Source organism: Amaranthus tricolor, chromosome 2 (genome assembly GCF_026212465.1).
Source record: "Amaranthus tricolor cultivar Red isolate AtriRed21 chromosome 2, ASM2621246v1, whole genome shotgun sequence".
NCBI classification, from domain to species: Eukaryota; Viridiplantae; Streptophyta; class Magnoliopsida; order Caryophyllales; family Amaranthaceae; genus Amaranthus; species Amaranthus tricolor.
The window spans coordinates 10,801,391-10,873,479 of record NC_080048.1 but is presented as its reverse complement, the minus strand read 5'-3'; the positions used below and the strand labels follow the sequence as shown (position 1 = coordinate 10,873,479).

At 35.1% G+C, this 72,089-nt stretch overlaps 3 protein-coding genes, 1 non-coding gene and 2 pseudogenes across 4 annotated transcripts in view; 3 read left to right on the top strand and 3 right to left on the bottom strand.

Moving 5' to 3' along the window:
• Positions 1-2,942, top strand: part of LOC130805282 (uncharacterized) — a 16,456-nt gene extending 13,514 nt beyond the window's left edge. Inside the window, exon 4 of the mRNA XM_057669977.1 lies at positions 1-2,942. This exon is cut by the window's left edge and continues 5,251 nt beyond it. Within this exon, the coding sequence (XP_057525960.1) occupies positions 1,410-2,942 (1,533 nt within the window). The 5' untranslated portion in view covers positions 1-1,409.
• A 9,986-nt stretch (positions 2,943-12,928) lies between these two features.
• Positions 12,929-18,534, top strand: LOC130805281 (uncharacterized; annotated as a pseudogene).
• On the bottom strand, positions 13,554-13,659 carry LOC130807101 (small nucleolar RNA R71). The gene has a single exon (XR_009040473.1). It is a non-coding gene; the product is annotated as a small nucleolar RNA R71 (small nucleolar RNA).
• Positions 18,535-29,567: 11,033 nt separating the features above from the next.
• On the bottom strand, positions 29,568-33,616 carry LOC130805280 (rho GDP-dissociation inhibitor 1-like). Its single transcript, XM_057669976.1, has 5 exons — positions 32,982-33,616; positions 32,806-32,872; positions 31,730-31,948; positions 31,525-31,649; positions 29,568-29,877 (listed from the first exon to the last, which is right to left on the bottom strand). Exons 1-5 carry the CDS (start codon positions 33,192-33,194, stop codon positions 29,800-29,802), a joined length of 702 nt encoding a protein of 233 aa, XP_057525959.1. The 5' UTR covers positions 33,195-33,616; the 3' UTR covers positions 29,568-29,799.
• Positions 33,617-47,298: 13,682 nt separating this feature from the next.
• On the bottom strand, positions 47,299-50,129 carry LOC130805502 (NDR1/HIN1-like protein 3; annotated as a pseudogene).
• An 8,933-nt stretch (positions 50,130-59,062) lies between these two features.
• Positions 59,063-61,884, top strand: LOC130805279 (uncharacterized). Its single transcript, XM_057669975.1, has 4 exons — positions 59,063-59,463; positions 59,613-59,694; positions 61,122-61,283; positions 61,372-61,884. Exons 1-4 carry the CDS (start codon positions 59,260-59,262, stop codon positions 61,431-61,433), a joined length of 510 nt encoding a protein of 169 aa, XP_057525958.1. The 5' UTR covers positions 59,063-59,259; the 3' UTR covers positions 61,434-61,884.
• The last annotated feature ends 10,205 nt before the right edge of the window (positions 61,885-72,089 follow it).

Below are 72,089 nucleotides of genomic sequence, written 5' to 3'. Positions count from 1 at the left end.
CCGATTTTGTTGAAATCGTTGATGAAGCCTATGACTTGGTTCGTGGAAGTTGTACGTGTCTTAAAATATTCAAGAAGTTAGATAAGTGCTTAAGAAGTTAAAGTTTGACAGACGGTCTACTGTTCCTAAAATGAATAATCTAACAGAAGTTGAAGCTGGAGACAGTACGCTGTTCCTACGTAGCAGGTCTGGAGAAAAACATCGACTGGAAAATTGCAGTTATTTTATTACTCTGGTTTTAGTTGATGTAAACGGTTAAATCTTAAATTAGTTGCTTAAATTAATTAGTAAGTTAATTGGCTAAACCATTTTTAGGTTATCTAAAAATAGCCTAAGACTTTTTCTTCTTAAGATTAAGATCTCCTATTTTTTAGGATCTTGTGTTTTTAACTCCTATGCTATTTTTAGCTTAAGGAAACTGATTTTCTCTCTGAGCAAATGACAGCCGGTCATTTATTTTTTTGGCAATTCCACTATCCTTTTATTTTGAGAACGTGGATGATAGTCGGAGGTGTGTCTAAGGTAACTGCTGTCTGTTCCCACTATAAATAGGAGGAACTTTGCTCAAACCGATATTGATCCAAGAGTGTCCATTAAAGGGAGATCATTTAAGAAAAATATTTTCTGTTTTTAAATGCCAATTAATTTATTATATTTTTCTTAAGTAATTATCTTAATTTTTAATCTCTTGAGAATTGGCCTTGTAAGGGTTATTGAGTGATTTGTTGTAATTAGACTCATGAGAAGTCTAAGGGAATAGAGAAGTGAAACGTGAGAAGAGAAAGAGAAGGAGAAAGTAGAGAAAGAGAATCAGGCCTAGAGTAGAGAAGCTTCAAGTGAACCAAACTTTTTTATGTAATTGTATTTGATTGCCTAAAACATAGTGAGAATTTTGAAATCTCGGGGGGTCGTGGTTTTCCTTCTTATTAGGCCAAGAAGGTTTCCACGTAAAATCTTTGTCTCCTTTTTATCTTTTGCTTTTTAAGTTTAAGCTTTATTTTGTTTGTTAAAATTCCGCAAATTAAAAGAAAAACGAAGTAAAGCTAGATACACAACAATTCACCCCCCCTCTTGTTGCATTCGACCATCTTCGTGTATTTCAACAATTGGTATCAGAGCCCTGTTCATCATTTAATCAGGAAACCCAGAGAGCAGGATCCTGTTCCCTGGCAAGATGTTGAAGATGAACGAACGCATGGAAGAGGGGTACTCTACGCAAAGGCCACCCATGTTCGATGGGAAATTCTATACCTACTGGAAAAATAGGATGGAAATTTTTATAAAAGGCCGAAAATTACCAAGTATGGAGAGTAATTGAAATAGGAGATTTCAAAGTGACGACTATCAACTCCAACAATGAATCAATTCTAAAACCAATCACTGAATATGAAAAGGAAGACTTTCAAAAGATGGAGATGAACGCTCTTGCGATCAAGCTGCTTCACTGTGGTCTCGGGCCAAATGAACATAATCGTATCATGGGTTGTAAAACGGCAAAGCAGATTTGGGACCTGCTGGAAGTTACCCATGAAGGTACTAGTGAAGTGAAGCGATCCAAGATTGACCTCCTAATGTACAAATATGAAAGGTTTGTTATGGAACCTAAGGAAAACATTCAAGAGATGTTTACCAGGTTCACCAAGATTACAAACGAACTTGTCTCTCTTGGCAAGATTATTCCAGTTGATGAACAAGTCAGGAAAACACTGAGAAGTCTTCCACAAGATAAGCGCTGGAGAGCTAAGGTCACAGCCATCCAGGAGTCCAAAGATTTCACCAAGTTCAATTTGGAAGAGCTGGCTGGTTCACTCATGACACATGAACTACATTTGGGAACAGCTGACAGTTCCCGAAATAAAGGACTGGCTCTGGCAGCGGATCATAATGAAGAATCAGAAGCTGGTGAAGAGGAAGCTGCTATGTTGGCACGTAAATTCAAAAAATTCTTCAGGAACAGTAGATATAGAAACCAAAGAAATAATAAGGAAAGAGGAACTGCCAACTTGAAGACAAATTTTGAATGCCACAAATGTGGAAGTACTGATCACTTCATCAAGGATTGCCCTCTATGGAAGAATGAGAAGGGCAAAGGGAAGACAAGGGAAGCTGGAAGAATGCCAAAGAAGGGAAACTTCAGAACAGATTTTCGTAAAGCAATGATCGCAGCTTGGGGTGACACTGAAAGCGAAGCTGAAACTGAAGTTCCAGTAGAGGAAGAAACTGCAAATCTGTGTCTCATGGCATCTCATGAAGAGACTAAGGAAAGAGAGGTAATGTCTTCTAGTTCTTCTCCTAAACATCTATTCAGTTTAAGTAAGGATAAATTAATTAAGTTATTTTTGGAAACACAAGAGAAGTTGGAAGAAAAAACAGCTAACTGTCTCCAAATTGAGAAAGACCTTAAGTTAAGTAAAGATCACATCTCATACTTAAATACTTTTAGGATCGATGTGCAAAGTAGATTTTTTGATTTGTTAGATAAGAATGTTATTTTAAAAGAGAAATTGGAGAAAATAAAGCAGGAATTCATCATTCTTAACATTGAAAAGAATCAAAACAAATTGCTAGAATTAAAATGGGTTGAAAATGATAAATCCATTCATGTGTTTAGCACGGAATTTCAAGAAATGAAATTAAAATTAGAATCATGTGAAAGGGAAAATAAGTATCCAAAAGATCAACTTGATTTAAAAGGAAAAAGGAAAATCAATGAAGTTCCCAAATGGATTCTAAATGCTAAACCAAAGAGTAAAGAAGGTCTAGGTTATGTTAAAAACGATAAAAAGAAAAAGGTCTATGTTGATCTCCCTAGTAGTAAGATCTGTTCCTTTTGTGGTAAAATTGGACACCTAAAATATCATTGTATAAAAAGGGAACAGCAGATTTCATGTATAATCGACAAGGAACCTAAGGATAACTGGGTTCCTAAACCTAACTCTTAATTTGCTGTGCAGGTTCAAGTGAAGGGGAACAACTCATGGTATCTCGACAGTGGGTGTTCCAAGCACATGACGGGTGACAAGACTAAATTTCTCTCACTTGAAGCATATGATGGGGGAACTGTAACCTTCGGTGATAATATGAAGGGTGAGATAATCGCCAAAGGAAAGGTTGGAAGGTCAAGTTCCCATGCCATTGACAATGTATTTTTAGTCGAGAATTTAAAACATAATCTTTTAAGTATTTCTCAATTTTGTGACAAAGGTAACTCTGTTAAGTTTACTTCTGAACGATGCATAATTTCTAGGAACAACACAGGAGACCTTGTGCTTGAGGGAATCAGAAAAGGGAACACCTATGTTGTGGACCTGGACACTGTTCCCAAAACCAGTCTAACGTGTTTAAGCGTTATAGAAGAAGACCCACTGCTTTGGCACAAGCGTCTAGGTCATGCTAGCTATTCATTGATTAACGCTTTAAGATCAAAAGACCTAGTAAGAGGATTACCAGCAATAAAATTCCTCAAAAATGAAATTTGTGATTCTTGTGCTAAAGGAAAACAAGTGCGGTCATCCTTTAAATCAAAGTATCTGGTGACTACCTCTAGACCATTAGAATTAATTCATATGGATCTATGTGGACCTATGAGAACACAAAGCCGTAGTGGCAAAAGATATGTGTTTGTCATAGTTGATGACAATAGTAGATTTACTTGGACCCTATTTTTAGTAAGCAAAGATGAAGCTTTTGATGAGTTTGTTTCTTTTGCTAATAAAATACAAAAATCTACCAATAATCTAATTGTTCACATAAGATCAGATCATGGCAAAGAATTTGAAAATTTAAACTTTATGAATTATTGTAATGAACATGGTATAAATCACAATTTTTCCGCTCCTAGAACACCACAACAAAATGGAGTGGTAGAGAGGAAAAATAGAACCCTAGAAGAAATGGCTAGGACTATGTTGATTGCTAGTGGTCTACCTAGAAATTTTTGGGCCGAGGCCGTCAATACTGCATGCTATACTTTGAATCGTGTATTAATAAGACCAATCACTTCTAAAACACCCTATGAATTGCTTAAAGGTGTTAAACCAAATATTTCCTATTTTCGTGTGTTTGGATGCAAATGTTTTGTTCATGTAAATGGAAAACGAAATATAGGTAAATTTGATGAAAGAAGTGATGAAGCAGTATTTCTCGGTTATTCATCACATAGCAAAGCTTACAGAGTTTATAATAAGAGAACAATGTGCGTGGAAGAATCTATTCACATAATTTTTGACGAAACTAACTTTTCAACAAGTGAACAGGAAATAAACAATGTCAAAATAGGTCTTGCAAATTTAGAAGATGATGAAGAAATAAAGGTGCAAGATCAAGGAACAGCGGGTGAACAGCTAATACAAGAAGACGAAGAAGAAACTGACCAAGTCCAAGAACTGCCAGCACAACTGGACCAGCAAACTGTTCCCAATTCAACTATTCCCGCAGATGAGCAAAATGATCTAGTAGCTGAACAAGATGCCAATCAAGCTGTTGAGCCAGAACATGCTACTGTTCCCTCAAGAGAATTTGTGCCCAAACCTTGGAAATATCAAAGTTATCATCCTCTTGATCTAATTATAAGTGATATGAATAAGGGAACACAAACCAGATCCCAACTGACAAACTTTTGTGCACATTTTGCGTTCCTATCATCACTTGAACCCAAAAATCACGAAGAAGCTCTAAAATGGATAGTAGCCATGCAAGATGAATTAAATGAATTTGAAAGAAATAAGGTATGGCACTTAGAACCCAAACCAAAACACAAGAAGGTAAATGGTTTGAAATGGGTATTTCGGAATAAGCTAGATGAGCATGGAATAATTGTAAGAAACAAAGCAAGACTCGTGGTCAAAGGGTATAATCAACAAGAAGGTATTGATTACACCGAGACATTTGCTCCGGTAGCAAGGTTAGAGGCTATTAGAATTTTAATTTCTTTTGCTGCATTTATGAACTTTAAGTTATATCAAATGGATGTGAAATGTGCTTTCTTAAATGGTTTTCTTGATGAAGAAGTTTTTGTTGAACAACCCCCAGGTTTTGAGAATACCTCTTGTCCTGATCATGTCTACAAGCTTGACAAAGCTTTATATGGCTTGAAGCAAGCTCCTAGGCAATGGTATGAAAGACTATCAAAGTTTTTGATTCAAAATAACTTTGTAAGAGGAAAATTTGACAAAATCTTATTCTTTAAGAATAAAGGTTATGATATTTTAGTTGTTCAAATTTATGTTGATGATATTATTTTCGGTGCGACCAATGATTTGTTATGTAAAGAATTTGCCAACCTTATGGGCACAGAATTTGAAATGAGCATGATGGGAGAATTAAATTTCTTCCTTGGTTTGCAAATTAAACAAACTGAAAATGGTATTTTTATTCATCAACAAAAATACATAAAAGAACTTCTTAAGAAGTATGGGCTAAACAACGCTAAAACCAACCATACACCCATGGCTATAAATGTTAGATTAGATGAAGACCTAAAAGGAACTAACGTAGATCAAACAATGTATCGAGGCATGATAGGTTCCTTATTATATCTAACTGCAAGTAGACCCGATATTTCATTTAGTGTTGGTTTATGTGCTAGATTTCAGTCCAACCCCAAAGAATCACATCTCACAGCAGTAAAACGGATTTTAAGATATCTGAAGGGAACAGACGACTTGTCCCTATTTTATCCTAAAAGTGATGTTTATGATTTAAAAGGCTTTAGTGATGCAGATTATGCAGGTGATCTAGTTAATAGAAAAAGCACGTCAAGAATGGTACAATTTCTTGGCTCATGTTTAGTTTCATGAAGTTTCAAGAAACAAAATACGGTTGCATTATCCACAGCCGAAGCTGAATACGTAGCAGCAGCAGCTTGCTGTTCCTAAATGCTTTGGATAAAACAGCAACTAAGAGATTTTGGTATTAAAATTGAATGCATTCCTATTTATTGTGATAATACCCGTGCCATATGCATATCTAAAGATCCAGTGCATCACTCACGAGCTAAACATATACATATTAGACATCATTTTCTTAAGGATAATGTAGAAAACAAAAATATTGTATTAAAACATGTTAATACAAATGAACAAGTTGCAGATATTCTGACCAAACCACTTCCAAGGGAACAATATGAAAAGATGAGATTGGAACTTGGTATGATCAAGCTCCACTAAAGTTGGTTGAAATTCCCAATGAAGCATCATGAGAATGAAAAAGGTCAGGAATCAACCTCAATATCTTGATTGAGAATCAATTATTGAATGGATCAGGTAAACACTTAATAAAGTTTGTACTATGAATGTCTTCTCGTTTGTATGTTGTTAAGTTGATCAGACCAAAACCGTATGTTCGTTATTCTCTTCATATAATATTTTATTATATCATAATTCATTCTTTTTATAATTTAATATTTCATAATTTTGTTCTTCATTTTTTATAAATAGTCAACATAAATCAATAAAAATATGGGAAACGGTTTTTATTTCTTCAAAATCCTTCCAAATCACAAGTAATGATGAAGGCATTGATGAGATGGGACTTAAGGTAACCGTCATTTCAAAACCTTCAAAAGCAGTCACCGTACATCATAACACGCATACATCTTCCTCTTCCTCAAGAAATCGTTCTCCTTCTTTTCTCTCAACCTTTTCAAAAGTTCAAAATGAAAACCCCAAGATCTTCAAAATCAGGCAAGAAAACCCCTAAATCCCGTACACATACCCAGCCACAACCTCTAAAAGTGGTTCATCCTCCACCATTACTGGATGCTGCACCACCTACAACCACAGAAACCACAAAAGAATCACCCAAACATACTACTGAACCTACCAGTACCAAACACAAGATTTCAAGTGGTTCATCCTCCAAAGTAGTCAAACGTTCGAAGCATTGTGACCCTAATAGTGCTGAAGAAATCTCAAAAGAAATGTCTGTTGGTTTCGGACTCGATAAATACTGGTATGATTCTACCCATTTTCCTCAACTGCATGAAATTTTGCAACATCAAGAATGGGAAGTTTTGATGTCAAATTTTAGTTGCAATTCCATTTTTCCAAATCTTGTACGAGAATTTATTTCAAATTTCTCAAATGATTGTGGGATGTGTTCTAGTACCGTCAAGAACATCAAAATAGAATTTAATAGTGCATTGCTGGGGGAATGGTTTAATGTTCCTAATGTTGGGTTTGATACTTACTACGTTGGTTCAAAAATAGTATTTTCTGGGATAAATGAAAAAACGGTTTTAAAATTTTTAGGGATTGAGCAAAGAAAAGGGAAAATAAGCCATAACATTTTGAATCCTCTGCATAAATTACTGTACAATATTGCACGAAGATTTATTTTGCCAAGAAACTCCAAAAGGGGTGAAGTAAGTTTACATGATGCTACATTGATTTACTGCATGGCTAATCACATAAGGATAAATTTTCCATCTTTGATGATATCTCATTTGTCTGATTGTATTGAGAAGAAAAATTTTATTGGTTATGGAGGATTGCTGACCTGTATTTTCAAAAAATTTGATGTCCTTTTGGAAGGGTTGGAGTTCCCAATGGGACCCAACATGAAGATAGGTGCAAAGTGTTTACAAAATTTGCACTTAAAATTAACTGATGAAGGGATGTTAATACATTATGTAGAGGAGGAAGTTGAAGTTGGTTCTGAAGAAGAAGGGATTGAAAGAGAAGAGGAAAAATTGAGGGAGGAAGAACAGGAAGAAAAAGAGGAAAAAGAGCAAGGACCTGTTACCACTGATAATATTGAAAAAGAAGAAAAAGGGGAACAGGATGGAGAAGCTAGTAAGGGGGAAGCAAAACAGGAAGGAGTAGATGCTTATCACAATGATTCAAGTGATGAAGAGACTGTGATAGCATTGAGGAGAAAGGCTAAATCTGTTCAGAGGAAGAGTAGGAGGTTAGCCTCGAAACGTAAGGCTACAATGGTTGATGATACCACATTTGAGACCATGCCTGAATCTACATCCAATAAACCTCCCTCTCCCAAGCCAACCACATCATCACCACATCACAATCCATCACCACCTCAATCACCTATTCACTTTACACCACCACCATCTCAGTCTTCACCAGGTAATGGTTGTGCTAACCCTGATTCTGTTCCTGCAGCTTCTTCAAACCTCATTATCTTCAAGCTCCTTGACCTACACTCTCAATTCACTACTTTTCAAGACGAAGTTCGAGTCTCACTTGCTTCGATTGTTGATCAGCTTAACCAGATGGAAAGCCGTCTTGGTGCCAAGCTGGACACAGTGGAAGTACAGACTAGGGCTGGCAAAAGCTGACCCGACCTGCCAACCTGATCTGAAACCGACCCGAAATTAGCGGGTTTGGGTTTAGATTTTTGACCCAATTAATTAAATGGGTCAACCCGACCTGATCTGTTTATTAAATGGGTTAGGTTCAGGTTGAATTTTTAAACCCGAAAAAAACCTGTTTAACCCATTTATTAAATGGGTCATTCAGGTCAGGTCGACCCATATTAACCCACTTGGGAGTTGGGCCTGCGATATTAACCCATTCCTCTTCGCTCTGTTCCATTCAAAATCATAAACCCTAAAATTATTTCGTGGTTTCGCCTTCCTCAGTTCCTCATTCATTCCTCTTCAGTTTTCTCTGTGCACAGCGCCTTCCTCATTCCTCTTCTCTCAGTTCTCTGTGCGAGTGTGCGCCTTCCTCATTCCTCGTCTCTCAGTTCTCTGTGCGCCTTCCTCATTCCTCTTCTCTCAGTTCTCTGTGCGCCTTCCTCATTCCTCTTCTATGTGCGCCTTCCACTTCGTCTTCGAGTGCTTCGAGTCTTCGACCTTCAGGCCTTCCTCTTCTCTGTTCTCATTCTTTTATTTTTATTGTCCGATTTTTCTGATTTTTTTTTGTTCGATTTTTTCTGATTTTAATGTTCATTGCTGTTAGTCCTGATACTGCTATTTTCATTGTTCTTAATGCTCGATTTTTTCGATTTTGTTTGTGTTCTATTCCACCAAATCCTGTTACTGCTATGTATATTGAGTTCTTTGTGTATTTTCCTTTGGAGTTTGCTTTTGTATTTCCATTTTGTTGTTCTTGGGAGTAATCATGTCAATTGATGTTGTTAAATTGATGATGAATCTGAAATTGGGTTAAGTGATGATCCATGAAGATATCATTGCACAATGAGTGATTTGAGTAAAAATGTGAATAGAATATTTGGGTCAAATGGGTCAAATGACTTGAAATATATGAGTTTAATGACCTGAAAAAAAAGCAGGTTAAATGGGTCATTAGCAGGTTGACCCGACCTGCCACAGATCAGGTCGGGGTTTCAATTTTTGACCCATTTAATTAAATGGGTCGGGTTCAGGTCGAGGGTCTATTGACTCATTTATATATGACCCGAACCTGAAAATGACCCAACCCGACCTGTTTGACACCCCTAGTACAGACTGAGTTCATCGATGAAGAAGAGACTGCTCCCTAATTCCTCTTCCCATGTTTTTTAAATGATTTGTTGGCTGTAACACTAATCAAACAATTTCACTTTTCTTTGTACCATCTGGGGTACAAGTTTGTATTTGAACAACTGCTACATTTCTTTCTTTTGTTTTTATTTTCTGGTCTGTGAGGACTAACACTATGCAGATTTAATTGCTTTTTATGTTGCTTACTTTTAGTATTGTTTCTTGCTTTCATCACTGACAAATCTATATGGTTTGTGCTAAGGTTTGATAACCCCAATTTCTTTTTGATTGATGCCAAAAGGGGGAAGATTATGCACAAACTTAAGAGGAGCTGTGAATATACAGTACATATCTTGATTAATTTATATTGCTTTTTATGGAAGTTAATGTGCTGTGTTTATGATAGCTTAGAATCTGATCATCTGTGTTGATATTAAGTTCTTATGGATATTTTGATTAATTGTTTTGATTAATTGTTTTAAAGTTGTTTCTCTGTTTCTCTTGAAAATACTTAATAATTTTTGTGTCAGTCTATTTTATATTAGTTTGTTTTAGTTTAATTATTTTTGAAATTTTTAAAACATATTTGATATTATGTTTTTATAGAGTAAGTTGGTTCATGATATGCTTGGTAAATTATATTTACTAAGTTAAGAAGAGTTGTTTTAATCTCTAACATGCTCTTCAACATTTGTTTTACTCTAGTTTACTTAAGTTTGTTTATAAAGTTTGTCATCATCAACAAGGGGGAATTTGTTTGCTCTTAAGGTTTTGATGATGACTTCACTTTTAAAGTAAACAAACATATTTTAGAGATTGTTTTGTAGGTATATATCCGATTTTGTTGAAATCGTTGATGAAGCCTATGACTTGGTTCGTGGAAGTTGTACGTGTCTTAAAATATTCAAGAAGTTAGATAAGTGCTTAGGAAGTTAAAGGTTGACAGACGGTCTACTGTTCCTAAAATGAATAATCTAACAGAAGTTGAAGCTGGAGATAGTATGCTGTTCCTACGTAGCAGTTCTGGAGAAAAACATCGACTGGAAAATTGGAGTTATTTTATTATTCTGGTTTTAGTTGATGTAAACGGTTAAATCTTAAATTAGTTGCTTAAATTAATTAGTAAGTTAATTGGCTAAACCATTTTTAGGTTATCTAAAAATAGCCTAAGACTTTTTCTTCTTAAGATTAAGATCTCCTATTTTTTAGGATCTTGTGTTTTTAACTCCTATGCTATTTTTAGCTTAAGGAAACTGATTTTCTCTCTGAGCAAATGACAGCCGGTCATTTATTTTTTTGGCAATTCCACTATCCTTTTGTTTTGAGAACGTGGATGATAGTGGGAGGTGTGTCTAAGGTAACTGCTGTCTGTTCCCACTATAAATAGGAGGAACTTTGCTCAAACCGATATCGATCCAAGAGTGTCCATTAAAGGGAGATCATTTAAGAAAAATATTTTCTGTTTTTAAATGCCAATTAATTTATTATATTTTTCTTAAGTAATTATCTTAATTTTTAATCTCTTGAGAATTGGCCTTGTAAGGGTTATTGAGTGATTTGTTGTAATTAGACTCATGAGAAGTCTAAGGGAATAGAGAAGTGAAACGTGAGAAGAGAAAGAGAAGGAGAAAGTAGAGAAAGAGAATTAGGCCTAGAGTAGAAAAGCTTCAAGTGAACCAAACTGTTTTATGTAATTGTATTTGATTGCCTAAAACATAGTGAGAATTTTGAAATCTCGGGGGGTCGTGGTTTTCCTTCTTATTAGGCCAAGAAGGTTTCCACGTAAAATCTTTGTCTCCTTTTTATCTTTTGCTTTTTAAGTTTAAGATTTATTTTGATTGTTAAAATTCCGCAAATTAGAAGAAAACGAAGTAAAGCTAGACCCCCCCTCTTGTTGCATTCGACGCGTGTATTTCAACAGATGTTGTGTTGGGGTCAAAGAGAGTAACTTTTAAGGATGATAAGAATATTGGACTGATGTGTGTATTTTATATATTATTTTCTACCATGCCCCCATTGTATTTTCATAGCATTTCTCGCGTATTTTGCTCAATTTTCTATTGGTTTTTATGCTTGGTTGGAGTGTTTGTTTCTTATCTATTTTGTAGGTACAAAGCTCTAATTATGCTAGGAATCGACTCTTGGAGCGAGATTTGCAAGTTGGAAGGTCATAAGCTACTCAAAGGTCATTTTTGTGCTGACCAGGTCTCATACCCGGGTGGGTTTCCTCATACCCGGCCGGGTGAGCCTCTCATACCCGGCCGGGTTTCCACATACCCGACCGGGTTTGCACTTGATACTTAGAAGAATTTGAAGATGTTATTCGGAAGAAAAAGTTGCCACAGGCACCCGGCCGGGTTTCCACATACCCGGCCGGGTGAGCCTCTCATACCCGGGTGGGTTCCCACATACCCGGCCAGGCCTCTATTGAAGATTAAAATGCTCAGCTGCGTACCCGGGCGGGTTTCCACATACCCGGCCGGGTTTACTCCTGGACTTAGAAAATTTTTGACCTTTGAGATTTAGTTATGCTTCGCACCCGCCCGGGTTTCCACATACCCGGCCGGGTCAAGCAGTTATTTTTTTTTAGTAACTTCCGTATCCTTCGATCTCTTTGGAGGAGGATATAAATAGCTTTTGAGGAGAATTTCCAGGGGGTTAAGTTTTTTTTCTCTATTTTGAGGGTTTGGTAGTGAAAGAGATTTATCATATTACTTGCTTTGAGGGATTGTTAATCAACGCTTCGACATTGTAATTTTAATTATATTGGAGGTATTGATTTCAATCCTAATTTCTTGTTCTTGGTTATTATTGTTATCTTTGAATGCTTGTTTCTCTATTAAATTTAAATTTGAATTTCTACATGAATTTCATTGTTGAATCTCTTGTTAGTTTCAATATGCTTAGTGAGTAGTTTTATTTCTAGGGTTTGGTGAAACTATGCAAAAGGTCATGATTCTTGTTTGATTTTAGGATTTAAATTTGGTTTGTTTAGGTGATTCAATTGATGGGTTCTAGATTGATTGCATGTTTGGCCAATTTGCAAGTTTTATTCGCTCAATTCTATAAGCGAGAGTTGCGAGTTTGAGTGAACGATTTCCTTCTTTGAACAATTAAGCTTTAATCGCGATAGCTTGTTTTATTGTTTAATTGTCGAATTTGTTTGCGAGAGCAACATCTTCCTTCGCCTATATTCATTCCTATCCCAATTGTTGTTCATGAATCATGATCTATGCATAGTGGATCCTTTTAGCCCTAGGTTTTTAATTATTGAATTCTATTCATCTCTTATTTTTGCGTTCTACTTAGATAACCAAAAATCCAACATTCGATCGTTAACAATAGTGAACTTAATTTAAATTGTAACTTCATTTGTCCTTCCACAGTGGTTCGACCCTACTTTCCCAACTATACTAGTTAGGTGAATTAGGAATTATTTTTGGTAGTAAAACGACCTATTAAAATTTGGCGCCGTTGCCGGGGAAGGTCAACAATTTTACTTTTTGAATTTAGTGTTTGCTTTTGCTAACCCACTCGAGGAACAACTGTTCTTCGAGCGTATTTACGTTTGTTCTAGTGTTTTTGTGTATGACCAGGAGTACCAACAAGCAACCTTTGCTTTTTGATCCTGAGGTTGAGGCAACTGCTCGTAGAACACACGCAAGTGCGAAGAAAAGGAGGGCGGAGGCTCGTAAACAAGCTCAACAAGCCTCTCAATCTCTTGACATGGCAGGTCAGGCTCCTGAGAGAACTCTTAGGCAGTCTACACAGCCCAAGGCTAGCAATGTTACCGCGGGGATTAGGTTGCCGACTACTAATGCTGGAAACTTTGACATCAAATCCCATGTTATGAATATGATCACGGGAAATCAGTTCTATGGTCTTGACAATGATGAACCCGTCGATCATCTGCAGAAATTCCTTCAAGCATGTTCTCTACAAAAGATTACTGGGATGACTGACGACGAGCTCTACTTGTACCTCTTTCGTTTCTCTTTAGCAGGCAAGGCTCAACGTTGGTATAACTCTCTTCCCAACACCATTACTACTTGGGCGCAACTGTCTGATGCTTTTCTAGTGAAGTATTATCCCGGTTATAAGACTCACGACTACAGAGTTAAGCTCTATAGTTTCTCACAAGATGCGGGGGAGACTTTTCATGATGCGTGGGAGAGATTCAAAGATTACCAATATATGTGCCCTCATCACGTTATAGAGAAGGAATTTCTTATGCAATCTTTTTATAATGGTCTTGATAATGAGACTAAGAGGATGGTAGATGGTGCGGCTGGCGGCTCTTTCATGAACAAACAAACTTCTGAGGCTATTTCACTCTTGGATACTCTTGCTGAAAATCAATGGAATAGCTCATCTAGGCGCGCAGCTCAAGCACCAAGGAAGGGGAAGCATGAAGTTGAAACTTATTCCCTTCTATCATCACAAATCTCAGCTTTGAATGCGAAAATTGATGGGATGCGCATGAATGCTAATACATCTATGCCCGTCAATGCTATGGCTACCTCTAGCCAAGGTGGAGTTGCTTGTGATTATTGCGGTGTGCATGGTCATTCTCTAATGGAGTGTTCCGTTAATCCCAATGGAGCTATGGGGGTGCCAGAGCAAGTCAATGCTTTTCAAGCTCGTCCTCCTTTCAACAACAATAGCTACTATCCTGGAATTCGGAATCATCCTAACCTGTCATATCGCAGTAACAATGTGTTAAATCCTCAACAACAACATTTTCCACCACAAGCACCACAACAACATTATGGGCAACATCAGCAATATCAGCCCAATCAAGGACCACCCGGTTTCCAAAGGCCTCCTCAAGGCCATCAACAGCAGCATTTTCAGAACCAACAACCCCAATCCGAATTGGGGGAGTTGAAAAACATGATGGCCCAAATGGCCAAACAGCTTGAGCAACTCGGTACTCACAATAAAATGCTTGAAACTCAAGTTGCTCAATTGGCTGCATCTAGCTCCTCTAGACAAGCAGGAGCATTGCCCGGCCAACCCACTCAACCACATGGCAAGGAGACCGCCAATGCAATCACTACAAGGAGCGGGTTGAGTTATGATGAGCCGCCCATGCCTCACAATGAAGAGTCAAATTCGAAAGAAGTGGGCATTCCTAAAGTGGTTATTGATGAAGCACCTTCTGAGGCAGTGCACGAGAAAGAGAAAGCAAAAGAAGAGGCATTGCAAGTGCCTCCCATCACACTTCCTTTTCCCAACCGCCAAGTAAAGAGCAAGCTTGACAAACAATTCGGTAAGTTCTTGGAGGTAGTTAAGAATTTGCAGGTAACAGTTCCTTTTACTGAATTAATCACACAAGTGCCTGCTTATGCTAAATTCATGAAGGACATATTGACTAGGAAAAGAGCCTTTAGTGAGGTGGAAACAGTTGCTTTTACTGAACAATGTAGTGCTTTGCTACAAAACAAATCCCCTCCAAAACTGAAAGATCCTGGTAGTTTCTCCATCCCCTGTCACATTGGGACACTGTTTATTGATAAAGCTTTATGTGATTTAGGAGCCAGTGTCAGTGTAATGCCTTTTTCTGTCTGTTCTAAACTGAAAATGGGAGATCTAAAAGTTACCAATATTACTTTACAAATGGCCGACCGTTCTGTTAAATATCCTTTGGGTATTTTAGAGGACGTCCCTGTTAGGGTAGGTAAGTTTTATATCCCTGTTGATTTTGTTCTTGATATGGAGGAAGATCGACAAATTCCTATTATTTTAGGAAGACCTTTCCTTCATACGACAGGAGCAGTTATTGATGTGAAAAATGGTAGACTTACACTTTCTGTGGGGGATGACAATATAACTTTCAATTTGAGCAATGCTTTGAAAGGTCCCATGCTTGAGAAAAAATGCTATGCTATTGATGTAGTTGATGTGATTTGTCATGATAACTTGCCCCTAACTCTTATGAAAGATCCTTTGGAGGCCGTTCTTTGTCTTGAATCTTCTACAGGTGATGCTAGCATTTGGAAGACTGAAATTGATGCTATTGAACAAGCTCTTTGTAATGAAGAGCTTAGTCACAGCAAAGGCAAGAGAGTGCAGAGGTTAGTTCGGCCTGTATGCAAAGTTGAGGTAAAGAAGCCCGAACTAAAACCTCTCCCTTCCCATCTTAAGTATGTTTTTCTTGATGAGCAAGAGCTCCATCCTGTTATCGTCAGCACTACACTCAATGATGCCCAGCTTTCCCAACTTTTAGATGTTCTGAAAAATCATAAGAAGGCCATTGGGTATAGTGTTGATGATTTGAAAGGTATTAGTCCCGACTTTTGCATGCATAGGATTCATTTAGAAGAAGATCACAAGCCTTGTATTCAACCACAAAGGCGCTTAAACCCTAACATGCAAGAAGTCGTGAAAAGTGAGGTATTGAAACTACTTGACGCAGGCATTATTTTTCCTATTGCTGCATCTAAGTGGGTAAGTCCTGTGCAAGTGGTTCCAAAAAAAGGTGGGATGACTGTTGTTAAAAATGATAAAAATGAATTAATTCCCACTAGAACTGTCACTGGTTGGCGCATGTGCATTGATTACAGGAGACTGAATTTAGCTACTCATAAGGATCATTTCCCTCTCCCCTTCATTGATCAAATGCTTGAAAGGTTAGCTTGTCATAGATATTTTTGTTATTTGGATGGTTATTCTGGATTCTTCCAAATTCCCATTCATCCTGATGACCAAGAGAAGACAACATTCACTTGTCCTTATGGTACTTTTGCATATCGTAGAATTCCATTTGGGTTATGTAATGCACCAGCTACATTTCAGCGTTGCATGATGAGCATTTTTTCTCATTTCATAGAGTCTATCATGGAAGTTTTTATGGATGACTTTAGTGTATATGGTAGTTCTTTTGAATCTTGTTTGGCTAATCTCACTAAAGTTTTGAAAAGATGTGAAGAATGTAATTTGGTTTTAAATTGGGAGAAGTGTCACTTTATGGTGACTGAGGGTGTGGTTCTTGGCCACATTATTTCTGATAAGGGCATACATGTAGATCAAGCCAAGGTACAGGTGATTGAGCAATTACCACCACCAGTCAATGTGAAAGGGGTAAGGAGTTTTCTTGGTCATGCGGGGTTTTACCGCCGCTTTATTCAAGATTTTTCTAAAATTGCTAAACCACTAACCCAACTTCTTCTTAAAGATGCACCTTTTGACTTTACTGAGGAATGTGCTGAGTCTTTTAACAGGATAAAGCAAGCTCTCATAACCGCACCCATCATTCGCCCTCCCGATTGGGAACTCCCATTCGAGATTATGTGCGATGCAAGTGATTTTGCGGTTGGAGCTGTGCTCGGGCAAAGAAAGGACAAGGTCTTGCATGCCATTTATTATGCTAGCAAGACTTTGGATGAGGCTCAGGTCAACTACGCCACCACAGAGAAGGAACTTTTAGCTGTTATTTATGCCTTAGAAAAATTTAGATCATATCTTCTTGGTTCCAAGGTTATTGTGTATACTGACCATGCAGCTTTAAAGTACCTTCTTGCTAAGAAGGAAGCCAAACCAAGGCTTATTAGGTGGATTCTCTTACTTTAGGAGTTTGATATTGAGATTCGTGATAAGAAAGGAGCAGAGAATGTAGTTGCAGACCACCTGTCTAGAATCAGGTATGATGATGGTAAGATCTCCTCCTCTATTGATGATTCTTTTCCTGATGATCAGTTGTTTGCAGTCACATCACAGGGTCCGTGGTTTGCAGATTATGCTAACTATGTGGTAGGCGGCATTTTGCCTCCTGATTTGTCCTACCAACAAAAGAAAAGGTTCTTGCATGATGTTAGATATTATTTTTGGGATGATCCTTTTCTTTTCCGTGAGTGTGCAGATGGAATTTATCGCAGGTGCATTCCTGAGTGGGAGGTCCATGGGATCCTCCAGCGCTGCCACAGCTCACCCTATGGGGGACATCATGGGCCAGATAAAACCGTTCGCAAGCTGAATGAGTCTGGTTTCTTTTGGCCCACGATGTTCAAGGATGCTCAGTCTTTTGTTATGTCATGTGATTCTTGCCAGAGGACCGGCAACATTTCGAGGCGGCATGAGATGCCCCAAACTGGTATTCTTGAGGTCGAAATTTTTGACGTTTGGGGTGTCGATTATATGGGACCTTTTCCATCTTCTAATGGGAATTGCTACATTTTGGTCGCTGTCGACTATGTCTCTAAGTGGGTCGAAGCAATCGCATCTCCCACCAATGATTCTAAAGTGGTCATCCGGCTTCTAAGCAAGGTCATATTTCCGAGATTTGGGGTTCCTAGAGCTCTCATTAGTGATGGTGGTTCGCATTTTCATGAACGAAAGTTAGATTCTCTTCTCAAGAAGTATGAAGTTTATCATCGTACTGGACTTGCATATCATCCCCAAACAAGCGGTCAAGTTGAGATTTCCAACCGCGAGATCAAATCTATACTAGAAAAGGTGGTTGCAAAGTCTAGGAAAGATTGGAGTATGAAGCTTGATGACACGCTTTGGGCCTACAGAACAGCTTTCAAAACACCTATTGGCACCTCCCCATACCGGCTTGTGTACGGAAAATCCTGTCATCTTCCCGTCGAGTTAGAGTACAAAGCTCATTGGGCAATTCGCGAGCTTAACATGGATAACAAGTTAGCAGGGGAGAAGAGGCTTCTTCAACTTAATGAGTTAGATGAGTTTCGATTGTCCGCCTATGACAGTGCTCGGATTTACAAGGAGAAAACTAAGAAATGGCATGATAAGAAGATCCTCCCAAGAGAGTTTGCAAAGGGAGATAAGGTGTTATTGTTCAATTCTCGACTCAAGTTCTTTCCCGGAAAGCTAAAGTCTAGATGGTCTGGTCCTTTTTTGGTTACTAATGTGCATAAGTTCGGCTCCGTGGAATTGAAAAATGAAAAAGGTGATGTTTTCAAGGTCAATGGACAACGTTTAAAGCTTTACCATGAAGGAAATGTTGTTGGAACGATGGAAGTTATCCACCTTCATCCTTCTTCACCCTCTTAAGTTGGTCGAACAAAAGGGTCGTGCGGGACCTTAAAAACCAGCACTTGTCGGGAGGTAACCCGATTTCAGAGTTCACATCAATTATAAAAAAAAAAAAAAAAAAAAAGAGAAGAAGAAAAGAAGAAAAAGAAAAAAAAAAAAAGTGCCCGGACCCGCCCGGGTTTCTTCTCACCCGCCCGGGTATTCTCCAGGTTAACAGAAGAAAAAGAAACACTACGCGGACCCGCCCGGGTTTCTCTCACCCGCCCGGTTTTTCTTCTGCACCCAAACCCGCCCGGGTCTTCACTCACCCGCCCGGGTCCGGTCTCCTCCCTCACCGGTTATATTTTTTTTCTTTCTTTCCTTTCCCTCATTCACACTTCACTCACCACTTCATCTTCTTCCTCCATCATTTTCTCTCTCTTCCACCATTACTCTCAACTTTCCTAACTCTCTTTCCTCAAATTTTCCACTTTTCATTCATCAAAAACACCTAAAAATTTCCCCATCCTCATCCTCTTCTCATTCTCTTTTCCATTCACTAGTTCTTTTTCATCAATTTCACCCATTCCTTCAAATCTCAATCTTTACACATTTCTCTTTTTATTTTTAATTTTCACCCTCCAACTACATTAACCCAATTCCTACTACTTTCTTCTTACCCATTCTTTTATTCTACTCATTCACCCATCAATTTCAAAAAAAAAAAAAAAAAAAAAAAAAAAAGAGAGAAAAATCTTCTTGGTTTGTCATATGTTACCATCTTTTCATTATTCATATTTATGTAGTTTCAAAAAAAAAAAAAAAAAAAAAAAAAAAAAAGAAAGAAAGAAAAATTTGTCTCACATCTTTTATTTTATTGTACATTTTCGCCTTCGTAAGTTGTAAATCTCTTATAATTTGATGATGATATGACGGTGCTTTCCATTAGTTGGGTTGGTTCGGTAGTTATGAGTTGAAGTTATTTGGAGTTGTTTTCGCCTCATTTTTTGGCTACGTTACTTTCTAGATTATGCTCCCCCAAAATAGACTTTTAGCTCGCATATTTTCAAATTGAATCCTACCTTTGACCCAAACCCCATTACAAGCCCAATAAAGACCTTCTTGATAATCATGCAGTTATATGTGCCTCCTCGATTTAATACCTTGCCAAGATCTGAGAGTATGTGTTGCATTTCGAGTCGACTTCGATAGGTCGAGTGATATAATTTCCCCTTTTAAACACGTGAGTGTTGTTGAGATGGGAGGGTGCCTTATTAGCATTTTAGGCTACAAAAATTGATTCATATGCACATCTTTTGCATATTTGTGGGCGGAGAGCGATCGAGTACATTTTATACTCGCCACAGATAGAGGAGTGTCACCCGTGAGAACTCTTTTCTTGATTCCTCGTTATTTCTTGGTGATAAGGCTTGAATTCGCTTGTATGATATTTTACTCTTGGATTGGTATTGAACTATTTGAATGCTTTGATTGAGAGAATGTGATCATAAGCGTTTTGCGATGTTGCTTTTATAGGGTGAAGCATACTTTTATTCTTAGAACCTTGTCTTGTTTGCTTGAGGACAAGCAAAGGTTCGGCTCGGGGGAGTTTGATGTGTGTATTTTATATATTATTTTCTACCATGCCCCCATTGTATTTTCATAGCATTTCTCGCGTATTTTGCTCAATTTTCTATTGGTTTTTATGCTTGGTTGGAGTGTTTGTTTCTTATCTATTTTGTAGTTACAAAGCTCTAATTATGCTAGGAATCGACTCTTGGAGCGAGATTTGCAAGTTGGAAGGTCATAAGCTACTCAAAGGTCATTTTTGTGCTGACCAGGTCTCATACCCGGGTGGGTTTCCTCATACCCGGCCGGGTGAGCCTCTCATACCCGGCCGGGTTTCCACATACCCGACCGGGTTTGCACTTGATACTTAGAAGAATTTGAAGATGTTATTCGGAAGAAAAAGTTGCCACAGGCACCCGGCCGGGTTTCCACATACCCGGCCGGGTGAGCCTCTCATACCCGGGTGGGTTCCCACATACCCGGCCAGGCCTCTATTGAAGATTAAAATGCTCAGCTGCGTACCCGGGCGGGTTTCCACATACCCGGCCGGGTTTACTCCTGGACTTAGAAAATTTTTGACCTTTGAGATTTAGTTATGCTTCGCACCCGCCCGGGTTTCCACATACCCGGCCGGGTCAAGCAGTTATTTTTTTTTAGTAACTTCCGTATCCTCCGATCTCTTTGGAGGAGGATATAAATAGCTTTTGAGGAGAATTTCCAGGGGGTTAAGTTTTTTTTCTCTGTTTTGAGGGTTTGGTAGTGAAAGAGATTTATCATATTACTTGCTTTGAGGGATTGTTAATCAACGCTTCGACATTGTAATTTTAATTATATTGGAGGTATTGATTTCAATCCTAATTTCTTGTTCTTGGTTATTATTGTTATCTTTGAATGCTTGTTTCTCTATTAAATTTAAATTTGAATTTCTGCATGAATTTCATTGTTGAATCTCTTGTTAGTTTCAATATGCTTAGTGAGTAGTTTTATTTCTAGGGTTTGGTGAAACTATGCAAAAGGTCATGATTCTTGTTTGATTTTAGGATTTAAATTTGGTTTGTTTAGGTGATTCAATTGATGGGTTCTAGATTGATTGCATGTTTGGCCAATTTGCAAGTTTTATTCGCTCAATTCTATAAGCGAGAGTTGCGAGTTTGAGTGAACGATTTCCTTCTTTGAACAATTAAGCTTTAATCGCGATAGCTTGTTTTATTGTTTAATTGTCGAATTTGTTTGCGAGAGCAACATCTTCCTTCGCCTATATTCATTCCTATCCCAATTGTTGTTCATGAATCATGATCTATGCATAGTGGATCCTTTTAGCCCTAGGTTTTTAATTATTGAATTCTATTCATCTCTTATTTTTGCGTTCTACTTAGATAACCAAAAATCCAACATTCGATCGTTAACAATAGTGAACTTAATTTAAATTGTAACTTCATTTGTCCTTCCACAGTGGTTCGACCCTACTTTCCCAACTATACTAGTTAGGTGAATTAGGAATTATTTTTGGTAGTAAAACGACCTATCATGGACTTGAAGGGAAGATTGTTAAAAAAAATGCCAATATTCATATGAATGACGTTAACTTTGAACATTTAATCGAACATGCTTTGTCTTGTATTTCAGAGGGGGTCGATAAAGATGTGTCGTATGTGAATGGTTTGAAGTTTGGAATGGTTAATGAGGGTTGCTTGGTCGAAGCAACAGGAAAGAGGATATCAAAAGCTTACTCGACCTGATGTAGGGTCGAGTGGAAGTGTGTTGGTCGAGCGAAATGGCCAGAACAAGTCAGTAGCCTCACTGAAGGCTCGCTCGACCGAGCGAGGTAGTGGCTCAATCGAGCGGTAGTCGAGCAGACTACATAGGATTCTGTTTTGGTCAGAACTATAAGTGTAGTCATTGAATAAGTGCATTACTTCCTTATTCAATGTAATGTTTATTGTGATGTTTATTACTATGGTCATTAACATATTAATTAGGGTGTTACAAGTGCGTTTATGGTGATTTATGAGGGAATCCTAAGAGTAATGAATACCTTGTCTATAAATAGGATTCATCACTCATAGAAACATTCACCACAAACACATATTGTTGAGAGGGCTATTTCTTTGTAAGAAACTTGAGAGTGTTCTTCATAGAATTAATATAGTGATCTTGAGAGAGTTGTTATCAAGATAAGGGGAGGTTTATTATAATTGTAATTGTTGAATTCAATATAATAAACTATATTTAAGGGGGAGATATTCAAGATACATCATATACACTTGTGTTCATCTTTTGCTTATATTTTTCATTTGTTTTTCATTGTTGAACCTGCTTAAGGCTTTCATTTCAGAGCCCCTAAAGTATTATTGTTTTTAGAAAAATATCACTAAATTTGATATGACTTTAATATAACAATGTAAAGCTTAAATGACTAAAATAAAATTATGTTGATTATGTTTTTTATTTTATCAAGTAACCATAAATAAATATTTCATAACGTGAGAGTTAAGAAAATGTGTACCATTTTCCTCCAATGGTGGTACTAAACAAAGCAAGGGAATAAATGTAGGAAAATAAGAACTCAAAGAAATAAGCTCCAAAAGAGAAGGTCTTCAAGGCTCCAAGCTTCAAAGAAGTAGATCTTCAATTAACAAAAAAAAATGATATCCAAGCTCTTAAAATACTTGACTTTTCAAAAGTTGATGATTATTGGCTTAAGAAGTGATAAAATCAAGCTCCATTTTCATTTGATTCTTCAACTAATAACAAGGGTATAATGTTAGTAAGATTTTAATTAAGTGAAGATATAAGAAAGAATGGTAGAAAGATTTGATGATGGTGGTGTAAGTGATCTCATGGCTAAGGGGGTATTTATAATGGGTTTGGTCAACTTTGTAGTTCATTAGATTGTATGAAAAAGAGTATTAGGAGTATAGAACAAGGTTTATTTGTGTAAGTAATTTAGAGTGTGTAAGTGAATGTGTAAAAGTTTGAAGTGTAAAAGAAGGTTAATCTGTGTAAGGAAATGGTGATAGCTTATGTAAGTGATGAATATCATGGGTTACTATAGAAAGGATTTTAGTTCGTCAAATATTTGTTCTAGTTTATACAAGTGAATATGTTTTAGAATAATGGGTAAGCATGATTAAGGATTGATTATGAAAATATGATAGTTTACGTAGAAAATTTTGGTTAAAACTATACTTAAATTTAATAATAAAAATATGGTTAATTTTTAGGTATAAAATAATTAAATCAAAGTTGTAAGGTTAAAATGATTAGTAAAGTTAGTTTAAGGAAACGAAATTAAAAACGTAACGTTTTAACAAAACCGTAAATATAATATTAAAATTTTACTTTTCGTAGGATAAAATAATAAAATAATATTTTAGTGCGTATAAAGAAATTTAAGAAAATTTTTTTTATAAGTTTAATATTTGGAAGAAATTACAATATCAAAAAAATGTTTAGGAATTAAAGGTGATTTGAATTTAACCAAAGGATTAGGAATTCGAATTAAAAATTCAAAATAATTAATCGGAAGATGAAGATTAAGAATTTTGAGCCTGTTACAGTTGGGATCTTAGCGACAGGCTTTGTTTGGTTTTGGATGATTTAGGTGAGGTATTTGTTCCCTTTGCTGGATCGAATTAAGAACTAAGAGTTTAGAGACAAACTAGGGGTTGCCCCTATTTCTGCAAAAAATGCGCGAAAATAGATAGAGGTGGTTTGGACATGTGCAGAGAAAGACTTGCAACGTCCCTGTGAGGAGGATAAAGAACATCATAGTAGAGGGTAAGAGAAGTCGAAGAAGACTTAGGAGAACTTGGGATGAGCAAATAAAAGTTGACTTGCATGAATTAAACCTCTCTAAGGACCTAACCAGGGATTCGAGTAGGTGGAGGTGCCTTATCCATGTTTTAGACTACTAATTCGTTCTTCGCTTACCTATTGGTGTTCTTGTTCTCTGACTTTTACTAGCTCGTTGCTATTACTATGATTATTATTGTTTTCATTTTCATTTTTAATTTTTTTACTTTATTTTATTTTATCGATATGAATTCTATGTATATTTATCATATTTCTAAGGGTCACGCTTGTGTGTGATAAGATGTAGACTTGCAGAGTTAGCTTCAGCTGCACTCGGCCCCATCTGTGATACCCCAGAAATAGCTTTAAAAAGGGATTGATAGACTACTCATATTAACAAGGTGCATCTTTTTTTCATAAGAGCCCATTTGCTAAGCAGTACTCCACAGTTAAGCGTGCTTGGTGGGGAGCAATTTTAGGATGTGTGACCTCTTAAGAAGTTTTCCTAGGTGCGCACGAGTGAGTCCAAAGTGCGCTGGAAAGACTTGTGTTGGTCTGTGGGGCCAGTCTACAGTCTCTATTGGTAGTCATTAGTGGTCCGTTGGGCCGGGGTGTTACACCATCAGTTGCAGAAGCTTATCTTATTCTTTCTCGAGTCGGGGACTCTTTTGGGGCACTCTTCTTTGTGGGTATGAGTTGTTGTTGTCCTTCCCTTTCAGACCTTGGCCATAGATTTCTATAGGCGGGATACACTTGGTTTGATGATGATCATGATCTCTCCCCTTTGCTGGTGCTAAGAAGGTTAGTAACCTTGAAGATTCCAATTTGTATCAATGTAAACGTAAGCTTGGGGATGGACACTATATTACTGCCAAAAAGGTGTTGTCTTTTTCCGATGTGGCATCTTTTTTCCCAAAGAACCTCGAGGTTCTTGAATCTAAGCACCCTTCTCACGCCCCTACCGGTTCTACACTCTATCCCTTGTAACGAGGGAGCTCTTTCTGTGACCAAAGATGAGGTATTGAATAGGATACATAGATACCCTAAAGGAACCTCATGTGGCAAGAATGGGCTTATAGCTCATTATCTTGTGAACATGCTGAGTGGTGCTGCGTCAGCTATTCTTGATGGTGTGATGTGATCTATCACTAAGGTAGTCAATTTGTTGTTTGATGGAAAGTGTCCTAGTGTGCTTGGAAGTTTTATAGCTATTGCTCCTCTCACCCCTATGGTTAAGCCAGGGGATGGTATCCGCCCTATTGTTGTTGCCACAGTGTTGCGTAGGCTTATGTCTAAGGTGGTCGCATTAGTTGTAGGAAAAACCCATGTATGCTTACTTTGAAGATTTTCAATTCGGGGTCAGCACATAAGGGGTAGTGAGGCTATTCTTCATTCTGTTAACAAGCTTGTTGAATGGGAAGGTGATGTTGTTGGTATCTCTATGGCTTTGGTGGATTTCTTTTATGCTTTTGATCTTGTAGATAGGAGTGTCATGTTATCGGAAACAAGGATCTAATGCCCCTCTCTTGCTCCTTAGGTGGAGTTTTGCTACTCCCAACCCGCTAGGTTATATTAAGGTGACTCTGTTCTCTAGTCCTACAGATTTGTTCAACAAGGTGACCCTTTAGGCCCTTTACCTTTTGCCCTTATCCTACACCCCTTGGTTTTGAAAACTCATCAGTCTTGTAAACCTAAACCTCCAGGCTTGGTATCTTTATCATGGTACTATTTTCGGGGACACCCTCATGATCGCCAAGGCCCTACAAATTATTGAGGAGGATGGGCAATCTCGTCGTTTATTACTTAATGTGGACAAAATTGAACTTTTCTAGCCTAAGGAGGACCCTAGAAGTAAAGAGCCTGGAGTCTTCCCACCTAACATATCCCGCCCTTGTGCAAGGGGGAACTCTATGGTGGCCCTGTGAGTACGGATTAGAGTTTTTGCAGTGATTTTTCCTTAAAGCAGGTTTCTAGCATCGAGCTCATGGCAGCTCTTAGCGAACTTCATGATCGGCAATGTGTGCTTTTCCTTTTTTGCAATTGCGCTGGGGTTGGGAGGTTATTTTACGCGTTGAGGACTTGCCCTTCGGATATGTTTGGGGACGCGCAAGTTCAGTTTGACCTTGCTTTGCGCTCTTCTTTGGAAACTAGGTTAGTGAGTAAGAAGTTGGGGGAAGAATGGTGGTGATTGGGAAGGGTTAGAGAGAGGTTGCGAAAGAAGGGTTTTAATTGGGTAAATTAAGTTAGATAAATAAAATTGAAAGTCAAAGGTCATTTACCTTGATCAACAATTATTTAGCAGGTCATCCGGTGAAGTGGCTGTATCGATGTCGATTTTGGTAATTTGAAGGTTGTTGTTTGTAAAAAACATTTCATGGTTGTTTAATGGAAAAGGCCTAAACATTAAGGTTGTAGTTGGTAAATGATCCTTTAACAAAAAACAGACAAATATATTTAAGATCTATACAAACCTTGACGAATAGAGTGCAAAAAATAATTTTCACCACCATGAAAACTTTTTTTGCAGTAGTTTACATTTTAAGTGAATTTGAAAAACAATAAGAACTTAGTAACAATATTAGACAAACAATTTATTTATTGTAACATAAAGAAAATAATATAACATAAAATGAAAAAAATTCAAAGGAAGAAGTTCAAATAAAAATCAAATAATACACGATCAAAATCATAACAAAAAAACCCAAACATATTGTTAATAGCGACTGTAACATCTCGGAATAACTTGGGTCGTACGAAAAGAGAAGATGAACTTTTTAAAAACGAAATAAATATTGTCCGAGTCAAACTGGGATGTTAGAAGGCAGTTAAAACGGATTTGAAGTTAAGGGAAGCTTGCGAATCGAGTTCTATTAGTGTTATTATGAACTACTAGATATAAGAAATTCTTAGCAGCGGATAAGAACGAAAAGTTAAATCTACTTATTACAACTTGAGAACGAAAATCGCCTCATAAAACCAAATGTTCTTTAAACTTAATTAGAAGTTCTTATCAAGACTTCTATATCCTAATGATTTATTTCTCCAAGGGTCAATCCTCACTCCCCAGACCTGCAACTTAACTTACTGCTAGTCATTGCCCAGATAGGAAACAACATCATCGCAGGATCGTTAAGATCAAAGGTACACGTCAGCAAACGTCGCATACCAAATAAATATTAACAAGAGAAAGTTTTTAATTTAAAAGCTGTCAATTTGCAGAAAAAGTACGCTGCGATCATGCTAGTAAAGAATAATTATTTTCATATAAAGATTAGTCAGCCATACTGCTGTACTATCCAGCCATACTGCCGGTACAACTCCAATCTCCATAAGTGAGACATTACATTAGGGGGAGCTAACCCCTAAGCAAGTCTCTACCATAGACACTCGCCTTACTTCGGTGCCTATGGTTAACTATGCATACCCCCGCGGTGGCTCATAATGCCCCCATATACCGTGAGTATTTCATTTCCACCAATTGACGTCATACTACGTCCACTTTTAAGGTTAGTGAGGTCATACTACCTCTGGTTATCAAACAATGTATCAAAAATTATTTATTCGGAAAGATAACATTATTCATATTATATATATCCATGCTTTACTTTTGTATACCATTATTATATGATACATCGACTAAATGCGAACTTCGCTGCGTGTACATACCTTAAGCAAGATATCCAACTCACAAGCGTCTTAATCAATTCCCGGTCACGAATCGACTTCCTACAAGGTTCAATCGTATTCGGGAAATAAGCACACACACACATTTTCCTCAAATCATCCATAACACACATATACAATTACACCCATACCTAGAATACCACACACAACATGAACATCCATCACATACTATAACATGGTAAATGCACAAAACAGGACAGCATACATAATCTGTCCAGAAACACAACTTAAAACTGTCAAACTGAAAATCCGACTTCACCGTTACGTCCGGAAGGCGTCAAAACCCCCGGGTACCAACTTCCATAATTTATAACATAGTATAAGTATTTTTAACCTAATTTCAAAGCCAAAAATGTTCCAAAAACACATTTTTTTTCACCATTTTCAAAACCTACGGGATTTTGTCATTTCATTTTTTTTATCACAAAAAATATAAATTTCAATGCTTTATTTCCTATTAAATATAAACAACAAAATTTACACAATTTTCATGATCATCTACAAAAATAAATTTTAATTAATTATTATTTTTTTTTCCTCAAAAACAATTCTTTTTACACAAATGTACACACACATATACATCACATATATACATGTATATTTCTCTACCAACATTATAAATTCCTCCTATTAATCAATAAAAATAAATTTCTAACACCACATACATTTTTTTTCTATGAGCATCCTTTTAAATATATATATATATATATATATATATATATATATATATATATATATATATATATATATATATATATATATATATATATATATATATATATATATATATATATATATATATATATATATATATATATATATACTTTTCAATCATCCATCAAACAAACATATCTAAAACCCTAAAACCATACATTAATTTAGATAGAAAAATACACCATACTTTCATACATGAATTTTAAATCATAAACAAATCATAAATTATAAAATAACACACATAAAAAAAAATCATAGAAATTTAAATTAAAACTTAAAAATAAAACTAGGTTAAGAATTTACTCACAATTTGCACAAGAACAAAACACCAATTGATGAACAAAATGATGATACTAGGCGTGAGTAGAGGGAGTTTGAAGAAGAATATATTTTTTTTCCTTGAGTATTCTAAGAGTTTTGAAAGAAGAATGCTAATGATGAGACTAAGGTAATTAGGAAGATTAAGGAAATAAAGGAATTAAGGAAACAATTATTCAAGGCAATAATTTTTGATCTTTCAATATTCTTACAAGGGGTTGCAAATCTCCCATCATACCCCAAATGGCCGGTCAACTCTCCAACTTCCCTCTTTTTTTTTTTTTGAAATTAAAGATAGGTTAGGGAAAAAGGTTTGGGCTTAAAATGGTTTTAATTGCCTTAAAAGTTGAAATTTCATGATCTAACCCAATAACAAAATAAATAAAAAAAACTACTCTTCTAAAAAAGAATAATAGTAATAATATTATTAGTAAATCATTTAATATATCGGAAAAATATCGGGGTGTTACAGCGACTTGTCCAGTTAAGCAAAAAATGACATAAATTAAAACAATATGTAATGAAAAAGAAATCTTTAATTCGTAACAAAATCAAAACAAAAGAAGAATAATAAATAAGGATGAAAGGTAGACAAATCAAAATCAACCAAACATTATGATAAATCAGAAATCAAAATAGTAAAAAAAAAATAAGGAATAACAATTACTACAATTATAAATAAAAGAAAGAAATTAGAAAGAAAAAAATCACTTACAAGTGGGAATGGGGATAAATGACCCAAAAACTTGAGTAAATATGAAGAAGAAAAAAATGATGAGAATAATTATAAAAATGACGAAGAATGGTGAAAAGATGACCTATGGAGTACAATTTCAGAATTTGCGCCTGAAATGCTCATTTTATAAAATCGTTAAAATCGTACAATTCTACGATTTTAACTGATTCTAACGACTTTACTAGCAATTTTACTCAGAAATGATTTTAACCCCGATTCAACTTGATGGATACAATTAGAATCGTAGAATCTACAATTCTTCAATCCCAAACACGATTTTAATTTTTAACAACCTTGGTTAGCCGTAATCATATGATACAAAGACCAGGATGAATAAAGAAATTTCCAATAGAATTAAAATTGTTTGGACGCACCAAGAATCAGATTGGTGCAGAAACAACAAAGGCAGCTACTCCTACTACACAACAAAATCTTCCAACATTTTTGTTTCTTTCCTTCATCCTTTCCCCCATCTTATGTTTAAAACAACGAAATGTTGCATAGGTTGAAATGATCTGGTCAAGCTAAGAGAGTTTTGATGATCATCCCCAAATATCTTGACTCATGTACTTGACCAATCTTTACGAATGTCGAATGTGTAATTGATCTCCAAGTAGCATTTCTTATCATCATCAAGGAACTGCAAAATAAATGATTCTTCGTTTATTAATGGCCTACTTGGGATTTGCAGGAAATTTTGTCAAATGCATTATCAAAGAAATCAACTGTCAAGGAATCAATTAGGGATGGCAATTTAGTCCGAATCCGACTCGATCCGAGAAGAATAATCCGATTCGAGTCCGAAGAAAAGGTTATCCGACTCCAACTCCGACTTCACGATCCGAATCCGAGTTAGAGACGGACCGGAGTTGGACCTTATTAAAGTTCCGACACTCCGACCCGACTCCGACCCTGAAGGAAATCCGACTTTAAATTTGACTTTTAACCCAATATTTTGTTTCCTTTAAAACTCTAGACGTGACTTATTCAAGCTCTCTCATACTAATTGTAATTTTCAATTTTGAAAAACTACTTGGTATTTTTATTTAGATCAATCAATCAAAATACGACAAATCAGATCAAGAGAAATAAAATATGCCAAATTAAAATGCAAGAAAATTTTGTTAAATTGTAATATTAGGAATATTTCTGATGTTAAACTTGAATTCAAAGCACATATTTTTTTTTGCTAAATTGTATTTGAAAAATATATTTTGTTAACTTCGTGTGCTTTAAATCATTAGTACAATATCATAACGATAAAATTTGATAATAATCCGACTCAGTATCCGGCTCCGTTGGAGGTCCGAGAGTCCGAGTCGGGGCAAACTTGGAGTATGCATAATCCGACTCCGAGTGGAGGTGGACTGAAAAAAAAAGTTCGACTAAAATCCGGAGCAAAGTCGGAGTATGTACAATCCGAACCGAGTCCGACCCATTGTCATTCCTAGAATCAACTCAATCGCTTAAGCTAATGGTTGATTCAGGATATGTTTTATACTCTAACATCAACAACGATATAAAATGTGCCTAGTAAATATTTTGAGGATCGGTATTTTACTAAGCATGATGTATTTAAATTTTAATGGTAGTATATAAAATCATATAATTAATTCTCAGATCCAAATGGGGAGCATGGTACCCCCAAGACAGGGCCACAAAACAATAAATGAAAACAAGGCATTTCACATCTTTTACATGAATGTTGGTCACCATCAATATATCCCAAAGAACATGCAAGATTGTTGAGGCCCTAATAATACCAAGATTCTGGAAATGGGACAGGATGGCCACCTACATTGTTCAAGGATAAAAGGTATTGTTTAATAGCAAGTCTTGTATGAGATCGTCTCACTATGAAACGAGCCTATATAATTAGTTAATTTCTTTTATTAATCAATTTAGAAGTGTAACTTGTCTTTTTAAGGTTATAAGTGATCACTCTAAAATTATAAAAGATGATCAGGGCAATATAGTATACTTTAAACAGCAATGTAAGATGTTCAGAGAAATAAAACAAGCTCAATTCAAATTTATTACCATTAACCTCATTTAATCATGCAACCGTTCTCTGAAATGATTTCCGTTAGAGTATATAACTTATCCTAACGCGTAAACCATGAGCTTACGCTTTTGAAATGATTTTTACCTATCTTCTCAATAAGATAAAACCAAAAAATCGCAGGCAATTGTTGAATTTAACAGTTAGAAAAAGATGTGGAACCATTAATGAAACGAAGCTTGCACATAAAAGCAGATAAATCGTAGTTTACAGAATGAGGCTGACCTTTGTTCTTGCAGAGTATGATCCACGGGCAAAATAACCCGAAGGAGTAGTCTCTTCTGGCATCTCATGATCATATGGTTCTGCTTGAGGACTAAACGTTCCAAGCATCTCCTTTGTGCTATCCACTAAAATTACGTTCAGTTATAAGTCCAATGTTTTCAATTTTAATGTTCAATATTTGATATAATTAGTTAGAAAACAAAACCTTTTATTCCAGTTTTCCATACAGTGTTGGCGTACTTAAGGCCAAGAACAATGTTGTTGTTAACCTGAAACGTAAATTTCAATTTGTAACGACTACCTTCCTTCAATGTAAACCAAGGTGATTTCGGTTTTCCATCCTCAGGCATCGGAAGATAGATGGCCGGCCTGTCTGGTGTGAGAATCGTAAGACTTAGAATCTTCACTTCTGGTTCCAAACTTTCTGCAATAATTAAGGACTGATTTTATTTCATGGAAAAGAGAATGAAATATTAAAACAATAGAAAGTTTGCAAGTATATTGTTTTCATTTTAGACAAAAGTTTTAGTATAATCATCACTTTTTCCTTTTTTACTGGGAAAACAAAATAATGCTCAATGTTTCTAATGCATTTAAAGCAATTATTCAATATACTATTTTGTGCCAATCATCATCTTGGACAGAACCTTCCCGTAAAGAGCAAAAACAAGGAGTTATCATCATATGTTGCATGCTACTTGTTGAATAACCCATAAAAGCATAAGTTTAGAAGAGTTGGGCCTATTTATATGCCATCGCACCATTATTTTTTCAAGTACCCTTCTACTTAAATCAATCGTTGAATATTAAAATTTTTATTTATAACCTTAAAATGATCACTTACAAATAGATCTTTTTTATAGTGTTAAGTAATCCCTTATAATCTTAACCTTAAATTGATTTCTTAAAATCTTACAATTTTAAAATTTTAAAGCGATCAATTAAATAAATGAATTGGTTGTGTGGACTCATTTTATGATGAGACGTTCTCATACAATCTAAAAATAACAAAACTAGTTAAATTACCAGTTAATCAATATTTTCTCTCATTTACAAAAAAAAAAAAAAAAAAAAAAATCAAATGCCTACTTAATTGAACTGATTCTCACGATTATCCGTAATACAGTGAATGCTAAATATTATGATCTTTAAATACTCTGCAATATAGATCAAGGATATTAATTGCATTTACCTAGCTTTTTATAAATAAAATAAAATTTCATAAAACTATTGTAATATATTTTTATTGATAATGGGAAAAAATGATTAGGATAAATATACCTCCAATTTCATTCAAATCAACACTTCCAAGGAGTTGTTCCTTCCACTTTCTCAAACTCTCATCATCCTGTATTCTCAATTCCAGAGTAAGTGCAAATTAGATTATCATAATTAACTGAAATATCTTATAATAAATTGGAAACAAAAATACATTTAAAAAATTAATAATAATAGACCTTATCTTTTTCCAATTGCTCTTTAATGGTATATTGAGGACCCAAATCAATTTTACCATCATAATCTTCATCTTCATGTTCATGGTCAGTTGTACAGATAGAATTCTCACTCGTTTGCCTACCAAGTTTCTCTGATTCTTCATTATCTTGGTTAACAATCTCTTTCTCTGCTTCACTTTTCTCTCCAATTTCCTTCTTCTCATCAAACCCCATATTGTAAATCTAAAAGAATAAATACCAAAAAAAAAAAAGTAAAACAGATAAAAATAAAAAGGAACACCCCAGATTGTGACAATGGTGAGCTAAAACTGAAGAAATATTGTGAGTGTGACAATGGGGGGCTGAAAATGGAATGAATGAAACAGAAGAATGAGAAGCAAAAGGAAAAAACAAAAGAAAAAAAGTCAAAAGAGAGAAGTTGAGAATTGTTGTGTTGGATTAGTGGTTGTTGTTGTGGGTAGTTGGCTAACTGATTAGAGAGATGAAGGGGAAAACCTTTGGCTTTGGAGTTTGAGAGCTGAAAAGTGAGGAAATTGTGGCGATCCGAAAGGAGCGAGAAACATACTCATAAGTTAAGAGTGGAAAAAAAAATATAGATCTTGGTCGTGTGGCGCACTAACATGACGAACATCGTGAGCGTCACTATTACTTTCAATTTGCCTATAATTATCAATTATGGATTCTTAGCAATTGACTTGACAACTCATGAATGCATTGAGTTGTTTTTGTTTCTATCCTCTTTAATAATAACACACTTTTTTTTTTATATCTTGCACTATACATATGTGCATCTTCTTGTAATACTGAGAATCACAATGAAATAGAAAATAGATCTATATAAGTTTATCAATCTCTTATACTACTTTTCTCTTTATATTCTCTCTACCTTTTAACACGTTATCAGTACCATTTTTCGCTTTCAAAAAATCCAAACAGGTAATATTTTTTTTAACACATTATAACATTTTTTTTAGCCACAATATGGACCAACAATCAAACGGTATCAATATTATTATTCAAGGTGTTACTAATACTGTTCTATACATTATCTTTGAAGAAAATTGTATATCTGTTACTACCAATCCAACTAATAGTGGTTCAAACCAACTGCGAAGACATAATCCAAATAATACCCATATAAATGAAAACTCAATGCCAAGTCCCAATAATGCAACTAATCCACCAGCACAACCACTTACTAATCAACCACCACAATCTACTTATAACCTGTGATACACGGACACGGCACTAAACAGGCGTGTCGCATGTCGGACACGCGACGGACACATGAAAATCCGTGTCCGACACGCCAAATGAAATGTCCAATATTTTAATATTTTTCCGGACACCCGGACACGGCAAGGGATACGACAAGAGTCAAGGACACGTTTTTTTAAAAAAAAAATTAAATAAAAAAATTGAAATTCTGAACTTCAGAATAGTCACTGATACTCGAATTCCCTTCCCTCTCAAAGTCTCAATTTCCTCTCTTACTCTCACTCTACTCAACTCTCTTTCACTCTAACCCTAAAAACTCTACACAACTCTTCCTCCACCACCACCTCCACTGTCGTCGCCGCACTCCCGCACCACGCCACCACCGCGGGCTGCTCCTCATGTCCTCCATCAAACCATCACAGACGAACACTGCCGCACTCTCTTTTGGTTTTGTTTAAGGTATTTTCACTCTTTATCCTAAATCCTAATATTAATCTTATTCTAATCTTTATCTTAGTGTTAATCTTAAATTCTTAATCTTGAAAAGTTTGTACTTTAAATTTTGAAAAGTTGAAATGTTGTTCTTGATTTTTTTTGTATATCCTCTTTGAATATTTGTTAATTTTAAATTGTTAATGTGCTATTTGTTAATCTTAAATTCTTAATCTTAGTGTTTGTAATTTGAAGTTTGAAAAGTTGAAATGTTGTTCTTGATTTTTTTTGTATATCCTCTTTGAATATTTGTAATTTGAAGTGTTTGTAATTCGCGCATCTCTCCACTTCTCAAAGGGCGTGTTTCCCTCGGAATGTCATTTAAAACCTATAATATAATATAAAAATAAAAGATTAATATATAAACATTAGATTTTACCAATAATTATTTAAGAACGTAACAAATACGTGCGGCATCTATATTTTCGACTCCAAACTCCTTCACGGATTTTATAATATCGTCCATGTACTTCAGCGCGTAGTAGCCGCATTCAACGGAAGAAGAAGGTTGTTAAAAGCACTAAGAGAAAATAGATGTTAGTGTCAAAAACGGTTAAAAACGCATAAAATCGCAACGTAACACGTAATTTCTAGCATATGACTACGATTTTTAATTCTAACCACTTCAACACAATAATATATACCAAATAGTGTTGTGTGCCAAGTTTCGTGCAAAACAAACCAAGTTTGAGCTACTTTACGCGCGAAAATGCTAAAAACGGTTAAAAACGCATAAAATCGCAACTTAACACGTAATTTCTAGCATATGACTATGATTTTCAAATCTAACCACTTACACACTATAATATATACCAAATAGTGTTGTGTGCCAAGTTTCGTGCATAACAAACCAAGTTTGAGCTACTTTACGCGCGAAATTGAAAAAAACGCTTAAAAACGCATAAAATCGCAACTTAACACGTAATTTCTTGCATATGACTATGATTTTCAATTCTAACCACTTCAACACAATAATATATACCAAATAGTGTTGTGTGCCAAGTTTCGTGCAAATCTGATACAAATGTGGTTGTATGAAATGAAGATACCAAAGGAGCCCACACAAGGCTGCATACAGACCTCACGACACAGTAGCAAACTAATGGCCAGACCACCTTGCACGACACGTGGAGACCAGACCTATGCATCCAGGACCTAGGCTAAAGTGGAAATGGAATCTTGGTACTTGGATCTAGCTATCAAGGTCCTAAAACCATTCTAACAATCCCCGTGGACTCCTAGAAGCTAAGCTGAAGGAGGGCTGCTCGACAGTTTGCTAGATCAGAATTGTCTAAGTGTTTGTGGTTGTTTCGTGTTCTTTTCATGATCATTTGTAGTTTTTGTTTGTGTCATTATTCAAAGCTTTTGCGCAACATTAATCCTTGCATAACCAAGGCCTTAATCAGCCCCGGTTTCGCATCAAAACCAAGTTTGAGCTACTTTTATGCGCAAAAGTGTTAAAAACGGTTAAAAACGCATAAAATCGCAACTTAACACGTAATTTCTAGCATATGACTACGATTTTCAATTCTAAAAAATTCAACACAATAATATATACCAAATAGTGTTGTGTGCCAAGTTTCGTGCAAAACAAACCAAGTTTGAGCTACTTTACGCGCGAAAATGCTAAAAACGGTTAAAAACGCATAAAATCGCAACTTAACACGTAATTTCTAGCATATGACTATGATTTTCAAATCTAACCACTTACACACTATAATATATACCAAATAGTGTTGTGTGCCAAGTTTCGTGCATAACAAACCTAGTTTGAGCTACTTTACGCGCGAAATTGACAAAAACGCTTAAAAACGCATAAAATCGCAACTTAACACGTAATTTCTTGCATATGACTATGATTTTCAATTCTAACCACTTCAACACAATAATATATACCAAATAGTGTGGTGTGCCAATTTTCGTGCAAAACAAACCAAGTTTGAGCTACTTTACGCGCGAAAGTGCCAAAAACGGTTAAAAACGCATAAAATCGAATTTGTGTACCTTTATTGCTGTCCATTTTGAAAATGTGGTTCTGGACGTAGATCCCATTTGTCCACACACTTTTTTCATTGTGCTGAAACGCATGGGAAAAGTAATACTATTTATATATCTATATAACACTTAATTAAATCAAATTGGTAAAATAATTAATATTACGTACGCATTCAACAACGCTTTGAATTTTGTGTTGCGAGGCGGGCTATAAGGTTTTTGTAATGAGTCGAAGACGTGCACAGTGTTCGTTAAAGGACATATGACCAAAAGTATCCAATGCAAACTACAAACGCAAATTTAAAATCAACAAATTAGAGATTATGTGACTTTAAAAATCAAAAGATAAGTTCAATTTCAAAAATAAAACTTACTCTTCCGTATATGGAGCCAGAATGAACGTGTGTTTAGATGCAAGGGAATTAGTCAAAGTAGTCTCAATGTATGCTCTGACGTCATCTGGATCATTTACACATTTAGTACCCGAAATCGACTCAGGACAAAACCATCCAATTTTTATTGGAGGTTCGCAAGAATTTAGCTCCTCGTAAGCCGCACTAAACTCACAAATAAGAAAATTTTTTTAGTAATTCGGTTATTAAAACAATTAAACAACAATGCCTAACTTGTAAGATAATGAACATCACCTCATGTAGACATGGAAAAGAGCTACGTTCAGCATCTCTCCTCTCAAAAATTGCCTGATGTCACTAGGACCAATAATTACAAACGGGCTCTCTAAAAAGCAGTATTGCTCCTTCAGCAGGTTCAGAATGAGTGGGTCCTCCTCACTTATGCGAGATGCACAATAATGCAGCCATTTGCAATCTTGAGAGAGATCTTTTAGCTCCTCATCAGTCAAAATTAGAGTGCTTTGCATCGACTTTGACCCAGTCGACACCTTTGCTGAGGAACCGACCTCTCTCCAAGATCCCTTTGGACTCTTTTGCTATTTCAATTTATACAATTAATTAGTGTGAGCATGCAATTAAGTAGCAACACACTCTTTGCCGAATGCCTTCTGTAACCCCACGCGGACGCTTCCTTTTCCGACTACCCGCCCACTGTGGTCTTTCCCTAAGACCATATGCAATGCGTCAACATTGCCTCTTGGGGTGAACTCCTCCGTAGCTTTTTTTTCCTTCCAGCCTATCTGTTCAAATAAAAAGTGACATATATAGCAATTAGTATAAGTACATCAAAGCCAAAGAATACAAAACAAATCAAGAATATACTTAATAATTTCAAAACTCACCACAGCATCAGCAACCTTCTTCGTTCCTGGATCATTAATGGTAAATTTACCACTTGCATCTCGGGAATGAAGCCCACAATACCAATCACGCACCCGATCTCTAGCAGGAGTATTCAAGGATGCGGAGGTAGTCGTAGATGAGGGTGTGGATGAACTTTGATTGGGGTATAAACCCGCATCCACCCACTCTTTTCGGACCTCATCATACGTTTTCTGGCCCAAGCGATGGTAAAACTTCCTTTTGCTTGCAGAATCAGAAGCTTTACCACGGTTTTCCTAATTAATCAATAGAAATCGAATGTCATATATTAGTTTAATGACTGAATCAAAAGAAGTAAATTCAAATTGGTAAACTATAATATAATATGAAATACTTACAACTTCTATGGGAGTTGTTCTTTTGGCAACAAAGGCCTCCCAATCCCTCTTCGATATGTGACCCCATATTTCGTAGGGCATCTTCGAAGGTGATTGCTCTCCACCTTCGTTTCCCGTTTTGACCTTTTTGGTCGTACGGGCACACCTCTTCGTAATCCAGCCAGTTACTAGCTTGGATTTGAAATCTCTGAATCTTTCATTAACAGCTGAAAGAAACACATTCTTCTTGTCCTCATCGCTCTCGATGTGGAATAGATTCTACAAAAAAAATTTATATTTATTACTGTCAATAAAATTAATTTTAAAATGAAACTAAATGAGTAAAAATAGTAAAATTATTTACCACAGTATCATTCCATAGAGAGTTCTTCAAACCCTCTAGAACCTCATTCATGCGTGCAATATGGAAAGCTTGCGGATACATAGACCCACTTGTTTTTCATATTGCCTACGCCATTTTCCACAGGGTTGACCCAATGCATTGTATTCCAAATGCATGGATTCTGTGACTTTGAGGTTTTTCGTAGGACCTCGCCCTTTTCTTTTCTTACTGGTAGTGGGAGCATCAATTGGTAGGGCGTCTTCAGTCTCAAAATCATTGTCAATCGGTGGAGCGTCTTCAGCCATACGCTCGTATCTCACAATTTGGTCCTCTTCGCTGTCATAACTACGATGCTCATTATCCGAGGTCTCAATCTCGAGGACAATTTTGTCTCTGAATAGATGCATTGTATATCAGTACCTGAAAGAGTATGAATAGAAATATATTAGAACATAAGCTAAGTAATATTAAGAATATGACTATGATTTACAATTCTAATACGTTCAACACAATAATATATAACAAATAGTGTTATGTGCAAAGTTTCATGCAAAACAAACCAAGTGCCAAAAAAACTTTAAAAAGCTTTAAATTCATACCTTGTGAATCACTTAATTCAAAATGTATTCCTTTCGTGTGATCTACACGCATATAAACAACATCTACATCATCTACATCATCTGATCCACTGATTTTGGATTGATAAAGGGAGGAGAGTTTTCAAAAGCTTCATATTCTTCCTCATCCTCAACAACACCTATACCAAGGATGCTTCTTTTTCCCAGTACAACAATAGAGCATTTTTTATCAGACGGGTCTACAATGTAGAATACTTGCTTGGCTTGTGTGGCTAGTATGAATGGCTCCTCACTATCACGCAAACGAGCTAACTCTACAAGAGTGAATCCAAAAGGGTCGTCATTTTTTATGCATCGTCGATTATTATCTACCCACTTACATTTGAAAAGACCAATATTGAAAGTAGAGTAGTCAAGCTCCCATATTTCATGTACCCGCCCGTAGTATACCAAGTTAGCATCAACCGGCGCTTGATCCTTCGCACTCGCGTAAAATGTAGATGACGCCAAAATAGAAACCCCACTATTCTGTAGATACGATGACTTCTTGTCTTGACCCTCAGTCAAAAATGTGAAGCCATTGACATCGTAACCCTCATATTTGTTGACATCATCATGAGGACCAAAAGCTAACCACTTAACAATTTCGGATACACCCTTGAGTTCTTCGCATATTACTCGATTATGAAACCAATTAATAAACGTCTTGTTATGCAACTGCATCAATGCCCTATCCCCTTTAGAAGGATGTTTTGCACGCAATATATCAAAATGCTCACTCAAAAAAGGATGAACTTCCGGAATATGATGCAACACATACAAGTGTGCTTGTAGAAGGGTTTCTCGAGGAGGTGTGACCGATTTGGAGCCAATTGTTCCTTTTTCCTCAAGCCTTCCTTCATGTCTAGAGGTGGGAAGTCCAATAGGCTTTGCCATGGCCAAATACTTGGCTATAAAGTTACTAATCTCATCGCTCACAGTGCCTTGAATAATACTCCCCTCAGGTTGTGCTGGATTCCTCACCTTGTTTTGTAAAACACCTATGTGTCTTTCAAAAGGATAACACCACCTTAAAAAAACTGGACCCAAAAGCTTGATCTCATGAACGAGATGGACAATAAGATGAACCATTATGTCAAAGAAAGAAGGTGGAAAATACATCTCAAACTTGCATAAAGTTACAATCACGTCGAGTTGAAGTGCATCAAGTTTAAAGGGATCAAGAACTTTACTACAATTGTGTTGAAGAACGAACATAGCTCGGTAATAGCATATCTCACATGTTTTGGCAGTATTCCACGGATTGCAATTGGTAAGAACACTTGCATCATTACATGGCAATCGTGAGATTTCATGCTTCCCAACTTCAGCTCACCATTTAGGCTCACAAATCTCTTCATGTTGGATGAGTACCCAGACGGAACCTTAATGCCATACAATCACTCAAAAAATGTCCGCTTCTCTGCTTTGGACAATGTGTAGCAAGCTGGAGGCAAATAAACTTTGTCATTACTCATCTTCTTCTTACTGCCACCAACTTCATCAGCTCTTTTCTTACTCACCTTAACATGTGCCCACAACTCCGGACGAAGACCCTTACATTCAAACCAATCTCGCACGGCCCTAACATCCTTTGTCTTACCCGGAATGTTCATGAGAGTCCCGAGTATGGCATCGCATACATTTTTCTCTATATGCATAACGTCAAGACAATGCCTAACCTGTAGATCTCTCCAATATGGAAGCTTCCAAAAGATTGATTCTTTTTTCCATAATCGGTCTTCACCCACTTGCACTTGCCCCGTTTTACCAAATACAGTCTCAACTCCCTTAACCTGTTCATAAACCTCATAACCGGTCAACGGACGACGAGCTACACGGTCCTCAACCTCCCCGTTGAACAACTTCTTCTTCTTACGATATTGGTGGTCTCGTGGAAGGAACTTTCGATAGTGCATGAATACGTGTTTGCACTTAGGAATCCACGTGGATTCCATGTCATCGATACATATTGGGCATGCTTTCTTCCCTTTGTTCTTATACCCCGATAAGTTGCCATATGCTGGAAAATCATTAACGGTGCATAAAGGCATTGCACGCAAGGTGAACTCCTCATAAGCATATGCATCAAACACTGAAACGCCTTCATCCCACATCTTTCTCAAATCCTCAACGAGAGGTGCAAGATACACATCTATGTCATTGCCAGGTTGTTTAGGACCCGAGATAAGAAGCGAAAGCATTATGTACTTACGCTTCATACACAACCAAGGTGGCAAATTATAGATCACTAAAAGTACCGGCCAAGTACTATGTTGAGAACTAAGATTGCCGAATGGGTTCATTCCATCCGTACACAGTCCGAGCCTTAATTTACGAACCTCATCCCCAAAAGTCTTATGCAACCTATCAATACTCTTCCACTCCGGAAAATCAGATGGATGTGTGAGCAAGTGACCTTTCTTCACCCTATCTGCATGCCACCTCAAATTTAACGCATCTTTCTTTATAGAAAACAAGCACTTGAATCTAGGTATTATTGGAAGATACCACAATACCTTACCCGGGGGCCCTTTAGCATCCCGAGCCCCTTTACGCTTGTAGCGCGATAACCCACACCTAGGACACTCTTCTAAGTTCTCGTTTTCATTTCGATACAACACACAATCATTCGGACATGCATGAATCTTCTGGTACTCTAAGCCGAAAGGACATATGAGCTTTTTGGCATAATATGTCGACTTTGGAAGTTCATTTCCCTCAGGAAGCATCTCACCTAACGCTTCTAATAACATTGTGAAATTAGCGTCACTCCAATTGAACTTTGACTTAATGTTGAAAATTGTCAACACTGCTGTTAGTTTGGTGAACTTTGTACATCCAGGGTACAAAGGCTTTTGAAAAGCCTCTGTCAACAAGTCAAAAACACGAGGACGTTTTCCTAACTCATCCTCGACTCCCTCCATCATCTCATCAACACGATCCACATCCTCATCGACATTCTCTTCATCTGTCTCATACCCATCAACATGATCTACTACATCCTCATTGATATCGGCCACATTATTGACGTCCTCAACAACACTTTTCTCTTTGTAAACTCCCTCCTCACCATGCCAAACCCAAACATGATATTAAGGCCTAAACCCACGTCGAAGTATGTGCTCCCTAAGGATATCAACACTATCTACCTTTGATACATTGCCACAACTGACAGATGGGCAATAAAAACCAACTCCCCCCGTCCTAACTTGATGTTCAACCGCAATACTACAAAATTCTAATACGCCATCAATAAATTCCGACGATTCAATGCTTTCATACATCCAAGAACGATCTTTTGTCATCCTAACTAGTGTGATTAATTGATTCAAAACAAAATTAATACACAACTTTTAAACATATATACTTAACGAACTCTAACTAACCACAAAATTAAGTAATAATCATTCATTTAACACTAATTAAACCAAATAATAACACAATGTGTTTTAAACTGTCCAAATGATGTTTATTGTAGTAACCATAATTAATATTTATATAAAAACAATAAAAATCAAATCACATTCATAAACTTGGACAACTAATTAATATTCATATCAACAACTCATTCATTTAACCATAAACAAACCTAATTAAACCTAACTTACAAACTATAAAAAAAATTATGATAAATTTAAAACTTAAAAACCACAACTACATACACAATCATAAATAAAATGAACAAATTACTTGAAAATATAACAAAACATGATATATATGATAAATTTAAAACTTAAAAACAATAACAACATACACAGTCATAAAGTATGACAAATTTAAACCTAATTTACAATCAAAATGAAAAAAATACCTTGAATTGTCGTGGGTTTTGGTGGGTTAGTGTATAACCTATACAATGAAAAAAAAATTAGTATAAAAAAAACTAAGCGCCCTAAACGTACACAATGAAGCTTGAACAATAATGGCCTGGGTTTGAGAACTAATAAGCTTTAAAAAAATTATACCTTGAAGAAGAGCAAGAACTAAGCCCAAATTTTGTGGGTTTTCGTGGGTTTAAGAACAGCAACAACAATGTGTACATCGTAATTTCAAGACGTTGATGATGAAGAAAAGCAATAAAAAGAGCAAGAATGATGATCAAAGAAGAACAAGAACAAAAAGATGATGAAGAAGAAAGATTGAAGATAGTAATCGAACAAATTATGATGAACAAGAAAACCGGCAGTTTCAATATTGAGTGAAGAAGTGCAACAGTCGTATAAACAATATAATGAAAGCAGTTTCGTTTGTTTTATGTTTTAACATTAACATATATGGCGTGTTTTTGAAAATACAATTGTTGCGGGCAAGGCAAAAACCGCAGAAATTATGTGAAGAATAATGTTATTTGCTGCGGGTAGTGAAGAACCGGAGCAATTGAAGAACGTTTTTTGCTGCGGGCGTGAAACAAACTGCAGCAATTGAAGCTGCTCATATGTATTTGCTGTGGTCAAGGCCCAAAAGCGCAACATTTAAGTGTTTATTTTTTTTCTAATTCTTTTTCCTACTTATTGTTGCGTATATATAAAAACCGCAGCAAATGATTAGCAGCAAATACGTTTTTTTCCACTAGTGTTCCATGGACTTTTCTCTTTTTCTTTTGGTGAAGTTTGTGAATTTTCACCTTCTAGATCACCATCTTGAGTAGACTGATCCTCTATTTTCTCTAGAAGCTTTTCCTCGATCTCCTTTGAGTCTGGCAATGATACAGCTTGTGGCGACCACCAAGACGATGCTTCATCAAACACGACATTTCTTGATACATGACACTTATTGTAGATGGATCACAAAATTTCCATCCTTTCCTTTGATCATCATATCCCACAAAGATATATCTGATCGTCTTCTTGTCAAATTTGTTGCGTAGGTTCTCGGGTACGAACACATAGCATACACATCCGAAAACTCGAAAATGGCTCACTACTGGCTTCATCTTCCACAACTTCTCGTACAGTGAGATAAACTCTAGCCTCGCTTGTGGTAGCCTATTTGTCACATGTGTTACTTTTTTTCATACATTCAACCCAAAAACTTGGTGGCACGTTTTTCGCATGCAGCATGCTTCTACATGTCTCTGCTAGTGTCGATTCTTTCTCTCTGCTACTCCATTTTGCTGTGGAGTGTTTAGACAAGTGAGCTGGCGTCGTATTTTGCAATCTTGCAAATACTGATAGAATTCAGCTGATGTATATTCTCTCCCATTGTCTTTTCTTAGGCATTGCACTTTTCTACCAACTTCTTTTTCCATTGCTTTCTTAAACTATTGGAACTTGTTGAATGCTTTTGATTTCTCCTTCATAAATTCTACCCAGGCATATCTAGAATAATCATCTATGAAGGTGATCATACATAGTAGGGCACTTACTAAATGTTGCTTGACCGGCCCAAATACGTCTGAGTGAACAAGTTTTAAAGGTGCTTGAGACTTAAACTTTGAGTCTTCATATGGCAGCTGGTATACTTTATCGAATTGACATCCGGCACAAATTATATCTTCTTTTACATGCAATTCAGGAAGACCCTTGAGCATCGATTTCTTCATCATCACTTTTAGCTTGGTATAGCTCACGTGACCCAAGCGTGCATGCTACAAGTCAGCTATCTCATTCTTCCTTGTCTTGTCTACATATGTTGTTTGAGTAGACATTACATAGATAGATTCCAAACATTGTCCCTCTAATATCGGTGTTGAGTTATCCTCCAAATTTTGGTACACCTTTACATCTCGAGGTCCAAAGAGCACATAGTTTCCTGAGGTAGTCAGTTGTGATACTGACAATAAATTCTTTGTCATACCTGGAACATAGTAGATATTATCCTGCTGAACTTGCTTGTTGTTGAATCGCGGAGTTACAACCGCTTTGCCAAAATGAATAATTGGCAACTCTAAGTTGTTTGTTGTAATAACAACTCGACCACGTTTATACTCGAACATGCTCACAAACTTTTCTTTATCTCTAGTCATGTGATTCGAACAACCAGAGTCGATGATGCAATCATCCTTGTAATTGATCATCTTATCATTTGTTGTGGCAAATGCAATTTCCTTTGGCTCGGTGTTGCAGGTTGACATAACCATCATGTCGAAAGACTGTTCTTCCACATCTAGTTCACATTTTGAACTAGACTCTTCAACGCCATAGGAACCTTGACAATCCCATTCTTTTTCGCTTCGGCTTTCTGGCTCTACCAAAGTTGCAGCATTCCCTTCTACTGACTTAGACCAACATTCTTGAGCATAATGTCCCCTTTTACTACACTTGTAGCACACAACCTCTCGTCGTGTCCGGGTCTTATCTTCATTCTTATTTTCTTGTCGAGCTCGAGCTCCCCCTTGATGGAAGCCTCCTTTTCCTCGTCGTTTTCGAAATCCTCCCGAATTTTGATTTGACTTGCCAGGTAATTGATTACTCGACTGACCAATCTTCTCGCCACTCTTATTTGGTTTTTTGTTTCCAAATAGAGCAGTCTCTTCATCTTTGATAGAACCTTTGGACATTTGACTATCTAGAGCTTTCTGATCAGCTAACACATTTTCAAACTCGATTAGAGTTAGTTGTGTAGCCCAACCTCGGATGGCCATGACAAGACCATTAAGACTCGGCTTCAAGCCGCGCACAATGATTCTTTGCATCTTAGTCTCCGTGATCTGATTCTCTAGATCTAACTTTGTGATTTGCTCACACAAAGTCTTGACTTTAGTGAAATATTGGTTCACCTTCAATTTATTTTGTTGAATCGACATTAGCTCGTTCTCTAGCATCTAGAGTTAAGCATCGTTCTTCTTTGAGAACAACCCTGACAATGTGTACCATGCCACCTTGGGTGTCTTCGCATCCTTGATGCGGTGCAACAACTCGTCTTCAACAATTGTTGCCAACACGTACATCGCCTTTTCGGCTTTAATCTTCCACTTCTTTGACTTTTCTACATCAGGTTGTACTATGGTATCACCACCACCGACTATACCCCAAAGGTCTTAACCCAACAAATAAAATTGCATATGTATGCTTCACGTAGTGTAATTATTATTTTTGAGTTTCTCAATATTACCAGATGTACTCGCAGTATCCGCCATTTGTAACTTAGTTACGCCTTTCACGTAATAAGTAAGTTTGGTCTCTCACCAAAAACTTCACCATCGTATATTGCATACAGATGGAATTTCAATGTGATCACTTGATCACTCGGGTAGTCAAAATTATTTTGACTAATTTTTACCAGTCCCTGACTGATAGTTCACCAAAGTGAGTCTTACAATAGACCGTTTGGCTTTGATACAAATTTTACAGAATTTCGGGTATATTTATGGGGAAGGGATAGAAAAATAATAATGTGGACAGTAAAATTTAGAGTGGTATTGAACAAATAATGTTTAAAGTAATAATAATAGCACTAGAAACATGTAAGGTTACATTATATGCTACTACTATACTGTAGTAGCTCACTCTTATTTTTACAATAACTCACTCGAAAATATTGCTCTCATTTTTGCTTTACCACTCAAGGATGTTGTGGTGGGATGATGAAAATGCAAGTGAAGAGCACCCTATTTATACTACTAGAATTGCTCCAAAATTCAACAAAGGTTGGCAATTAATTAAAGCTTTTACACTTAGCTTAATAGGGAGGGGGTGATAGGAATAGAATTTTACCACCCTTGGTTGTAAATTTTTGACTAATTTATGCATTGATAAAAGAGAAGTGTTGGTGACTTTGTTTAATAAGAACATCCCAACACCTTAACATGTGAAACTTAGATTGCACATTCAGAGGTATAAGGCAAAACATTTACATCTACTCTTGTGAGAGACCGTCACTCAAAGAGACGACCTCAAAACAAGATGTCCACATTATTATTTTCTTTTTAATTTACATTAACTGGACTATTTAGCCCACATATATATAATGTGTCTCTTGAACAGACTATCTCTCACAAGAATTTGTGAAGACTTATGGCTTTCCCTTCCAATAACACAAAAAATTCAGAAAATAAAAAACAAATCTAAGTCAAAGATCATAATGACATTCAGTGTTCTAAAAAATGTGAGAAGAAGATGATGATTTCCCTTCCCATCGAACCTTCAAATCATACTTAATCATAGGATTCCAAGTACCAATTCTAAACAATCTAAGCTTAAATTGGACCCTCAAATTAGTCTTGATTTGAATCTCTTAGCTCCATCATCACTCCATTTCTTATAATTAGCCTAATCTTCATTTCTAAGATTTACAAGATGATTACCTTTAAACACAACAGATCCAAAATCGGTAGTATTCTTCTTGCCTTGGTAGGGAACTGGCGCTTGAACGTTACTAAATCTTTGCGTTTCGTAAATCACTTTTGCCTTAATTTTTTCATAATAAACCCTAATGTTCCTGTTAGGGTTTCTGGTTATGAAATTCACATCAAGATTTTAATTAAGATTATCATTTTGTGTGAAATTGAATGTTGTAAGAGATGCATCTGATGCATAGAATTTGATTTCGAGAGGACGAACTATTAGCCAAAAGATTAATACAACTTGAAAGGAGAGGTATTAACCTCACTCAAGGATCAAAAAATAAGGTTTAATACAACTTGAAGGTTTGTGTTGTGTCATGTGTAGGAATTAAATATGCAAAAATGTGATGAATGACAATAATAAAGAAATAATCAAGTCAAAGATTTAAGGTGGTTCACTAATCTTAGGCTACATTCATCATCTAGCGTATGATTAATATTAAAGGAGAAATACAAACTTGAAAGAATTATAATGGAGAATAAGTGTAAGCGAAGAGAGGAGCTAATTAGGAAGTAATTACATAAGCAAGAAGGGTATCCACCATAATGAGACTTTGGTGCAAGTAATGATGTCCTAAGGCTAGTGTACTTATAGCAAATAATGAGTCTTTAAGTCATACAAAGGGGGCAACAATAAGGGACAACACAACAACACTTGAAACTGACGCACAGAGGAGTCAGAAGGCTCGCTCAACCCTGTGCTTGGGCGAGTAGCCACTCAACACTACAATTTAGAAACCTTTTAGCGACAAAGGGTTTTTGTCACTAATTTCTCACAAGTCATTTTGCGACAAAAAAGAGACAAAACCCTTTGTCGCTAAAAAAAGTTGTCGCTAAACTGATTTCCAGATTTAAAAAAAATTGAATATTTGTCATTATTATTAAATAATAATAATAATTATAACTATTATTATTTAATAATAATAACAAATATTCAATTTTTTTAATTCATAATACTCAAACACTATATATAAACAACAAAAGAAATTAATTTGAAATTTAATGAATAGGTTATTCTTAAATAAAAAATTACATACTTATGAACAAAAAACAATCAAAGAACAAACGAAGAATAAGAACAAACGAACTCAAATATGGACATGAACAAAAAAGAACCTAGATCTGGGCATGAACAAACGAACCCAAATGAAACAAAAAAATAAACGAAAAAAGAAGAATAAAAAGATGAAAAAAATCAAAGAACAAAAAAAATCATGAACAAAAACCCACAAAATCCACATCAAAAATCATAAACAAAAATCATGAACAAAAAACCCACAAAAAAATCATGAACAAGAAACCCACAAAATCCACATAAAAAGTCATGAACAAAAAACCCACAAAATCCAAATCAAAAATCATGAACATAAATCATGAAAAAAAAAAACTCAAAAAAAAAATCAAGAACAAAAACCCCCAAAAATAGACCTAGAAAAAAAAAACTCTGATTGAAGCATGCACATAAGGAACACGAAGAAAATGGAAGAAGAAGCGAGAAAAAAAAAACAAAAATAACATACCCAGAATAAATTTGAAAACTTGTGAAAGATGTGAACAAAATGACAAAATTCCACAAGAACAATTAAAAAAAAGGTTTGAAGAAGTAAAGAGAAGGAGGAGAATAAGTTAGTAAGATGTTAGAGAGAAGTTGAAGAAGAAGATAAATGGTTTGAAGAAAGAATTGGTAGTGAAATGGTTTGAAGAATGAATTTGAAAAGATTTGAATTGGAGTCCTAAATTTAATTGCCAGATAAGAAATCTTAATAACAAAACGCTTTATCGCTAAAATGAATTTCAAAAGTGCTACAGTTCTTAATGACAAAAATAGTAACAAGATTTTTCTTAGTGACAAATTAGGCGACAAACTATTTTGTAGCTAGTTGGTGACAAAGGCTTTTTGTCACCATTTTTGCCACTAAAAATCTTTCCTTGGAATATGATTTTATCTCCAAATTTAATTGTTTTTGTAGTGCAAGCGGATGGGCAGTAGTATCTGTTGCACTTCTTTCCTCTTTCATGCTTACCCACGGTCTTCTATGCTTCTTACACTTGCATTCAGACCTGAATATTTGATTCCTAGCCTTCACATGTCAAAGATACGTTACCAATAGTTCCAAGTACTATTGATTCCTATTCAACCAATCACTAAAGTGGTACATTATCCTCTTCTATCTTGCACTAACTAAAATAATTAATTTTTTTAATCATGTTTTGATTACTTGGTGAACATAAGTCACCAGTAATCCTAACACAACTAAACCCACAATAACAAGATTGTGCAGAGAAAGGTGCAAATGTAGCTCATTATACTGTTACATAGAAAATCAAAGAGACAACAGCCGCAGCCTTCACCACCACGCCGTCTAGGTTGGTTGTATGAGCGAGGTTGGGGCGGAATTGAAGGGTCATTGTAGTCTTAGCTTATGATGAAGCAGCTAAGGTTATGTATGGCCCTTCTACCATTCTCAACTTTCCTATTCCAGAAGAAGATGATTGTAATTCTTACATTTTAGGTCTTGATCGACTCTGACTAAAATACTCAAGTATTTGAAAAACAAGAGAAACAACAACTTAAATCATGCATGAATTTATGGTTTCATAAGACCCAAGAATGGATGAGAACCCAATTGGAGGTCCTAATTTTGGGTTGAAGCAAGAAGAACAACATAATTATGGGTTTGTGGGTGATCCTACATTATTTTACAGTGACTTATTGGTGCTCTTTGGTGGAGGAAAGATGGTGGTGAAGATGTTGGAGTGGTGCTCTTGGATTGAAAATAAATGACAAGTTTGAGGTGGTGCTCTTGGGTGGAGTTAATATGGTGGTGAAGTGTTGGGGTGATGCTCTTGGGTGGAGAGAGAAAATAAATCGTAGGTTTGATGTGGAGGTATGATGGTCTGGCGGAGTTAAGATGGTGCTCTTGGGTGAAGAGAGAAAATAGATAACAAGTTTGGAATAGAGGAAGGATGGTGCGGTGGAGGTGTTGGGGTGGAGGGTGGTGAAGCGATAAAGTGATGGATAGGGATGGTCATGGGTCCAGGATCCTGTTGGATCCGCTCCGGACCCGCCCCTTTTTAAGGGTTTGGGTCTTAATTTTTGAGACCCATCGGATACGAGTTGGATCTAGATCCAAAAAATATTTGACAGGTCCGGGTCCGAGTCCTAAGGTGAAGACCCGAACCCGGACCCGAACCCTAAACTTTTAAATTTTATATTATAAATTTTTGATTTCTAAATTCTAATATTAATTTTTTTATTATTAATATATAATGCCTTGAATATTAATTGCCTAATTTGCCTTCTCATTAATCTCAATCCAGTAATTATTTTATAATGTTATTGAATATAAACCATGTATCTCATTTAGTCTTTTATATTTGATTTTTAATTATGTATTTAGACAAGTGTTTTTACGTTTTAGTAATTATTTTGTATTTGAATTTTATGGATTCGAACAAGTGTTTGTAATACGATTATAAGTTGCTTAATAAAATACAAAAAGACTCGCAAAAGGTTCACTTTTGACAAATCAAAAAGGCTTTGTATAAGACCCATTAAGGACCCTAGAACCGTCAGATCCGTTGGGTCTGGGTCGGAAAATTTTGGACCCTTAGGGTCCGGATCCGGGTCTGGATCCATAAAAAATAAAAGGGTCCAGGTCCGGGTCTGGCCAGATCCGCTCCAAACCCGCCCCATGACCATCCCTGGTGGTGGAGATTAGGAAAGAGTGATTAATTAGGGTTTGTGAGTGATTAACTTAGATTATTGAATTTAAGTGAAAGTCAAAGTTAATTAAATTCGATCAAAAGTCACCAAGCAGATCATTCAATAAATTGGTTTGAATTCGCAAAGTTTTCTACTTTGGTGGCTATAATACGAAAAAAAAAAAATCTTTACTGATGTAATTCACAAAATCACCAAAAGTCAAAATTATAATTTAGAAATTATTCTTAATAAATTATACTCCTTAAAATATGGAATTAGTTAGCCCCTAATAAGTACATGTCTGTGTTAAAAAAAGATATTCATCCTGTGAAACAACCAATTTTTTTGAAACTCAATTTTCTGTTTTTATTAAAGAATAATTTGTGAATTACAATCTTAAAGTTTAACATTTTTGTAAATTACAACCTCAATGTTTTATTTATTTATTTTTGGTTAAGTGATTGAAGTTCTGTGTTTTTTGCTTGAACCTATAAACTTTAATACTTTGGTGGTTGTAATTCAAAAAAAAAACATTAAAGCTATAATTTGCAAAACTGCTAAATTTTAAGGGTGTAATTTGATTCTATATAAAAAATTAAAACTTTCAAAACAAGTTAGACGAAAAGCAAGTATTATTCTCACAAGAAAGGTTTTAAATTCAATTCTGAATCAACTCTTTAGTACACCTTAACATATCAACCTTCTAATCTGAAAAATAATAATAACTGATTAAAAAATGTTTATTTTTTTGGTGATTATTATATATTAAAGCATGTCTTATCGATTAAAACTAACAGTCTGGGCATTAAATTTGGAAAATATATTGAACTCAAAATTACCTCTCGTGCTTCCAAAAAAAGATAATCAAAGATAATTGTTGATCATTGTTGCACTTATTTATATAATTTTGAAAAACGATTTAGCGCTAGCTAGTAAAATGTCAAATCATATCATGCAATTCCTGAAATATTTTAAGTGTCATTCTCTAAGGAGACATAATAAATAAAAAAATATAGTTGAATGAGAAATAACTACATCGGATATTCATTAATTTTTATATAGTAACAATATAATTTAAAATGATAAATGAATAAATTGAAACATATAACAATAATTAAGAAAATAAAAGCAGTCAAAATTTAACTTAATCTTTTGTATCAAGATGGAAAATAAAATCAAAAGATTATATACATAAATATTTTAACTTAATTGAATCTAATTTTTGATAGAATATAATAATATAAAGATTATCACAAGTTCATATTATTTAATTATTATATAATACATGAATAATAAATTAAGTAATCAAAATGACAAGTGAATTAATATATGGAAATCAATCATAAACTCAAAAAATTATAAAAATCAATCACAAAATTTATACTCATTTGATATAAGAAAGATAAAATAAAACCAGCAATTGTTATATAGTGTAATAAAAAAAATCTAAAGTATTAATTTAATATATTACATCTATTTTTCTATGTAATTTAATTTAAAAATGAGATTAATATTTTGATGCCAAGTATAAATTATTTTAAAACACATTTTTTTAAGAGAAATACACATTTTTTTAGATAAATGAATGAAAATTAAACTGAATTAATTTCATCAAATGAATTTATATGGAACGTTTAAAGATAAGTGTTTGATTAATAACTATTTATAATCATTTATCATTTAATATTTATGTTTTAATAAACTTGACTTATTTATATATTACACGTGTAGTTAAATAAAAATATATAATTGAAAACTTAAGTTTTATGCACTAATTAATTATATAAACTCATGTTGTTCAAAGCTTCTAATATAATTATTCAAAAAGATAGGATTTAGACATTACTATATTGTTTAAATATATTAATTTGGTAATATAAAATGTTTATTAATGACTTTGCGATAATTTTTTCACGTCATTTACACTGTAATACATTAAAGATTAGCATAATTACCAACTGTTTAATTGAATTTATATAAATCAAAACATTAATATAATTTTCTACTATTGTATGGGCAAATATACTAGTTCATATAATTGATCATACAACTCCACAAGCAATCTTCAATCATATAAAATCAAATTTTATTGTTTTGTGCATAAGAAAATTTGATTACTAATCTATGAACAATAACTCATTTAGAAAATCATAAAGGGACAGATATGGCCTATGTATGATAAGCCTCGTCATTACGATAAAGAAGCTAAAACTGTAAACTAAAGAGAAAACAACCTAAATAATTTTTTATAAAGTTTAATATAATTTCAAAATAATAAAAAAATTAGAAAACCAAATATCTGGTTATGTTATGCTAATACTCCGACCCAAATCCAAATCTAATTTTAAAAATGGATATTTAACCATAATTATCCATTTTTCAAAAAATGAATATTTTTTGTCCACCGTCATCGAATATGGATCGAACCCACGATCTTCACTTGTGAAAAGTAATATTTACTCCAACTGAAACAAAATTACACGATTTTGAGTATAAGAGGCTTAAAAGACTTGAAGCTTAACAAGCAGAGCAAGAGATTTCCGATTATGTTTTCTAACTTCACGGAGTAGAAATTCACAACTAATAGCAATGACATCCATCACACAATCATACGACATTGGATTTATATTATCATTCTTTTCGAGCTTCTTAAAAACATTCATTTGTATTTCTAAAAAATCAAGCTCTTTATTTAATTTAAAATCAAGGGTTGAATTATTTTTGATATTGCGATGATCTTCGTAAGATAAATGCACACTAAAATAATTGTCGATTATTCCATCTTCTTTGGAGTTGGCTGTATTACAAGGCTTGGCTGCCCAAGATTGTGCTACAATTTCACCTTCTTCGTTTGACACAAGTTTCAATCACGTTTAGGCCGTCGATCATTATCTTATTAAAATCCTGATCATTCATACTTTTGCCCTTCATCATCGTCAAAGGATAAAAGCTAAATGGGATGAGAGAGCAAAACTAATCAAGGTTTATGTTTTTTTTTTTTTTTTTGGAAATTAAAGATTTTTGTTTGTAAGTCTGTATTTATAGATTTTTTCATGGGCTTATGGATTTCCTTGACTTTTTTTTATATTTAAAAATAGTAAATTTTTCATGGGCTTATGGATTTTCTTAATTATATCTTACCGAAGTACACTCCAACAAATTAGGCTAATCCTTCTGAAAATAGTAACAGCGCATATACTAATTCAAATCTCAACCAAAAATTCGACAAGGTAGTTAATTAAAAGTTCATTCCGTAACATAAGATTTATATTGACTTCTTATGAGTAAGTGGATTGGTTAAAGTTGTTATGCAAATAATAAATTTAGAGACTAAGGTTTAAAGTGTCCAGCTTTTGTTATTGAGAATTACACAAAAATTTGGACGAGATCCTCGATTTTGGCTGACCCAATTTGCGTGTGTGACAATATTTTAATTTTCAAGGCATTTATTAATTTTGACTTTAAATGTATTAATTTTGAAAATTGATACCTTTAAGATCAAAATTGAAAACAACTGGTCTTGGACGAGATGACCTCATAATGAGACCATCAATTTGGGCCAGGACAATTCGTGTGTGTAACAAAATGGACATTTTTTTTATTTTCTGGGCATTTTTCAATTTTAATCTTAAAGGTATCAATTTTCAAATTGATACTTTGAGGTCAAAATTAATAAATGCCCAGAAAATTGAAAATGTTGTTACATGCGCGAATTGGGCCTTCCCAAATTGACGGTCTCATAATGAGACCGTCTTGTCCAAGTTTTTGTGAATTAAAAAATGTCCAAAAAATAAAAAATAATGTCCAGGTTATTACACGCGCGAATTGAACCAGCCCAAATTGACGGTCACATTTTAAGGTCATTTCGTCCAAGACGAGCTCCAAGAATTTTAGACAAAACTTTTATTTTGTAGAATGATCCAAAAACTTTCAGTGGCTTTGCATCGTGATTGGCTCCAACGACAACCAACATCTACTTTTTTAAAGTGACATATAATGTTTGCCAATATAGGTCATTGAAAAACTAACTATTTCTAAATGCAATAGGCAAACTAAATAAATAAACCTTTTTATGGAGTGTTGATTTTGAAGTTTAAAAGGTGTTTAGAAAAAAAATAGAGATAAACTTATATATTATAATTATCATTATCATTATAAATGTAAATATGTCATTGATTAATAAAATAACTAATCATAAAATGCAAATTTATAAGTATCTACTCCATCAATCAAAATTTTCAGATATCAGGAGTCTTTCTAACTTTGGGCCCTAAACAAATATCTACTTTACTTAAAGTCAGAAACGACCTTGTTTGTAGTGATGACTGGTAGCGTTTGCACACACTAAGCTCTGCCTAAGTGTCATTAAATAGAATTAAAATAATGGGATGAAATTTCGAATTTGGGCATATCTAAGCCCAATAACTAGTTGGACAATTCATATGTTATTAATCATACATCTTTTGGAGGTAACTTTGCAATTATTATCATTAAAGGTAAATTTTGAAATGCAAATGTGCTAAATTAAATAGGGCTTTAATCATAAGACATTTAAATCATTTTGATTAGTTTAGTTATTTAATATATAGACTTAACTGCTTGTCCAATTTTACCACATCATCAAATATACATCACCTCTGCAAAAGAATGCCATTATTTATGAAATAAGAACAAAGAAATACCACTGTTAATTATTTTGAGCTTCATCTCATCTTCATACATGTGCCCTAAACTAAAACTAATTAGATCATTCTTCACAAAAATTAGATTATTTTATTAATTAAAAAGTATATGACATATTTATTAAGATTAATAATGAACAGATTCATATCGGGTTGGATTTGTTTATTAATCCTTAGCTCTTTCTTCAATGAATGTCACATGAGATTATGACTTTACAAGTAACACATGTTAAGGGCTTAAAGGGTGTCTTTGAGAATCATCTCTGATGCCAAAGTCAGTACTTATATCAGCCGGAGTACCTAGATAATATTATTCCAAGTGTACTTAGTCTATTTTCAGGATTTTTTTAATGTAGTGAGGACATAATAAATGTTTAATGAATATCAAAATACTTTTAATGCTTCGAGGAAAGATAATAATATGTACATCAAGTTAATGAATACTGGTATTTATAGTAAGGAATTAGGTCAGAGGCTTCAATAACCTTTTCCCACGTATTCTATTTTCGTTGGTAGTTATTCCGTTATTACCTTTTTCTAGGTTTTCCCACTAATGCGCTGGTTGTTATTAGATTCATAGTTGATGAGGAAGATATTTTCTCGTATAACCTACGACCTTGAGATATAAGGTAACTGGTGGGCCTTAAAAAAATATCATATATGGTCTAGGCTTAAGCTCTAGATGACTCATGATACTAGCCATTAATCCAATTTGGACATTTTGGGCCAAACCCATACATAGCATATTGAGCTAGACGCATATAGTTTTCCCACCAGATTCTAGAAGTTGAGAAAAAAGGTTCTAAGGGTTTTCAACATCAGGATACATTGGAGCCCCTGAGATCCTTTATTTTGAGTAGCATTTCTAAAGAATTTACCCCGAGGGCTAAGAGGGTTATGACATGGACGCTTCTCTTATAGGAGAATGAAACTATTAGCCCTTTCCCTAGAAAGATATCGTTGGGGAGATTTATTCTAGGAAGATGATACTAAGAGATTTTCGTTTTTGTGTATGCCCATACTCTTACTGTTTACACTTATCATATATATATATATATATATATATATATATATATATATATATATATATATATATATATATATATATATATATATATATATATATATATATATATATATATATATATATAAGTTTCCTTTCAATCAGAGTGACTTCACTTACTGCCTAACTTGACATCTTGGTGACGCCTTTGTAGTTTCTATCATCATAACTACACTTATTTACATTATTTGCATTAAACTTAATTGCATCGATAAGACATTCGAATATTCTGAAATACATAAAATACCATACCCATGAACACTATAATGCACCAAGCGTATTTTATCACATTAACTCTATAAATACCCCTTCATCTCTCCATTTACTTAATACCATTTTTTCAAATATGTATCAGTAGTTTCTTTCTCTTGGACTTCTTCTTGATGAAATGACTTTCTTTTGAAACTTCTTTCTGTTACTGACTTATTTTTCCAAGAAGCTCAAGAAACCTTATACAACGACGACAATAGTTAAACCCGTTGTCAATGAAAATGAGGAGTTGGCTACATGACTTTGATTCCAACTAATAAAATCATAACACTTATATTTTCCACTGTCTTTGCATCATGAGAGTCTTTCTTATCAACCCGTACGCGAGTGGGTTGATATTATTGATTCTTATATTTTTATTTTGTTTAAATACTTTCTACATAATTCGGTTGCTAGATTACCACGTAATATTCGGAGAACCAATAATATTGTCGTATTTGGCAAACTTCTATAAGGCTATTATTTGATATTTAACAACAAAACTATTTAAGTATATATGATTCGACCACTATTTTATTACAAAAACTAATAAAATAATGAAAAAATTAACCTTAATAATCCAATGTTTCAGTCATCCGTTGTAAATAATCTCACATTTGAATTATTTCTAATAATTTAATATTTGTCATACATTTGCTCATAACATACCATATTACTAATAATAGGTAATAATTAGTTACCCTATACGCAAACATAATAAAAATAGTTATGGTGGCCAATCGAGAAAGCCATCTTTAACAGCTTTGAAGGTTGCTCATTCACAGTACTTCTATCGGAGGATCTTTAGGATCCTACAAAGAAGCCTCAGAATTCTATGTTGAAGAAGGCAACAACACCACCATGATCCAACCTAGGGTACAACTTGTCCTGGAAGATAAATAATTTATAGATCGGAGTAAGGATTACAATTGCTGAATTGGGAAAGAGCACATTGGGGATAATGAGTGCATTATTAGTAAAGATAAAATCCCCAAAATTTTCATACATGTAGATATTTTTCATTATCAGTTTGGTCTGTGTTTTTTTGAATCTTAATGAATTAAATTGATATCAGGATAAAACTATCTAGGTGAGGCTGCCTAAGTTTTCGCATTCTTTGAATTAAGTCAAATCTTGATTGAATAGTCTAAGTCTCAAGAAGGTTTTATTCAAGTATTTTGAAGTCAACACATAATTCGGCTCCTAGATGCCCACGTAACATTTGGAGAACCAATCATTTTCTCGTATTTGGCAAAATTCTATAAACCCATTATTTTGTCATTTAAAAATTATTGAAGTATATATGTTTCTACCACTATTTTTATTACAAAAACAAATAAAATAATGGAAAAATTGACCTTAATAATCAATTATTGTTTAAGTCATCTATTGTAAATAATCTCACATTTTAATTATTTTCTAATAATTTAATATTTGTCATATATTTGCTCATAACATATCATATTATTAATAATAGATAATAATTAGTTATGCTATCCACGAACTACAGGCAAATGTAGAATTATTTGATAATAATCTAAAGATGTGATTATTCTGAAAAATTATTAATCACAATTTTTTCGAAAATAATTAGAAATATAAAATGTACTTCCTCCGTTCTATAATACTTGCTATATTTTCTATTTTTGGCAATTTCATATTATTTGCTACATTTCCGTTTTTAGTAATAAAACAATCATTTAAAGTTCTATCTACCCCTATTTTTATCCTACTCTATACTCTATACTCTATAATAAAATATATACTATACTCTATAAAGTAACCTAACAACATATTTTTTCTTTTTCTTTTTCAATTAACAATAATAAAATATTATACTCTATAAATTAAACAATCAGCTACAGTGTAGGTCAATCACTTTTCTTAATTCTCGTGCCCATGCAAATGTAGCAACAATTATGGAACGAAGGAAGTAGCTAAGTATTTAAATAGAATAAAAGCATGCGTTAATAAAAGAGGGTATGGTATAGACTAGTATTTCCAGAAAACAGAAATGGGAAGCAGCAGTGTTCCAAGTAAAGCCATATTAAGGGCGCCGGGAAGAGATGAAGTTTATGTGGCGACAACCCCTTTGAGGGCGATGAAGGGACCTCCACAGTTATTAATGTCTGCAGCTTATTCCCTCAATTTATGGAATCTTCAGCATTTTATGTTGATCATCAAACCTTCCATCTCTTCTATGTCTCTTCAATCCCAGGTCAGGTTACTTATTCTTGTTATGTTTTTTGTTAATCACTAATCCAAAAGGTTTAATCATCAAACCTAACCAATGTTTAATTTTGAGTGATTTAGGATTATTATTTTTGTTTTTCTTTTTTTAAAAAATTAAAAATTATGAAAATGCAGGTCATAGTGTTTGATTTTCAGCCACAAGATCCTGAAAACATATTTGTGGCTCTGGCTGCCTTGTCTGGTAAAGCTATCCCTGGTAAGCTGTACAATTACATCAGTGTCATTTCTGTAAATTACTCCCACTCTTTAGAATTTGCTTAATTTAAACAAAAACGCTTCAGAGATTGTTGTGAGAGACACTCCGCACTAGATATATAGACTAAATGACCAATATAATACAAATTAAGAAGAAAATAAGTACATGGACTTCTTGTTTTCGGTAGAGGTTTTTATTCCACAAATCGGATCGGTTTCAGATGGGTGTCATTTGATTCGTTCGGATTTCGAATCGGTTAATTATATGTCGCGATGGGTTGTACGCGGGTCAAATTGGTTAGTTACATTTTGGTTTTAACAATCGGATTTGTACAAATTCTTTACCAATTGAAGTCCGAGTGGAATGTCAATCGGGCTCAGATTGTCTTTGGTCAATAACTAGTTCGGTTTTTTCAGGCACAATTCGGGTTCGGGTTTTATTTTTCGAATTGGAATCAGTTACGAAGTGCTATCGATCGGGTCAATATCAAAATTAAGTTGATAGTTGGTTATGAATTGCTATAGGCCTATTTACTTATGAACAAAATAATTACCAGTAGTTTTAACGGATGAATCAGATCAATTTATTTTAATTGTTTTAATGGGGGACATAATTTTTATTTGTTAACACTTTTTCAAATATTTCATTTGAAATTGTAGATTTTAGTTATTAAATCATTAATGAAGATTATGAGAATGACTTCAATAACAAGGTTTGGAAAGTCATTCTTAAATTCTTATCTTTTACTGCTTTTATATTAATGTTAGATTTGATTTAAATTTAAATTTGATTTTTTTAATCTATCAAACACTATATTTGAATTTAATCTATATTTTTAGTTGAAATCATCATTTGATTTTCCAAATTTCAATTATCAACCGATTTTGATGCACCTTGGTTCAAGTAGTATCTGCTTGATAAACCTAATAATAACAATAATAATTTTAAACTCTTAATTTGATTAATGGGAATGCATATATAAATCAAGTAAAAAAATAAGCCAGAAATTCGTTGCTAGCATGAGACTAAACTATTTTGGAAAATAGCATGTTAGCCGTTAGGTCCGGTCCCTTCAAAGTATTACAAAAATACGCTAGGGAACTTTAATTTCAATATAAACACCATATAACTAAATATAAAATTAACTCAAATTTAGATGAGTAGACCGCATTACTTTAAGACCCTTCATACAAGAATAGCCCAATTGGTCTAATTTCAATCGACCGTTTTCACAAAATCTACTCATGTGAGAGACCGTTTTTCGCTGAGATGACCTCAAAATAAAAAACTGATACTAATAACTGTATTAGTTATGCTATTCAACTAATTTATTGAGAAACGTCACACTGCGTAAGATCGTAGTATGTGTGTTTGACAAATCTAAATCTGTAGCTCTTATACGTAGTTACATATGTTTTGAATAATAGGGACAATCTTGGAAAGGAAAATTAGCAAGATCCCCAAGAAAAGATGTTGGTTCATTGGTTCATCGCAATCATCACATGCTGTTGAAGCAGCTTATAAGTTCAATGGCAGTTGGGACACCGATTTACGGGTCGGCCAACATGATTGCCGTCACTACACGAACGGTAATTTTTTTAAAAAAAAGAAAGAACATCGTGTACAAGCAGAATGCATTTATTTATCTGAAGTATTGTGATTCTATTTTATCATCAGAACTAGCTGAGATGCTGACTGGGGAGAAAAATGTAGTGCAGCAGCTGATGAAGTTCTCATAGAAAATCAATGTGATATTGCTAATTTCAGCACATATTCATGTATATTTCGTTTGGTGTATGCCTCAATACCAACCATTCTGCATTGTAACTGATCTAATGATCAGATTTCATGAAAGCATAACTGACAAAGCAACAGAAAAAAACGAATTGCACTTTCCAAAAGAAACGACGACTCGTTGCCAAAAAGCTAAGTCGTCTTTTCTCAGCGGCAAGTCGGCTTTAGTTTCTGCCAAAAATCATCCATCTAGCGATAAACGATGAGTCGTTCCTTATCTTTGTTTGTGCATTACTTTGCTTCTTTTTTCTATTCTCTGGGACTTTTGTTGTTACACTTATTTTGTCCCACTGTTTTCATAGTACTTTGTATAAACTTTTATACGGAATATACTCAAATTATTAAACATTCCTCTTCTATTTAGAGTATATAATTTACACCTCTACACTATTGAGATTACTCTCCATTGTATACGTCAATGCTTGATGTCCTGGACATGAATTAGCACCTAGCTAGTACATCTGAACCACAAATGGAAATAAATCAATGATGTCCCTTAGGACTTGGATTGAATCAAAGATATATATATATATATATTTATCCACTCAGAGAGAAGTATATACAAGAAATTAAAATTTATCTTATTCATTCAACTCGACATTTTAAAGCTTGTGTGTTGTGTCGGTATCTTTACATAAGTTCATAGAAGTCTATATGTCCATATTGACCTTTTGAAGTAGCTATCTTTAAACTTACATAGATAAGTTCTCCTATATGTAAATTTTGTGTCCCTTTGATCTGACACATACAACTAGAGTTATTCTACTCTAGAAATGGAGAACTTTTATTGACGACTATCTAATTTCATCACATTTGCTTCTAACACTTTTGTTTCTTACTAATATCGAATAAGGGATTGAACGTCATTGAATCATAAGACCCGTTGTTAAGCAAACGTTAGATTGGGTTTCCCTCATTAGTGTTAACTGGACATAACTCAATTCTTATTTAAGCGTAGTCAATGAAATTCCTTGGCAATACTTTGGTAAAATTATATGCCAAGTTAATCTTTGAATTAACAGAGTCAAAACTTAAACCCATATCTTGATAAGTCTCTTCACAAGGTCATGCCTTAGTGAAATATGTCTTGACTAATCAATCTAAACATGACCATAAACCCTTACCAAAGCCAAATTGCTGTCACAATGTGTTGCCTCCGGTGAAATTGATTTGGTAATAGCCGTATCTCAAATATGAGATTTCGAAGTCGTTTCGCTTCCTTGCTTGTCGATGCTAGAGTAATGAATCTTGAAGTCATAGTGGAATTTAAGATACATGTTCGTTTCTTAGAAGACCATGATACAACACCTCCTCCATAAATAAAGTGCATTGTTATACATCGCCACCCTTTTAATTTTATCGCCATCCCCCTAATGAAATTACGAATTTTCCCATGGACTTAAAACTTGTTTAACAAATGTAAATCGCACTTAATAACACTATTATCATTTAAAAAACATTAAATTTAAAGTTTAAACGTAATCTCGAATATTTTTATCGCGACCCAATATATATTGAATTTTCAGAAGCGCCCTTGTATGATATACGAATTTAAACACAGTACTATCTCTCTAAAAACGTTCTTCGATTTTAAAGAAGCTGTTAGTTGGAATAAATTAACTATGGATAACGAAAGCGACTATGAAGCGGATCCGGTATGTACTTTAATCGATTTGAATCGGTGTATTTTTTTAAAAAAAATGAAGTCGCAAAAACTGAGCGAGTGAACCATGGTGGAGTCGCACAATACGTGCGAGTGGACCACGGTTCAGTCGCACAAAACGTGTGACTGGACCGTGGTCCACTCGCACATTTTGTGCGACTTCACCGTGGTCCACTCGCACGATTTGTGCGACTCCACCGTGGTCTGCTCGCCATTTTTGTGCGACTGCTTTTTTTTTAGTATTTACATTATTATACTTCTTAGTAAATTATTATTATTAATATTATTATTATTAATATTATTATTATAAATAATATTATTTGTATTATTATTATTAATATTATTATTATTATTATTTTTTGATTTTTATTATTATTATTATTATTATTATTATTATTATTATTATTATTATTATTATTATTATTAGTATTAATTTAAGTAATTTATATTATTAACATTACTATTATTTTGTTGTTGTTTATTTAAATAATTTATAATTATATCTTATTATTATTATTTTCTTATTATTTAATATTAATTTGTTTTATTATTATTACAATTATTTTATTATGTTTTTTTTATTGTTATTATTTTAATATTAATTATTGAAGTAAATTATAATTTTTAATTAATATTAATTTGTATTACTAATATTTTAATATTAATTATTAAAGTAATTTATAATTTTTATTTATCATTGAATATTTTTATTATTAATGTATGCCTAATTTTTTAATGACCTAATGTATGGTTTGTTTCATATTTCAAATTTGTAGGACTTTGAAAACTTAGGAGACAACGTAGATTACTCCGGTAGATTTGTTACGGATAGGGAATTTGAATCCTTAGATGAATTACATAGTTGGGCCGATGCGATAGCAATTACAATTGGTTTTCAATTTACAAGTGCTTCTTATAAACAAAAAGAAGGACGTTCTAGAGTTAGTGTGTATTTAAGATGTCACCGCTACGGTAATATTAGGGGTGATTTACATAATTAGATAATGTTGCCCGACTTAGTTCTAAAAGTAGAACTTGTGGGTGTAAATTTTTTATTGTAGCAAGTAGTCGTAAACCAGGAGAAAGACCTTGGACGGTAAGGGTGTGTCCTGGTGAAAAAGAAAGACATAACCACCCGTTATTAATGTACCGAGATGGTCATGTAAGAGCATATAGGATCAATGTAGATATTCGGGAATTTTTCTGGTTTTTTTACTAGCATGAATCAGATTTATAATGCTAGGCAATCAATCAGGAGGAAAGAGATTAAGGGTAGGACTCTCTTTCAACACTGTCTTCATATGGCTATAGAACTTAATTACGTGGTCTGGACAGACTTGGATAATGAAGGGGGATTGAGCAGATTATTAGTTGCAAATCCTACCTCTATCCAAATGATACGTACGTGGCCGTATGTTTGATAGATACAACGTACAAAACAAACAAACAATAGTGGCCACTGTGTGAAGTAATCGGAACGACGCCAACCAATCACAACTTCTTGGTTGCGTTCTATTTGATGCGAGATGAGGCGGTTGTGTCATATTCGTGGGTGTTGCTGGGATTGAGAGATATTTTTGGCATAGTTCATACTCCTAGCGTCATTGTAACTGATCGAGACGAAGGTTTATCTGCAGCTATTCGTGACGTCTTCCTAGGTAAAAAGGTTTTGTTGATTAATTATTGTCGTTCTATTTATTGAATATGTCTTAATTACGTTCAATCTTGTTATTTAATGTGGATCTGCGACATTTGTTATGCATTTGGCATATTGCAAACGACGTTGAGAACATGGTGGACAAGTTGTGTGGCGGGAAAAGAAATCAACAAGAGCAGGTATTCAGGAAAAGTAGATGGAACCCCTTGGTTGAAAGTTCTACAATCGACGAATTTGAACAGAGATGGCAATCGATCGATGCTACCTGGTCGGTTAGGAACAAAAAGGTCGTTCGGTATTTGGCTGGAACATGGATTCCACTTAGAGAGAAATTTGTGCGTGCGTGGACGAATGAATGTTTACACATGGGTAACCAGACTACCAGCAGAGTTGAAAGCTAACACTCGTCTTTCAAGTATTATCTTGGTAGCGGTAATAGCTCATTTGATACCCTATTTAAAAGGGCATACGCACAAATTACAAACAAGCAAGCCAGGATCCGACAAGCGCTACAGGAATCCATGGATTCTGTAGCAAGGTTGTTGCGATAAAATTTCTTTAGACCTTTATATCGCCATGTATCTATCTATGCTTTGGAGCAGCTGCAACTTGAGTATAACCGTATGTTAGATTTGGGTGATTATGTACTTAACAAATGCGGTTGTGTACTTCAACGCACCCATGGATTGTCGTGTGCTTGTTATTTATATATGTCCATCGGTTCACAAGGTGCTTTGTATTTAGATGACATTCATCCATTCTGGAGTACTTTGACGTACACAGAGGTAGGAGATGACACCAACGAAGGAGTACGACACGCGAACGCCGATGACAAAGAGTACTTTAAATCTTTGGTCGATGAAGTCTTAAAATCTGATCCCGTAGTTGTACGACGCTTGTCTAGGTACTTTAGTATGAACTACACCCTGATGGAGCCGATATACCTGAGCCTTACGCAAGTGCACCTAGAAAGGGAAGACTAACCACAAGCAAAACCCTTAGAAGAAATAAAAGCGCATTTGAATATAGTAGATCATCTTCTCGTGGTCGAGTGTCTAGATCTTCATCTCGCGGGAGATCAAGTGGTCGGGAAACACAAGCCTCAATTGGAATTAATTTTAGCTTCAACTTATCCGGTACACAAACCTCAGATGATCCATGAGGTCGTGATTTTTCACTGTTTCCATGGCCCAATCACATCCCGCACATTCTTCCTCCTTACTTGTTTGATTGGATTGATGTCTTAGGTGATAATAACTGTGGATTTAAAGCTATTACCGCCACAGAGTTGGGAGGCGAGGTGGCATGGCCTCTTTTAAGACGTGCTATGTATATGGAAATGCCAATGAACAAAGACCAATACCTAAGTTTGTATCTATCGCAGTAGTCGTTAGATAATGCTATATTCAGAATTGGTTCACACGGCAATGAACCTGCTCCTTATATTCACTGGATGGATGCACCAATGGCATTGTACTCTGCAGCAACGTTTTTTTAACATTGGCATTGCTTAATATGGTTCTGCTGACGGTAATCCGCTATACAACTGTTTGGTTCTTCCGTTAAGGAAAGCATCGGGCATGCATAGTGTAAATAAAGTTATACATATATGTTCAACTATTAATGAACGATGATTCATCTCCACTGCCGCCAGTCCATCAACGTTGGAGAGAAGCAGTAGACAATTTTTCCAGACATATAGAAACACATTTTAATAGTAGGATTATGCTTTGAAATAAACTATGCGGGCCACAACCACCACAACGTAATAACACCGCTGAAGATGCTGTAAATTTAGATAGTCCATACTGTAACACAATGTGTAAATCATTATTTAGTTTAACTGTAGAAATTGTAGATGGGATTCAATTTGTGGATAGTCCATAGTTATACTATTATGTACGTCATTATTTAGTTTAACTATACATGTAGATGTGATTCAAATTATAGATGGAATTCAATATGTATAGTAATGTTGTAAATTAATAAAAGCATCGATGTAAACATGAATTAAATTTAATGTAAAAAGCGTTGATGTAAATAAATAAACGCATTAATGTAAATTAGTTTAAATACAGACTATGAAGGGTCATGCCCCTTAAAAGCTTGCCATTCGGCAAATAAATCTTTAACATCACCAAGGTATACATCTAAAGCATGTCTTTCTCGGGGGCTCATTTCCACAACAGGAGGCAATCTCGCCAATGGAGCGACTTGACTCGGCCATTCATTCAGAAACTGAAAAAAAAAAAAGGAAAAAGGGTGTGAATAAGATATTAAACAACATCTAAATAACACAACGACATAATACAAAAGATATAAATTCAAAAAACTAATGTATTCCAATCTGCTTTCAGCTGGACCAAAACCGGCACTCGGTCCTTCGCCGGGGACGACGTATGGGTGGGAGCACACTCTGAACCAGTCAACGTAACTAGGATCAACCTCTGATGGAACAGATGCCCAACGAAGTGCCTGATCACCAAGGCGGGCACTATAGGGGAACCTACTCCAAGTACACAGGCGGAGAAGCAAAGGCCACGGAATAGGTACCGTGTGCCGGTCGTACAGCCTGCGCTGGTCTCAGAGGAAGGGGGGAGGGAATAGCCTGCACAAAGCTGACCTGTCGCACTGTCCTCTCCGGCAAATACACCTCAATGATATCAAAGCAAGTCATAACCCCGATGAAGGTGGTGCGTAGGTGCTTATTCAGCAATGCCCTTGGAGAAGTCATGTACGGAGTCCGTTCCACCTGCATACAAGCCAAGTTAACATATAAAAATAATCTAAAATTAAAATAACATTGATAGGTTGTTTATGTACTACCAAACAAATCTTAATATGCAACTAGTATAGCAGCAGTTAGGGTCGAATCTACAGGGAACAATGTAGTAAACGATTATTTTCCAGCTACCAATTGATCCTAAGTAACACACGATTTTAGAGAATATATGTCTAAACTAACTAAATGACTAGAGTGCAAACAATTAAATTAGAAAGGTAAATCAATGATACTAAAACATCTAGGGATAAATTTCCCCACTAGCATGATATGATGACAATGAGATCCTACTACCCTTACAACAATCATAACCAAGTTCAATGAGACGAATACACCATTAAAGATACTAATAACTCCTTTCAAAGACTATTAGTTTCACTACCATACTATCAAACCTATTTACATGGAATCAAGTATAGTAATGACATTGAGCATAGTATTCCATAAGATCCAACAAACAAATCAATCTATTTTCATGAAGATTATCAAGCCTTTGATCTAAAAGGCAATTCATTCAACTCTACCTTTCCTTAGCGATTGAATGAATTGTTAAACACAATTTCCAAAATTTCTATTGAAAAACATGAGTTAACTAGCATAAGAAACCAAGCATGAACAAGAATTATGCATAACAAAAAGGGATTGGGATTCAATAATTCATCATCAAAATCACGGCTAGGGTTCCATCTAACTCTAGATTAAGAAACTACTCACACATATCAAATGTAACGAAACAAGAATTAATTAAAGAAAACATGATTAAAAGTAATAACAAGGAAGGGATAAAGAAAAAATACTTGAAGTTGAATACCAAAGGATGAATGAAAGTAATTGAAAGTTACAAAGTTTTTCTCCCAAAGTGAAGAATTCAAAATTTCTCAAAAAAACGTCTCTACCTATTACATTCCCTAATGATAAAATATAAACTGTGCGGAAAACGGTTATTAAAGCAGGACCGGACCGGGTTTTATGCAAGACCGGACCGGGTCCGTATGTTGAGAGTTTCCAGAGAGCAGAAATCGCAGGACCCGACTGGGTTTAAGCAAGATCGGACCGGGTCCGTAAGCTGAATACTTATGCAAATGATTATTGACAGACCCGACCGGGTTTAGAGTATACCCGATCGGGTCCTGGGCTTGGAGGCTTACATTCCTATTTCTTACTTGAAATCGCCCGGGTATGAAAAAACCCGCCCGGACCCATCATCTTGTGCTTACTTTTCTTCATTAGAACGCGGCAAAAGTACAAACGAGATCCAACGGGACTAAAAGCATATCCGAACGGACCCATGAGCTCACAAAAGTGCCGTAGTGCGGTCTCGAACTCTGCCAAATCTCGAAGCACGCATCCTAATGCTCAGAAGTGATCCGCTTCCAATACAAGAGTGGAGTAAAATGGCCTGAAATAATTAAAGACACACAAAAACTCCAACCAAGCGTAAAACCATATGGAAAATGCGAAACCACACATCAAAATGCGATAAAATGCAAGGGAAAGGAGCATACAAATATAGTACAAAGTGCATACATCAAACATGCATAACAAAGTGTGATGTGATGTACAATACCTGAGTCTCCGTCATGCAGTCCAGTATACTCCTGCAATCCCTCAGCCTGTTGATCTCACGACCTGGCTTGGGCGTGGACCACATCTCCGCACTAGTCTTATTAGGCACATCTTCTCGGCGAGGATAAGGGCGGAAGGCGGGAAAGTACTCGTAAATCCATGTCTGAAGCAATGTGAGGCAACCCGCAATGGTCTTGCAACCAACCCTAGATGCCATTTCTAGTTGGTGATACATGTAGGCTAGCGTCACCGCACCCCAGGCGATCTCAATCTGATCGACGTTGACGGTAAGTATCGGGTGAGGTCGCATGCCGGTTCTAGTCTTATCCGCCGGCAGGGTAGAGCCGATAATAGCCATGTAGTAGGCTGTCGACTGAGTCTCCATAGCCTGGGACCGATGACACAACTGCATCACTTCAGCAACGTTGACGCAACCTATGGTGAATATCCTTTTCCGTCGTAGCTCGGACATGGGCTCCCCAAATAGATTAGTAATACCGACCTGTTGTTCCCCATCAGAAGGCTTAACCGGTAACGAACCTTCAATACCTATGCCCAATATGCGTTGCACGTCGTGCAACATAATCGTCATCTCCCCCAATAGCATGTGGAAGGTGTTCGTATCCGGCTGCTACCTCTCCACGAACGTCGATATCAAAGCACAGTCGAAGTGTTGGTTCATAACGTACGGTAGCCGGCCGAGGGGAGTAATAGGTAGAACATTGTAAAGCGCATCGGTCATATCCCGCAGTCCGATGATCGCCTCCAACGGCTTCTTTCTACTACGGCATTCCAGAACCGGAGACGTACGCTCAGAGCCGTCAAAATAACTTTAGCTATGTACCCGCAATAGCTGGGAACAGGCGTGTATCTGTGGGCCCCCCGGGCTGAGGCGATATGACTAACCAGTCCGTTCCAGCGGACTGTGAGCGCCTGCTCCCCCGTGGCAGCTCATTATCAACGAGACTATGTCCGGCACGCTCAGATGCGCCTGAAGAACTAGGGCCGGCACGTGCGAATCTCCCGTCAGGCCCCCGGACAATAGTCCAGTCCACTGGGCGACGATCAGGACCTTGGAACTGAACATCATTAGCATCATTATCATCATGACTAGAAACCCCCCCCCAACTACTTTGGAGGCTGCTAGCCTGGTCATCAAAACGAGTACGCACTTGTTTCAGCGTACTCGACCGTTAGGTCTCATTGTGTCTGGCAGCCTCTTCCTGCCTAGCCCTCCTAGTAGATTCGGTCACCCCCCTCTGGGTCCCCTCTGAGCAGAGTAGGCCTAGAACTATTTCTCGCTCAGCAAGTGTGTAAAAAAACTCTTCCCTATCCCGTGAGTACCAGCCATTTACTATATTTTTTGATAATTTAATTAACCATTATTAACAAATAAACATAATCAAACGTTACATTAAATTAAAATTAACCATTATTAATAAATAAACATAATCAAACGTTACGTTAAATTAACCACATGAACAAAAGACAATAATTAATTAGCAACAATAATATTTAACTATTCATTATCAACAAATATAATTGAAGAATATATTTATTATTATTATTATTATTAATATTATTGTAATTAATTTTTTAAATTAACAATAATCATAATAATAATAATAATAATAATAATAATAATAATAATATTAACAAAAATAATAACATTAATAATAATCGCAACAATAATAACACAAACAATAATAATAATCATAACACTTATAACAAAAACAATATTTAAAAATAAAATTAAAGAAAAATTTACTAACAATAACAATAACAACAACAACAACATCACCAACCAAAATAATAAAAATAATATTTAAAAGAATATAAAAGAGTTAATAATAATAATAATAATTGTAATAATATTTAAAAACATAAATTAAATATAATAATTAAAATAAAAATAAAAATTTAATAATAATAGTTATAATAATAATAATAATAATAATAATAATAACAATCACAATAATAATAATAATAATAATAATAATAATAATAATAATAATAATAATAATAATAATAATAATAATAATAATAATAATAATAATAATAATAGTAATTATTATTATTATTATTATTATTATTGTTGTTGTTGTTATTATTATTATAACAATAATATAATAACAATAATAATATAAATAAAATTAATAATAATTATTCATAAAAAAACGGAAAAAAAATTTTGGACCAGTCGCACGAAATCCGCGAGCCTACCGCGGGTCAGTAGCACGAAACCCGTGAATCATCCGTGGCTCATTGTGCGACTGAGCCGCGGTCGAGTCGTGGGTTTCGTGCGACTGACGCGCGGTGCGCTCGTGGATTTCGTCTGACTAGCCCTTTTTTTTTTTTCGTGTATGCGACTAGCATTTGAGAATTTGTGTATGTTTTATTTTTTTCATTATGCATAGTATGTTAGTATTACCCATGGCCATGGTGGTCAGCTGACGAAAGACCCAACTAAAATTGGCTGGGGCACCAGAAAGCTAGTGTTTGAAACCGTTCTAAATCGGGCCATTATGTTTTGATAATACCTTATTATGTAAGCTTACCATAAAGCACTTTTTTCAGTACAGAGAGCTCAAAACTGATTAATTAATAGCCCACTGATTCATTAGGGGGTCATTTACCATAAATGTGTTTTCTATTTGTTTATTGTTTGGTACCTGCAAAGCTAAGAATTAAGATCCCTTCCAACTTCCCCCACTCCCTTAAGAAAAGGAAAGAAATAGTGCAACTTTATGAGCCTAAAGACTCTATTATTGCCATTCTTACTTGATAATTTACTTTATTAATTCAGTCATTTTCAAACAAGTAGCTAATTATTGTGGGGTAAACATGGGCATAACGCTTTGCATCTGGAAAAATCCTCTTTAAAGAGGAAACACATAAGAAGAACCAAAGCTTGAAAGCTACCTTATTGCCTT

What these genes read in the sequence shown, in the direction of transcription:
- LOC130805280 (XM_057669976.1), bottom strand. Translation starts at nt 33,194, where the DNA reads ATGGGGTTTGATGAGAAGAAGGAAATTGGAGAGAAAAGTGAAGCAGAG. An exon ending in AGCAATTGGAAAAAGATAAG is followed by an intron (nt 32,873 to 32,981) that starts GTCTATTATTAT and finishes TTGAGAATACAG; the next exon opens with GATGATGAGAGTTTGAGAAA. An exon ending in TGATTTGAATGAAATTGGAG is followed by an intron (nt 31,949 to 32,805) that starts GTATATTTATCC and finishes TAATTATTGCAG; the next exon opens with AAAGTTTGGAACCAGAAGTG.
- LOC130805279 (XM_057669975.1), top strand. Translation starts at nt 59,260, where the DNA reads ATGGGAAGCAGCAGTGTTCCAAGTAAAGCCATATTAAGGGCGCCGGGA. An exon ending in CTATGTCTCTTCAATCCCAG is followed by an intron (nt 59,464 to 59,612) that starts GTCAGGTTACTT and finishes ATGAAAATGCAG; the next exon opens with GTCATAGTGTTTGATTTTCA. An exon ending in TTGCCGTCACTACACGAACG is followed by an intron (nt 61,284 to 61,371) that starts GTAATTTTTTTA and finishes TTTTATCATCAG; the next exon opens with AACTAGCTGAGATGCTGACT.